Below are 72,089 nucleotides of genomic sequence, written 5' to 3'. Positions count from 1 at the left end.
CCAATACCTGGCAGGTTCTTTGGGGAGATCACCCGAGCTATGATCCAATGATGGTTCCTTCTCTTTGGGTGTCCACCGCCCGCACCTCAGGAACCGCGAGTGGCCTAGATTACTCTGTACTATTCGATCTTTATTAGCTTGCTAGCTAGCTAGCTAGTGATGTATTCAATATTATATCTATTATTCGAGATGATGTATTCGAGATTATATCTATTATTCGAGACGATGTATTCGAGATTATATCTATTATTCGAGATTATACTAAATTGTTTTATATTTCTTTTGGCATAGTTAAATAAAAGCTATGGCGGACAATACCGACAGAGAGAGAGAACAGACCATGCTCGATATCATACGCGGGCCAGATGATGATCAGAATGAAGAAGATTTTGACGGCTCCGAATTTCTAAACAACACCGGAGAGGGTGATATGATATTCGATCGCGACGACCGAGAAGATGAAGTCATGAACTACGACGAAGAACATGTTGATCCTGAAACAACAAACACCGGCGAGGTATATATATTTATATAAGCAGGAATCTGGTGATCATCGCATGTTTTAAATGAGTTGAAGATATATTAACGAATCGATATCTTTCTTCTTTCAGCCATCCGGATCGAGCAAATCTTCAGGCAAAAGGACGAAACGAGGCCCGAACAAAAAGTTGAAGGAGGGCGTAAAGTACAATATCGAGGCAATCAGACCTAATGGCGAACCATTAGCGCCTAAGAAGATTGCGGACAAGTTCGTTCGTCAGTGCGGAGTTCTTGTGAAGGACCAACTCCCGATCTCCCTTCAAGAATGGAGAAAGCCAGCAAATCCACGTCTAGATGTTACTTTTGTCGACGAGAATCAAAAAAATCTGCTTTGGGATACTCTCATGGAACATTTCACCCTACCAGATAATTTCATAGAAGCAGACGTGCGGAAAGTCAAGGACGCTGCTTTTAGGAAGACGGCGGTTGCATTCAAGAACCACAAGAGAATGACGTGGGAGAAGTACGTCAAGGGAGGAAGGAAGACTCCAGTATTCGAGGGGATACTAGAGAATCAAAGTGCTCATTGGGACGATTTCGTGAAATTCAAGGATTCAGAATTAGCTAAGGAACGGTCGAGAATAAACAAGAAGAATGCCGAAAAAAAGGATAAGTTCCATAAGCTGGGGCCAGGTGGCTACGCGGTGGCAATGCCTAAGTGGGATAAGTCTGAGAAAGAGATGGAGGATGCAGGTGTCACTCCGGTTAGTAAGAGCTGGCCCCCCAGGTGCAGGACTTGGTTCTATGCGCATGGGGGGGAGTTGGACCCGAAGACAGGCAATGTTTCGACTAAGGCATGTCTGAACGGAGCCAACGATGCGCTACTTGTTGCAATAGAAGAGGCTCGATCGGGGGTGTTCCATCCCAACAGAGAGAACGACGAGCTTACGCGTGCCCTGGGAAATCCTGAACACCCGGGAAGAACACGAGGTAAGGGCGCTATTCCGTGGTATGAGGGGTTTTCGGACTGGAACGCCGACTACAGAACCCGTGCGAGAAAGAAGATTGCGGAGGAGAAGAAGAGGAAGATGGAGGAGGAGCAAAGGAAGCTCGACTATGAACGCCTTCAAGGCCTAGAAGCAAGTCAAGCGGAATTGGCAGCTAAATTCCAGCGGCAGCAGGAGCAGATCGACTCACTTAGCCAGCAAAGGGGGTCTCAGCAGCTGCAGCAGCTAGCGGATGATCCAGCATTGGATACCACCGCCCCATCCATGCCGAGAAGCAGCGTGGGTTCCGCCCCGGGCGACGCAGTAGTGCTGGATAGATACCCCGTGGATGACATCACGGAGAACACTAATTGCGAGCTACACTTCAAAATGAAGAACATATCCATGAAGGTGGCGGACGCCGTTGCTTTTTCAAATTCCCCCGAGGCAACCTTCCATTGCAACCCGATTCCAGCGGGCTATGCTCGTGTCTTGGTTGATGAGGTGGTGGACCAATATTCGGGGCTAGAGCTTGACATTCCTGGAGGTGATGAGGAGCACACACTCGGAGATGCCAAACATCGTATCATCCTATGGAGAAAGGATTGCATCATTTTTTGAAGGCCACCGACACCGCATCACCCGACTCCTCGTCGAAGTCCGCCACCGAGTCAGCAGACTCCCGCTCCTCCAAGTCCACCAACGCGTGAGGCCACTCCTCCTCCTCCAAGTCCGGCAAAGTGTCAAGCCACTCCTCCTCCAAATCCGACACAGCGTCAGACGTCCACTCCTCCTCCAAGTCCGGCACAACCTCAGGCCACTCCTCCTCCAAGTCCGGCACAGCTTCAGGCCACTCCTCCTCGTCCAACTCAGCCCCGTCAGCCGTCTCCGCCGCCTCAGCAATCGCAGAAGAGACACCCCGTAGCTATGGTGCGTAGCGGTACCAGTCGAGGTCATAGTACAGGAAGTACAGGCGGAGGCAAGCGATATAAATATGGTCCAAACCTCACTACTCCTCTTCCTGTGAGGGCTTACGACAGGACCGAGGAGCAAACCAATGCCATAGTGCGGGCAGAAGTTGACGCCCATTTTGGACCGAAACCGCCACCGCCGCCAAGGGAGAAAGTGCCTGTGGAAGTAGTTGACCACTTCATTCGTATGGCTCAACCACCAGCTCCTAAGCCTGTTGACACAGACTATGAGCGCCACATCAGGAAGTTACATCGACAACGTCTACAGAAGGAGGCGAGCTCGAGCTTGAGCAAACAACAAGCAGCTGTCGAAAAATGCGGGAAAACCATTGCCCAGATGGGAGAACAGGCGGCGCAATCGACCCCCCCCCCCCCCGCTTGTTGTGCCGACAACACGTGACAGTACGCGCGCCCAATATTACTGTGGCCAAACAGTTTAGTTTCCGAGGTGGGCGATGTGGTAATAACCCAAGAGCATATAATGCAGGCTGAAGAACTCAAGATCACTGTTGGACAACTCCTCGAGATCGAGGACATGCCTGTGATTACAGATGAGGAAATAAAACGGAAATATGTCCGGGACCAACCTTTGGTCAAGCCAGAAGATGTCAAGAAGCTCCCAACGAGAATGTATGAATTGCATCAATGGTACATGGACATTACCAAGAGATCCGATTGAGAGTCCCTCATGGTGTATGTCAAGAAGGATCAATACTACCATGAGAAAGCTGTGGCCGTTGAGTATTCTGAACTGTTTCAGTTATACAATCAAGACGCACTCGACAAATCTATCGTCAGTTGCTATTGTCTGTAAGTGATTTCTTTCTGTAATTTAAGTCTCAAGCTAGCTGTAGTGATCCTTTTGATCAATCATTACCTGTAATTATCCTCACTATATTCTTTTCTGTGGTATTATGCAGGATGAAGATGTATGAAATGAGAAAAGGTGGACGCTATGGCATTGGGTTCATTGACCCAAACACCGTTAATCAATACACATGGAAAATGAGCAAGTATTATGAAAAGCAGGTAGAGGACAGCATGCTAGAGTTCTTGAAGCACCTCAAATATAATGAAGATATACTACTTCCTTACAACTTCGAGTGAGTCACACTTTCTTGTACTACAAATTCTCTGTTTTTGCCTACTAGCTAGCTACATGTTTTTTCTTACATATGCCCACTTAATTAAGACATGCAAACGTGTGTGCATGCAGATTTCACTGGATCTTGTGTATCATTAAAGTTGACGCCGGAACAGTTGAAATACTGGACTCGCTACTCAAAGCAAATAGTGACTACAACATCTTGTATGGGATAGTCAACAGGTAATTTCAATCATTATTAACTATATATCTCGGCCTATTTAGTTCGTCATTTCATGATATGAACTATTTAATAACCCCTTTATTCATTTTCTTTGTCGACGGGCAGGGCTTGGGCAAGGTTCATCAGCGTCACGGAAGGCGAATGGAAACCACAGCTGAAATGGTTTCGATCCAAGGTAAGTAATTAAGTAGTACTAGCTAGCTAGCTAGCTGCCATCTCTTTAATTATCATGCTTGATTAATTATTATCTGATCAAATTAAATTCCATTCTCGTAATAAAGGCCCTGAAGCAGGCGCAGGGGACTAATCTGTGTGCATACTGCGTTTGCGAGAACATTCGCATGATGGCGTCCGAAAGGAGCAGATCTCAAAGACAGGAATGGGTACGCTTGTCAGAACACTATTCACAATTTTTACACCATTATCGATATCTAGTCACACAACTAATACACATGCATATTGATCTCCTTCTTAACAGTTCAAAGAGGTGCGGGACAAGCTCCTAGAAACGGAGCGCGTAGAAGCACTTCAAGAGGAAATAGCGGGATTTTTGCTCGACCAGGTCATAAATCCGAAGGGAGAATACTATTACCCGCTACCGCCCCCATCGAACATGTCATGAACCAATTCCAATTGTCATCGTGCTCCGAAGGCACCAATTAAGCTAATGCCACTGGCTCCGAAGGCAACATGCATATGTAGGAGAAATTGTATATAGTTATACATGTGTGTATGTGTAAATTAATATGGTGGTTTGTGAGACATTGATGATATATATATATATATATATATGATTGGTTCTACTAGAAATTCTATTTATATATATATATATGCATAACGTGTACAATGTGTAGTACCGTAAAATACCAGCAAACGAAAAAGAATTAAAATGGAAAACAAAAAATTAAATGAAAAAGAAATCATAAAACCAAAAATCCCCCAAACATTTTAGTACCGGTTGGTGTTACCAACCGGTACTAAAGGGCTCCCGGCCCCCGGAGCTGGTTCGTGCCACGTGGTTGCCCTTTAGCACCGGTTCGTGCTGAACCGGTACTAAAGGGGGGGCCTTTAGTGCCGAAATGTTAGTGCCGGTTCCGAAACCGGCACTAAAGGGCCTTACGAATCGGTGCTATTGCCCTGTTCTGCACTAGTGGTCCCGGTTGGTGGCACCAACCGAGACCAAAGGCCCCCTTTAGTCCCGATTGGTGCCACCAACCGGGACCAAAGGCCGCCGCTTCCCGCCCTTTGGGCTGCCGAAAAGTGGCCTTTGGTCCCGGTTGGTGGCACCAACCGGGACTAAAGGGGGGCATTGGTCCCGGTTTGTGCCACGAACCGGGACCAATGGCTTTGCTATATAAGCAAAGACTTAGGAAATTTTCACATTTCCCTCGCAGTTGCCCCCGACGACGCCGAGCACATCGACGCCGCCAGGCTGCCCCGACGCCGTCCGCCGCCCCTGCCGTCGCCCCTGACCGCGTCATCGTCGTCGCCGTCGCCGCCCCGTGCCCCCCTGCCTCCTCGCCGCCGACGCCGTGCGCCTCACCGTCGCCGTCCGCCGCCCGTGCCGTCGCCCCCGACCGCGCCGTCGCCGTCGCCCGTGCCTCGCCGTCGCCGCCGCCGCCCCGTGCCCCCCTGCCTCCTCACCGCCGACGCCGTCCCCTCCTCGTCGATCGCCGCCCCGGCCCGTTGTGTAATTTCCTAAATTTAGATGTGTAGTTAATTTAGATGCGTAATTTAGGATGTATAGTTAATTTAGTTGTAGTTAATTTAGATGTATAGTTTGTTCATAGATTTTTTATGATTTTTTTCTGTTGTAATTTTGTTCATAGAATTTTTATGATTTTTTTCTGTTGTAATTTTGTTCATAGAATTTTTATTTTGTTCATAGATTTTTTATGATTTTTTCTGTTGTAATTTTGTTCATAGAATTTTTATGATTTTTTTCTGTTGTAATTTTGTTCGTATTGTGTAGGAATCTAAAAATTATGTATGATCAAAGTAATTTATGTATATGTTCATATTTAGAAGAAAAAGAAGGAGAGAAAAAAGGAGAATAAGAAGAAGAGGAGAGGAATAACAGGAGAAATAAATAAGAAGATGAAAAAGAAGAAAAAAAAGAGGAGATCTTCTTCTTCTTCTCTATTATTCCTTCTTGTTCTCCTTTTTTTTCTTTTTTTTTCTTCTCCTTTTCCTTTCTTCTTCTCCTCTTTTTTTCTTCTTCTTCCTCTTCTTATTTTTGTTATCGGGTATGTCGTTGTCGACATACCCCCCCTCCCCGATAACTTTTAGTAATTAGTACTACTTAGAAAGTGTTTAATGGAATTAGTTAGAACTAGGTAAACTTGTTTATTTTTAGTAAGTACTACATTATTCTATTTATAGTAAGTGCTTAGTAGTTGAACTAGTTGATTTAAGAAAACTAGTTTATTTACTATATATAGAAGTAGTTTATTTTTAGCAAGAAAATTAATAGAACTAGTTTAATTTTTTAGTTAAAGCAATTATTCCCGCATCGATGTGGACGATGCCTATCCCGCATCCTCGTCGTCGAGTCGGCGGAGGACGACACCTGCTTGACCAGATGGGCCATGTCCGGGACTGGGCTCCGCCGGGGTGGTACTGGGAGGCGCTACCTTCCGGGGGGCGTAGCTTGGTGAGGAGCCAGCCCGTCGTTGACCCGATCCTTGTTTGGTGGCGGTCGCGTGGGCCAGTGACGGTGCCGAGGCTTCCGGACACCACGGAGGTGGTACGTCACTGTGTCAGCGAGGAGGACGAGCACGTCCGTCGCTACATGGTTGCGTTGGAGGGCAGGTTCGAGAATACCTGGCAGGTTCTTCAGGGATCTCACTGGAGCTATGATCCTGTGATGGTTCCTTCCCTTTGGGTGTCCACCGCCCGTGCCGATACCCGTCGGGCGCTACGGTTCTAGCTGTACTGGCGATATGTATGATATATAGTATTCGACGTGTATTAGTGATAATATTCGATGTACGGACACATGGAGATGATGTAGTTTTTCTTATAATTGAAGGCATCCTAATTTGAATACTACTTTATTTTGCGATTTGATTTTTCTTATTGAATGCTCAAATCGGAGAGCACTATGCAAGGCATATGCATATGATTAGTTGAATAATAATGATCTAATTTAGTCTTTGAATTATGAACGTATAGGAAATGTCATCATAGGACGACGGAAGTCTCCCGGGGGAGTGCGACTGGTGCCACGACGATCGAGGTCAGTGCGACAGGCCTCACCTGGACGATGGTCGGCGCTTCAGCATTAAGCTCGAGGAGACCTTCGAAGTTGAAACGGTACGCAATGACGACAAGTGTTTTTTTTCATAATTAAGCATGACTTCAACTATTTCAACGTGTAATTTTCATCTTTTACAATTCGAGTATAGTTTATCCCATGCCATGCAAGACGTTATGTCTTGGATAGGATGGATTTTGAAGACCATGAAAATTTTGAAACGAAGAAAATTCACCTAAGGACCCATCATGATGTGGATTTTAAGTAAAGTTGTATAATGCTGAGAGCGTAACCCATTTTGGTTGCAAAAATTGGGAAGCATTTTGCAAATTGTATGGTTTTGATGAGGGTATGCTTGTCACCATGGATCTTGGTGATCCTGAAATCGAGCAAGACAATATGGACATTTGGGTCGTTGTTGATACTCCTCCAGTTCTACCGCTATGTGAGTTTCTCAAACATAGTTAATTATTAACTAATTTATATTGTTCATTTCAAAATAGTTGACAGCTTATTTCCATTGACAGCTTATTTCGAAGTATCAAAGAATCTGCAGAAGATGGTAGATAGAACTTACTACACTGATGGCTCTGAGTTAACTTACAAGGAGAAAACTCATCTGGTTGGATTTTGTAATGATCTTGAGAATTACAATATCTACAATCGAACTCCTCAACATTATGGTCAATACGTGCCACTAGTGCACGTGTTGAACTATGGAGATACCCTGGTAAGATTGTTTACTATTACGACATCCGTGCATCTTTTTGCATACTTCTAAAACTAGTACATCATTGCTAACTACGAAGTTATTACTATGTTTTTCAACAGAGAATCCCAGAGGATTGTGTGCCTCATCTGATGTATGAGCATGGTCGCCTTGATGTTTTGAACATATATCCAGGTCATCCTACGAATCTCAACTGTCCATACCGGATTTCTAAAAAAAGTGGAGACATGACAATCAAAGAATGGAAAAAATGTATGGACAATCGTAAGGAGCTTCTTGGAAGCAAAAGGAAGCGAGGCGCAAGAATTGGAGACAAGATGATCTCCATTCTTCGTAATGGAGAGTCAGGGTCTATATTGTTTTATGCTATTTTACCTTAAGTGTGTTTAGGTCCTACCTGATACTGATGATCATTTGCTAAGAACAATTATGTAGGGTTGGGTTCGATGACTATGAGGATGATGATCGTATGACTTATTATTAATAACGAGTAGAAGTTGTATGATGATGTATGATGCGAGCATGCATGAGTTATTATATATCTGCGGGTGAAATGAACATAGCAGTAGTGTTGGTAAACCAAAGATGAAGATATAAGAGAGGACACTTCTCTCTATTAGCTAGCTAATAACAACCTAAAAATAACCCCCTAAACCCCTAAAACAGCCACTTTTTAAAAAAGAAAAAAGAAAAACCTCAGCTCCAGCCAGCTGCTGACGCGTGGAAGCCTTTTGGTCCCGGTTTATGTCTTGAACCGGGACCAAAGGCCCCCCTGCCTGGGCTGCCGGCAGCGCCCACGTGGAGCCTCATCTGTCCCGGTTCTGGTTTGAACTGGGACTAAAGGGTGAGGGTATTAGTAACGACCCTTTAGTCCCGGTTCAGGAACCGGGACTAAAGGCCCTTATGAACCGGGACAAAAGGCCGGTTTTCTACTAGTGATACCCGCACCAGTTGCATTCATGTTGTACCACTTGTTGTTGATGGTAGGTTGCGACACCTGTAGTTGCAACTTTAGTGATGGACATGCAGCTGGCCCCCTCACCCTCCAGTTGCAGTCACGTTGTATCCCTTACAGTTGCAGGTGGGTTGCGATATGTGTAGTTACAACTCTAGTGGTGGACATGCAACTAGCCTCTCTCCTTCTAGTTGTAGTCGTGTTGTACCCATTGCAATTGCAAGTGGGTTGCGACATGTGCGTTGCAACTCTAGTGGTGGACATGCAACTGACCGACATCCTCCCCCTCTAGTTGCAGTCGTGTTTTACCCCTTGCAGTTGCAGGCGGGTTGTGATGCCTGCAGTTGCAATTCTAATGGTGGACGCGCAACTGGTCGATGTCTCCCCTCCAGTTGCAGGCGGGTTGCAACGCATGCAGTTGCAGCTCTTGTCGTGGACATGCACCTAGTCATCCACCAGGCCCTCCCCCCTCCAGTTCCAAATCGTATTGTATCCCTTGCGGTTGTAGACGAGTTGCGACACGTGCAATTGCAACTCTAGTGATGCACATGCAACTCGTCAACATCCATCCCCTGCAGTTGCAATTGTAGCTCTAGTGATGGACATGCAACTAGACAAACGTCCCTCCCCCTCAAGTTACAATCGCATTGTACTCCTTGTAGTTACACACGGATTGTGACACATGTAATTATAGGTTGCGTTATAATATCACCCTATATGTATATATATATATAAAGAAAAACAAGAAGATATTATAAAAAATGATAAAATAAAAAATAAAAGAGGAAACAACATATAACTAAATAAATAAATAAGGAAAAGCATAAAATACATGAAGATGAGAAAAAAGGGAAAATCAAACATGTACAAACGAGTAAATGAAAAATAAAAAAAACAGAAAAAAATGGCAGACCAACAATCAAACAAAAAAAGCGACCAACAATGAAAAAGGCTCCAGCCAGTAGCTAGGCAGCCCACCACGCAAGCAAGCCTCACCCCCGACAGATAAAACAAAGCCGAAAGAAAGCAGCCCAATACAAAATGTCAAGGCGTTGGTTTTTCACGAAACAGCATACGTCGTAAACTAGCAAAAGAAAATCTAATGGCTAGGCCGGTCGACTAAGACTTCACTAAAACTCAGTCGGCTGAGTTTTAGCGCTTCCCTTATTAATTATTTTCACAAGACCTTACAAAGTAATACAACAGTAAGACTAAAGCCGCCGTCTAAGCAACTCTATCCAGTTGATAAAGGGGCACAGATAGCCTGGGCCTAATACCAAACAAACATCGCAGCCAAACCTAACATCTAAGACCTGATGTCCCATCCAGGACGTCTGCCGGGCATGGGTCTCACCGGTCCAGCGTGCACTCAGAGGCCGCCTTCGCCAACTGCCACCGCTCCATCTTCAGACTGTACTGATGCATCAACCTTGCTCGGTCCAGCTATCATCGACGCCACCACGACGCCCAACGGCACCTCCTCCCTGCGCGCAAACAGCTGAGCACGTCACGGTCGCCACTAATACACCTCAGCACCATGCTGCCAAGTACCACCAGCTGACACAGCTTGAAGTCTTTGGAAGATCTGTCGTGCGTAGTACCTGCCGACCAGGCATGACAAAGCGTAGCACCTGTCGGTCAGGCATGACTTGACATCTCCATCGAAGCTCCGTGCAAGATGAAGCAGCTCCACCTCCAGCCTCACTGAACGGGATGGGAGCACCCCAGGAAGACACGGCGAAGAGTTGGGCACCACAAACACCACGAGAGCTGGACCAGCCGACCGCCATGGCGAAGCGACACCACTAAAGAGAGAACCGCCGCCATCAGGAACGCCAAGAACGCGCTGCAGCTGTCCCACCTCCTCGCGGACCCAAAGCGGCGCCTTCAAGAAGGTGACGGAGCCAGGTACCGCCGCCGCCCAACCAAAGTTGTGGGTTCTCACCCGGGTGCAGGGGGAGGACGAGGGGGAGGGAGCCGGATCTCGAAGCCGCCTTCAAGAAGGAAACAACGCCTAGAGCGCCGCCGGCGTCGTGGCCGCCGCAGCCGGCCAAAAAATTACTCCGATCCAGAGCTCCCAACCCCACATCCGCGCAGTCCGCCACCGGATCCGGCCGGACTGACGAGGAGGAAGCAGCAGCACGGAGGTGCCGTCTTCAGATCTGACGAAGGAGAGCAGCAGGGGATCCCTCCACGCGGCGCCCGCATCCACCGCCAACTCGCCGCCCGCGCGGCCGAATAAACGCGGCCCTCAACTCCGGCGAGCGCCGCCCGTTGCCAGAACGACGCCGCCCTCACCAGCAGAGGCCGCCGCCTCAAACCCTAGGCCCGAGCCCGAGCGGCGTCGCGGCCGAGGGCCTCGCCACCACCCTCATCGGCGGCCGCGCGGGGGATCCGGCGCCCGTCTCCGGCGGCGGCGAGGATAGATCGAGAAGGGGAGGAGGCGGACGGGGAGGTTGGTCACCCCCGAGTCACCCTGGAGAGGGCGACACGAGGGAACGGAGGGAGTAACAGGGAGAACACTGGTGATAGGAGCCACCACACCTCAACAGCCAATCCAGCAGCAGCCGGTACGTTTTCCTGCGCCATCCGATCACTTTTCTAATCCAGTGGACAACGTGTGGGCGGCAACGAAACAGCAGCCACTACATCTTACAATAGTCGCGCAAGCAGAAGCCAGCATGGAGACTCGCCTGTTCCCGCAGCTTCAAGCAATGCGCGGCGCCAGAGGGAGCGTCAAGCAAATAATCAGCAACCGAGGCAGATGGTCTCACCCGCGAAGCAAATAATCAACAATACTTGTTTTTATTTCTTTCCCCTTTTCCTCTTCTTTTTATTTTTTGCAATACATGAGCATTTAGTTCTCTGCAATGCATGGACAATTCCATTTTGAAATACCCGCTTCCGGGGTTCGCCTGTGTTTTTTTTCTCCTACGGTTTCCATTTTGTTTTTTTCTTTATGCTTTTTCCTTTTTCCCTTTTCTCTTTCAGGGTTGGGTTTCTCCTGATTTCTCTTACCTTTCTCATTTATATTTTTTTTTCTGTACTATAATCTTTTCTGTATAATATATGGTAACTTTTTTTTGAGGGTATATGGTAACTATTTTTGAAATGTAAACTAAACAATTTTTTATTATACGATGAAGATTTTTCTTATAAAGTGAATTTTTTTCAGAATATAAGTTTTTGGAAAGATTTCACTATGAACCACATACGGAGCAGAACAAGTGAATCTATACTCCAAAATGCAACTATATGCATTTATATGTGGTTCATAATGAAATCTCTACAAAGACTTATATTTAGAAACGGAGGGAGTACATACTAACCAGATTACTTGCAGCAAGGTAATCGTCGTGAGATTCCAAAAATCCTTCGTGTCTATCATAGAGACAAAGCCGCCTAGAAGAACCACCGTAGTCCAGGTAACCATCAGGACGCCTAAACCTCTGAATACGAACGTCAGGTAGGCAATTTGCAAGACATGGCCATTGATATCCTTTACTTCCTTCCACTGGGAATCGTATGATCTCTGGCGAGCCATTCTTCAGATCTAGTGCAGTCAGATCGATGCCTACCGGTACAGATATATGTAAAGCTTCTGGGGTTGCTCTCTTGTCCCTTAAGTGCGGTAAGCTTAACTTGAAACGACCCTCAAGCATAAACTAGTGCACACTTGTACTACTCCCTCCGTTTTTAAATATAAGTCTTTCTAAAGATTCCATTACAAACTACATACGGATCATGGACATGTTTTAGAGTGTAGATTCATTCATTTTACTCCATGTAGTCCATAGTGAAATCTCTAAAAATACTTATATTTATAAACTGAGGAAATAGTATTTATGTATTCCTAAAACGAGATCAGAACTTGGCTAAGGATAAAACTATCGAGACTCGCCAGCGGCCGTTGTTAACTCATTTCGACAGCCAACTGGGCTAGCTGTGTTCAGCTCAGAGCTCCAACTTGGACACTTTGTACAGTACTTCTATATAAACTTATGTGTCCTACATCACCTTCTTAATTTAATTACCCAACCTCCGCGAGGTAAACGATCATCATCATCAATCGTCAGCGAATGGGTGCATGCACCATATATGCGCCCATCATCGACCGTCCATCATATGTTTACCTATGACTAAAACGAGTTTGGGTCTTGACCAACAATTAACCAGGCTAGCCGGCCGCTGTTGATTAGTTTATTTGAACATCTAACGAGAGAAAGGAAGTCGATGATCTGATCATCAGGATGGGGAGAAGAGGAAGCCCGGTCGCCATTGTGAGAAAAAAACGAGCACCATCCCCAAGGCCCCAACAACTACTACGAGTGAGGACAAGAGATAAGATTGGCTCATTTTAAAGGAGACCTAGCTAGGTCTTGGTCTCCCCGGTCGCACGCGAGCGCTTAGGGAACGAAGCTTAACTTACATGGCCCTCCAGTATTTAAACTTACTGTACATAATGTACTAGTAATCTAGTATAGGTGCTACATCAGGGTGGACACGGTCCGGGCCAGTCCGGTCCCTAACCGAGCCGTCGTTTGGACCGGCCGTCGGCGGTCCGGTCCGGACCGGACCGAGCAGCGTCGCGGTCCTGTTTTCAGGGACCGGACCGCAGCGACGAAAGCCCGAGCCGGACCGAGCGGCTCGTTTGGACCGGCCAATGGTCACCCCAGAGCTCGCGCTGGAGCACGCGACGCGGGGAGGGCGCTGGAGGCAGCAGGGCTCGTCGTGGAGGTGTCCGGCGACTTCTATGACTCACGGTGGACGGCACGACGGCCAGGCAGAGCTCGGGCAGCAACAGCGACGAAGAATCTGGCACGACGGCTGGTGCATGACGGCCGGTGTACGACGGCGGTGTAGGGCCTCCCGCTTCAAGTTCTACCTTCCAGGTGATAGATCCGAGCATGGCGCATCCAGTTGACATGCTTTCCAGCGTTAGGGAGGCCGGTGGCCGCGCGGATGAACCACGGCGGCGCAGACCAGCACACGACCGACGCACCGACCACACGCCCGCCATACCTCAAAAAGTGAGGAGGTGATATATGTAGGCAGTACTCACTTCCTTTCTGTATATTGAAGAAGAATGAGTATCCTGGCCTTGGGTGGCAGGCTGAACCCCCAAAAGAAGAGAGTGCAGGCGATGCAGCTCCTGGGCTGCCGATTGAGAAAGGTTAGGGTTCAGCTGGACATCCCAAGCACCATTAGAGAATTGGGAAGCAACTATGCAAAACTGTCCTTAGCATAGGTGTAGAGAGTTGGTAGCTCGTGACTTAGACGCCCAACATCCAGCCATTTGTCTTGCCAAAAAGAAAGAAGGCTCCCATTCCCGACAGAGCAGCCAGAACCATAGGAATAAACCGTTTGAAGCCCTTCCAAATAGGTGAATCCCTGCTCTGAGCCCCTTGCGGTATACGACGAACGCAGTACTGTGAAGCGAACCACTGGAAACAAGGAATATCCGAGTGCTGCAGAACTTTCGCTGAATTTGCATAACAAAGCTTGGTTGTGGGCTTGCATAACAAAACTTGCATAACAGAGCACAAACTCCTAGTGATTTTGTAATAGTTTGGATTAATCATGTACATAGTAGGATGTAGAGACCAATAGAGTCTTCCTGCCGATTATCTAAACACCTCACACCTTTAGTGCGAAGAAATACAACCACATAACAAAAAGTGTATACAAAAGGTAAACATGCAACAGATGTACTCCCTCCGTTCCTAAATATTTGTCTTTTTAGAGGTTTCCAATAGTGACTACATACGGAGCAAAATGAGTGAATCTACACTCTAAAATATGTCTATATACATCCGTATGTGGTGACCATTTGAAATTTCTAAAAAGACAAATATTTAGGAACGGAGGGAGTATAAGCTTGAAATAATTGGATCAATAATTCGTACCTATGCCTTGAACAATCGCAGCATGCAGCGCATTTCGCCGTCCGTGATACAAGAGATTCCCATTGCTCTTGTCATGTAGTGTGTGTTATCTCTATTCAGTGAAATTGCTAGGTACAATGAAGTGCCTTCTTCAGAAGAATTAGACAACTTGTCGTCAGCCTTAAGTAGAGTGTCCACAATATCGTTTCTTCCCAGGCGGACAGCGTCATGCAAAGCCATGTCCTTATGACCGTTCTCCTTTCTCATGTTGTGATTTCCAGCTAGTGTAATGAGACAATAGAGCATTTGAGGTTTACCAGCTCTGGCTGCACAATGCAAGGGCGTGTCACCCTTTCTATTTACCTCAAACAGGAGGTCTTGGTCCCTCTTTGTTGATGATGGTAGCACTCTTGAGGAATTCTGCGCTGTCCCCATGGCTAGCAACCACATGTAGTGCAGCATCCCCCTCAGTGGTGACGCCCCAAAGAAGCCAAGCCGCTACTGGAAAAGAAGCTGCTGCTGGCAATGGCACCAAAGGCTGATGCTATTGCCGGGGTTGTATCCCACAAGCAAGCCAAGAAATGCTTGAGTAGGCATCACCATTGGTGGCTCTTGTGCGTCTTCCCTTCTAAAATGAAAATCCGACGCAGCCGAGGAGCCGAAGCACACGGATGCCAGCAGCAGGGGATTCATGGGCTCCGGGGTCGATGTCATACCCCTGGCAGAACCACCATTGTTGGGCGACATTAACAGTGCATTAGGCAGGACGTGAGGTGCAATCCCGACGCTGGAAGCCGACGCCATCTCCCCAATCGGATATGCCTTCCACCTATGGGGCTTGTGTGCGCTCAACTTCTATCACTAGGTGGTGAAACTAGAGCAGCAATGACACAACGTGTGGTCTCCGGAAGAAGTTTAGCCTGACCCTATCGCCAACAACTCCTCGTTAACCACCACATATGTGCCTGTCGCGAATTCCATCGTATGGCGGTCGTTTAGGATTGAAGACTCCCATCGTGTGGTGGCCTGGTGGGTGGGCCTTACGGGTCAAAGATGATTTCTTCCCTTTTGGAACGTTCGCAATCAAGGATGGGGCGGAAGTACTAGGTTTTACAAAGATAACTAGATCATCGGTGTCGAGTCAATTGCAAAAAACTACCACATTTGCGACTAGGTTTGCGGAAAACCACCAAGTCGGTAATCCGTTGTAAAAAACACCGTGATTTCACTAAACTCTTTGCAAAAAGCACGGATCGAGTGATTTGGCTCGTTTGATCACTTTCTGACAAGTGGGGCCGGATTGTAAGGAGCTTAACTGGCAAAAAATTAGCACACACACCCCTAGATATTTACAAAAAACGCAATCAGATACCCGGTGTGGACAACCGTTGTGCACTGGCCTTGCCGCCCGGTGCGCACGGTGACGCCGTCATCGGCGTCGAAGACGGCTACGGCCATAGCGAATGACGAGGAGGCGGCTGCAGTGCGTGCATTTCCGAGGCGTTGGCCTGCCGGTGCTGCAGCGATGGTGGCGGCCGGGTCGTCGCCGTTGAGCACGCGGCAGGAACCGAGGCGGAGGGGCAGCAGTTCATGTTGGAAATATGCCCTAGAGGCAATAATAAATTGGTTACTATTATATTTCCTTGTTCATGATAATCGTTTATTATCCATGCTATAATTGTATTGATAGGAAACTCAGATACATGTGTGGATACATAGACAACACCATGTCCCTAGTAAGCCTCTAGTTGACTAGCTCGTTGATCAATAGATGGTTACAGTTTCCTAACCATGGACATTGGATGTCGTTGATAACGGGATCACATCATTAGGAGAATGATGTGATGGACAAGACCTAATCCTAAGCCTAGCACAAAGATCGTATGGTTCGTATGCTAAAGCTTTTCTAATGTCAAGTATCATTTCCTTAGACCATGAGATTGTGCAACTCCCGGATACCGTAGGAGTGCTTTGGGTGTATCAAACGTCACAACGTAACTGGGTGACTATAAAGGTGCATTACAGGTATCTCCGAAAGTGTCTGTTGGGTTGGCACGAATCGAGATTGGGATTTGTCACTCCGTGTAAGCGGAGAGGTATCTCTGGGCCCACTCGGTAGGACATCATCATATGCGCAATGTGACCAAAGAGTTGATCACGGGATGATGTGTTACGAAACGAGTAAAGAGACTTGCCGGTAACGAGATTGAACTAGGTATTAGATACCGACGATCGAATCTCGGGCAAGTAACATACCGATAGACAAAGGGAATTGTATACGGGATTGATTAAGTCCTTGACATCGTGGTTCATCCGATGAGATCATCGTGGAACATGTGGGAGCCATCATGGGTACCCAGATCCCGCTGTTGGTTATTGACCGGAGAACGTCTCGGTCATGTCTGCATGTCTCCCGAACCCGTAGGGTCTACACACTTAAGGTTCGGTGACGCTAGGGTTATAGAGATATTAGTATGCGGTAACCCGAAAGTTGTTCGGGGTCCCGGATGAGATCCCGGATGTCACGAGGAGTTCCGGAATGGTCCGGAGGTAAAGAATTATATATAGGAAGTGCTATTTCGGCCATCGGGACAAGTTTCGGGGTCATCGGTATTGTACCGGGACCACCGGAAGGGTCCCGGGGGTCCACCGGATGGGGCCACCTGCCCCGGGGGGCCACATGGGCTGTAGGGGGTGTGCCTTGGCCTATATGGGCCAAGGGCACCAGCCCCAAGAGGCCCATGCGCCAAGAGATGGGAAAAAGAGGAGAGTCCTAAAAGGGGAAGGCACCTCCGAGGTGCCTTGGGGAGGATGGACTCCTCCCCATCCTTGGCCGCACCCTTCCTTGGAGGAAGGGGCAAGGGCTGCGCCTCCCCCTCTCCCTTGGCCCTATATATAGTGGGGAAAAAGGAGGAGCAAACCAATCTGAGCCCTGGCGCCTCCCTCTCCCTCCCGTGACACATCTACCTCCTCCCGCAGCGCTTAGCGAAGCCCTGTTGGAATCCCGCTACTTCCACCACGCCGTCGTGCTGCTGGATCTCCATCAACCTCTCCCTCCTCCTTGCTGGATCAAGGCGTGGGAGACGTCTCCGTGCTGTACGTGTGTTGAACGCGGAGGTGCCGTCCGTTCGGCACTAGGATCATCGGTGATTTGAATCACGACGAGTACGACTCCATCAACCCCGTTCACTTGAACGCTTCCGCTTAGCGATCTACAAAGGTATGTAGATGCACTCTCCTTCCCCTCGTTGCTAGTCTCTCCATAGATAGATCTTGGTGACACGTAGGAAAATTTTGAATTTCTGCTACGTTCCCCAACAGTGGCATCATGAGCTAGGTCTATTGCGTAGATTCTATGCACGAGTAGAACACAAAGTAGTTGTGGGCGTTGATTTTGTTCAATATGCTTGCCGTTACTAGTCTTATCTTGATTTGGCAGCATCGTGGGATGAAGCGCCCGGACCAACCTTACACGTACTCTTACGTGAGACCGGTTCCACCGACAAACATGCACTAGTTGCATAAGGTGGCTAGCGGGTGTCTGTCTCTCCTACTTTAGTCGGATCGGATTCGATGAAAAGGGTCCTTATGAAGGGTAAATAGCAATTGGCATATCACGTTGTGGTTTTGCGTAGGTAAGAAACGTTCTTGCTAGAAACCCATAGCAGCCACGTAAAACATGCAAACAACAATTAGAGGACGTCTAACTTGTTTTTGCAGGGTATGCTATGTGATGTGATATGGCCAAAAGGATGTGATGAATGATATATGTAATGTATGAGATTGATCATGTTCTTGTAATAGATGATCATGGAGCCCCAAGATGGAGATCAAAGGAGCTACATGATATTGGCCATATCATGTCACTATTTGATTGCATATGATGTTTATCATGTTATGCATCTTGTTTACTTAGTACGATGGTAGTAAATAAGATGATCCCTCATTAAAATTTCAAGAAGTGTTCTCCCCTAACTGTGCACCGTTGCTACAGTTCGTCGCTTCGAAGCATCACGTGTTAATCGGGTGTGATAGATCCTTTCGTTCACATACAACGGGTGTAAGCAAGATTTACACATGCAAAAACACTTAGGGTTAACTTGACGAGCCTAGCATGTGAAGACATGGCCTCGGAACACAGAGACCGAAAGGTCGAGCATGAGTCGTATAGAAGATATGATCAACATGAAGATGTTCACCGACGTTGACTAGTCCGTCTCACGTGTTAATCGGACACGGCCTAGTTCACTCGGATCATGTAATCGCTTAGATGACTAGAGGGATGTCTATCTAAGTGGGAGTTCATACGATGAACTTAATTATCCTGAACATAGTCAAAAAGGATTTTGCAAATTATGTCGTATCTCACGCTTTAGTTCTACTGTTTAGATATGTTCCTAGAGAAAAATTAGTTGAAAGTTGATAGTAGCAATTATGCGGACTAGGTCCGTAAACTGAGGATTGTCCTCATTGCTTCATAGAAGGCTGATGTCCTTAATGCACCGCTCAGTGTGCTGAACCTCGAACGTTGTCTGTGGATGTTGCGAACATCTGACATACACGTTTTGATAACTACATGATAGTTCAGTTAAACGGTTTAGAGTTGAGGCACCAAAGACGTTTTTTGAAACATCGCAAAACATATGAGATGTTTTGAGGGCTGAAATTGGGATTTCAAGCTCGTGCCCACGTCAAGAGGTATAAGACCTCCGACGATTTTCTTAGCCTGCAAACTAAGGAGAAGAGCTCAATTGTTGAGCTTGTGCTCAGATTGTCTGAATACAACAATCATTTGAATCGAGTGGGAGTTAATCTTCCAGATAAGATAGTGATGTTTCTCCGAAGTCATTACCACCAAGCTGCTAGAGCTTCGTGATGAACCATAATATATCAGGGACATATATGATGATCCTTGAGATATTCGCGATGTTAGACACCACAAAAGTAGAAATCAAGAAGGAGCATCAATTGTTGATGGTTTGTGAAACCGCTAGTTTCAAGAAGGGCAAGGGCAAGAAGGGATACTTCGTGAAACGGCAATTCAGCTGCTGCTCTAGTGAAGAAACCCAAGGTTGAACCCAAACCCGAGACTAAGTGCTTCTGTAATAAAGGGAACAACCACTGGAGCAGAATTACCCTAGATACTTGATAGATTAGAAGGCTGGCAAGGCCGATAGAAGTATATTGGATATACATTGTGTTGATGTGTACTTTACTAGTACTCCTAGTAGCACCAGGGTATTAGATACCGGTTCGGTTGCTAAGTGTTAGTAAGTCGAAATAAAAGCTACGGAATAAACGGAGACTAGCTAAAGGTGAGCTAACGATATGTGTTGGAAGTATTTCCAATGTTGATATGATCAAATATCGTACGCTCCCTCTACCATCGAGATTGGTGTTTGCGTTGAGCATAGACATGATTGGATTATGTCTATCGCAATATGGTTATTCATTTAAGGAGAATAATGGTTACTCTGTTTATTTGAATAATACCTTCAATGGTCTTACACCTGAAATGAATGGTTTATTGAATCTCGATTGTAGTGATACACATGTTCATGCCAAAAGATAGTAATGATAGTACCACCTACTTGTGGCACTGCCACGTAAGTCATATCGGTATAAAACGCATGAAGAAGCTCCATGTTGATGGATCTTTGGGCTCGCTCGTTTTTGAAAAGTTTGAGGCATGCGAACCATGTCTATTGGTGTATATGCATGAAGAAACTCCATGCAAATGGACCGTTTTGTACTCACTTGATTTCGAATCACTTGAGACATGCAAATCATACCACATGGGCAAGATGACTGAAAGCCTCGGTTTTAGTAAAATGGAACTAGAAAGCAACTTGTTGGAAGTAATACATTTTGATGTGTGCAGTCCAATGAGTGCTGAGGCATGTAGTGGATATCGTTATATTCTTACTTCACAGATGATTTGAGTAGATGTTGAGTATATTTACTTGATGAATCACGAGTCTGAATTATTGAAAGGTTCAAGTAAGTTCAGGGTGAAGTTGAAATATCGTCGTGACAAGAGGATAAAATATCTATGATATGATCATAGAGATGAATATCTGAATTACGAGTTTGGCACAGAATTAAGACATTGTGGAAATCGTTTCACAGCTAATACAGCCTGGAACACCATAGTGTGATGGTGTGTCCGAACATCATAACTGCACCCTATGGGATATGATGCATACCATGATGTCTCTTATCAAATTACCACGATAGTTTATGGGTTAGGCATTAGAGACAACCACATTCACTTTAAAAGGGGCACTACGTAATTCCGATGAGATGACACCGTATGAACTATGGTTTAGAGAAACCTAAGCTGTCATTTCTTAAAAGTTTGGGGCTGCGACGCTTATGTGGAAAAGTTTCAGGCTGATAAGCTCGAACCCAAAGCGGATAAATGCATCTTCATAGGACAACCCAAAAACAGTTGGGTATACCTCCTGTCTCAAATCCTAAAGCAATAAGGGATTGTTTCTAGAATCAGGTCCTTTCACGAGGAAAAGTTTCTCTCGAAAGAATTGAGTGGGAGGATGGTGGAGACTTGATGAGGTTATTGAACCGTTACTTCAACTAGTGTATAGCAGGGCACAAAGAGTTGTTCCTGCGGCACCTACACCAATTGAAGTGGAAGCTTATGATAGTGATCATAAAACTTCAGATCAAGTCACTACCAAACCTCGTAGGATGACAAGGGTGCGTACTACTTCAGAGTGGTACGTAATCCTGTCTTGGAAGTCATGTTGCTAGACAACAATGAACCTACGAGCTATGGAGAAGCGATGGTGGGCCTGGATTCCGATAAATGGCTCGAGGCCATATAATCCGAGAGAGGATCCATATATGAAAACAAAGTGTAGACTTTGGAAGAACTACTTGATGGTCGTAAGGCTGTTGAGTACAGATGGATTTTAAAAGGAAGACGGACAATGATGGTAAATGTCACCATTAAGAAAGCTCGACTTGTCATTAAGATGTTTTTCGACAAGTTCAAAGAGTTGACTACGATGAGACTTTCTCACTCGTAGCGATGCTAAGAGTCTGTTGGAATTATATTAGCGATTACTGCATTATTTATGAAATCTTGCAGATAGGATGTCAAAACATTGTTTCCTCGACGATTTTCTTGAGGAAAGGTTGTATGTGATACAACCGGAAGGTTTTGTCAATCCTAAAAGATGCTGATAGGTATGCAAAGCTCCAGCAATCCTTCTGAGGACTGGAGTAAGCATCTCGGAGTTGGAATGTATGCTTTGATGAGATGATCAAAGATTTTGGGTGTATACAAAGTTTATGAGAAACTGGTATTTCCAAAGAAGTGAGTGGGAGCACTATAGAATTTCTGATGAGTATATGTTTTAACATATTGTTGATCACAAATGACGTAGAATTTCTGGAAAGCATATAGGGTTATTTGGAAAGTGTTTTTCAATGGAAAGCCTGGATTAAGCTACTTGAGCATTGAGCATCAAGATCTATAAGGATAGATCAAAACGCTTAATAGTACTTTCAAATGAGCACATGCCTTGACGTGATCTTGAAGGTGTTCAAGATGGATCAGTCAAAGAAGGAGTTCTTGCCTGAGTTGTAAGGTATGAAGTTAAGACTTAAAGCTCGACCACGGCAGAATAGAGAGAAAGGACGAAGGTCGTCCCCTATGCTTAAGACATAGGCTCTACAGTATGCTATGCTGTGTACCGCACCTGAAGTGTGCCTTGCCATGAGTCAGTCAAGGGGTACCAGAGTGATCCAAGAATGGATCACAGGACAGCGGTCAAAGTTATCCTTAGTAACTAGTGTACTAAGGAAGTTTCTCGATTATGGAGGTGGTAAAAAGAGTTCGTCGTAAAGGGTTACGTCGATGCAAGCTTAACACCTATCCGGATAGCTCTGAGTAGAGATACCGGATGCATATAATGGGGCAACAATTTAGAATAGCTCCAAGTAGAACAGTTATTTGGATTAGCTCCAAATGGAACGTGGTAGCTACATCTAGGAGATGACATAGAGATTTGTAAAGCACACACGGATCTGAAAGGTTCAGACCCGTTGACTAAAACCTCTCTCACAAGCAACATGATCAAACCTAAAACTCATTGAGTGTTAATCACATAGTGATGTGAACTAGACTACTGACTCTAGTAAACTCTTGGGTGTTAGTCACATGGCGATGTGACCTGTGAGTGTTAATCACATGGCGATGTGAACTAGATTATTGACTCTAGTGCAAGTGGGAGACTGTTGGAAATATGCCCTAGAGGCAATAATAAATTGGTTATTATTATATTTCCTTGTTCATGATAATCGTTTATTATCCATGCTATAATTGTATTGATAGGAAACTCGGATACATGTGTGGATACATAGACAACACCATGTCCCTAGTAAGCCTCTAGTTGACTAGCTCGTTGATCAATAGATGGTTACAGTTTCCTAACCATGGACATTGGATGTCGTTGATAACGGGATCACATCATTAGGAGAATGATGTGATGGACAAGACCTAATCCTAAGCCTAGCACAAAGATCGTATGGTTCGTATGCTAAAGCTTTTCTAATGTCAAGTATCATTTCCTTAGACCATGAGATTGTGCAACTCCCGGATACCGTAGGAGTGCTTTGGGTGTATCAAACGTCACAACGTAACTGGGTGACTATAAAGGTGCATTACAGGTATCTCCGAAAGTGTCTGTTGGGTTGGCACGAATCGAGACTGGGATTTGTCACTCCGTGTAAGCGGAGAGGTATCTCTGGGCCCACTCGGTAGGACATCATCATATGCGCAATGTGACCAAAGAGTTGATCACGGGATGATGTGTTACGGAACGAGTAAAGAGACTTGCCGATAACGAGATTGAACTAGGTATTAGATACCGACGATCGAATCTCGGGCAAGTAACATACCGATAGACAAAGGGAATTGTATACGGGATTGATTAAGTCCTTGACATCGTGGTTCATCCGATGAGATCATCGTGGAACATGTGGGAGCCATCATGGGTATCCAGATCCCGCTGTTGGTTATTGACCGGAGAACGTCTCGGTCATGTCTGCATGTCTCCCGAACCCGTAGGGTCTACACACTTAAGGTTCGGTGACGCTAGGGTTATAGAGATATTAGTATGCGGTAACCCGAAAGTTGTTCGGAGTCCCGGATGAGATCCCGGACGTCACGAGGAGTTCCGGAATGGTCCGGAGGTAAAGAATTATATATAGGAAGTGCTATTTCGGCCATCGGGAAGTTGCTAGTCTCTCCATAAATAGATCTTGGTGACACGTAGAAAAATTTTGAATTTCTGCTACGTTCCCCAACAGTTCACCTACTCGACAAGATGTGGTCAAGGGCAGGGGTGGATGGGGAGGAGGGGGAGGAGGTGACGAGCTGAGTCCACCTGCTCGACAAGATATTTCCGTTGCGGCGTCGCCCTTCTCCACAAAGGAGGACGAGCTCGAGGGTGCCGACGCTAGCGCGGAAGTTGAGGGCGCCCTACCTCAACTTCTTCCAGGTGAAGGGCGCCGACGCCAGCGCTGCAGCACCTCATATCGGCGGATCCGGCTGCAACCGAGCTCAACGACGATGGATCCGAGCAAGCGGACAAGGCCCTCATTTGATCTACGCATGGCGGCTCAAGATGTCCTCGGGTAGGAGCAGGGCATGGCTGCTCAAGGCGTCCGCACCATGGAGGGATGGCGGCGGGTGGGCTTACGGCGCGGCGGCGGGAGCCGACAGCGGCGGCGTGGTCTGCTGCGAGGGCACGCGGTGGTTGCCTCCTCCCGGTCAGATCGGGGGCAGGGGATTGGGAGTTGGGGCTGATTGCTTGTTATTTTTAGACCTAGGGGGTGTATGTAATATTTTTGCTAACACACCTCCTTACAATCTGGTCCCACTTGTCAGAAAGTGATCAAACGAGCCAAATCACTCGATCAGTACTTTTTGCAAAGAGTTTAGTGAAATCACGGTGTTTTTTGCAACGGATTACCGACTTGGTGGTTTTCCGCAAACCTAGCCGCAAATGTGGTAGTTTTTTGCAATTGACTCATCGGTGTCGCGCGTTGTCGCGCCCATCCATTTTGACAACAAAATGGTAGGAATATACACAGATATTGGTCTATGTTTACTTTGTAAGTAATGGAAGAGATGAATTATCTGTTAGTAAAAGCAATTTGAAAAAGTTCAAAGGCTACCATTTGATGTCCTTAATTCGAAGATGCAAGGTCGTTGATGTGCTGAACACATTACATTGCTTTACCAAGGTGACTGCCTTTATAGATGATGCCACACTTTGTCACTATGACTACATGTCCCAAGCCCATAGTAGTACTATCAACTCCCCTTTTAAGAGTAGATATTACGGATTGACCGTGACTAATTTTTCACATAGAAAGGTTACTAAATAATTTGCGCCCGTATGAAAAGTTCAGATCGCTTCATATTTTCTTCGTTGTGTGAAGCAGAAAAAACAGGATGGGGAATGATATAAGAGATGAGGTGGAAACAAAGCAGACAAAAATAAACAGATGAGGAAAAGCTACCGACTTCACGTTTCAAGATCCTAACTGGTCTTTTTTTAAAGGAGGATGTACATCGGCCTCTGCATCTAGGCGATGCATGCAGTCATTTTATTAATTATTCGCAAAGTCATCACAAGATACTACATCAGTAAGCCTGAAAGCACCATCTTGGTAACACCAGTCCCTGCTCCTATTCCCGTGATGAAGGGGTGCCGAATGTCCGAGTCTAATATCAAACAGACATCGCACCGACACCTAACATCTAATGCCGGACTGGGTAACGCACCGGTCCGGCGCACTTACAGAAGGCACCACATGCGCACTCTGCAAGGGCCATCCCCTCCCCCCCCCCCCCCCCCCCCGTTTTGCACCGATCCATCTTCAGAATAAGTAGTGATGCATTGACCTTGCTAGGCCTACATAGTCAACGCCGCCACGGTGCCAAACAGTCCGACCGCCCTGCGCTCGTCCATCCAACCGCATCCGTCGTCGAGATCCAACTGCACCATGCCGCCAATATTCGGCATCATCGACGCGGTAGATATAACGCCGCTCCTCCTGCCAACCTTCACACCGTCACCGCTGCGGGAGCTACGCGGAGCCCACCACCCATAGCATCTCTCGCCCGAACATCTGAGCCTCCCAAGACGGCGCCTCCATGGAGCGTACAGCGCGTAGGACGTCGTCGCTGCCCAATCCAGACTGAATTTTGGACTTTCGTCCATGAGGAGTTCGGAGGTGGATAGGAGGGACCTCGGCTTTGCCTCCAGGGAGGGTAATGGTGTCGAGGGAGACCGCCGATGCCGGACCGGACCAGCCCACCAAACCTTCGTCTATTCCGGATCCGGCATCGAGCCACGAACCGAAACCCGCAGAGATGAAAGTGCCATGGGGCTCAACCCACTAAGAAGAAGGATTGAGAAGAACAGCTGCCGTAGATCTCCAGGCGCCGGATCCAACGATCTGACGTGGCTAGCGGCGAAGATCACCACCCTGCGCCAGCCGATAGCGTCCAAGCACCGGATCCAGCGGGATCCGGCCGGCCTGAACACGGCGGCGCCCGCGACCACCCGGTCTACACATCATGCAGCAATCACCTCACCGTCAACTCGCATCCGAGCCGCCGCCGCCGGACCGCGCTGCCGCCACCAAGATGCCCGCCTGCCGCGCCACCGGACCCTGTGCTAGCCCGACGCCTCCACGTGATCTGGTCGTCCCGCGCCGCCCGAGACGCTCGAAAGGGGAAGAAGCCCCGCCGCCGCCCTGCCATCCAGGCTTTGCCCGGCGTCGCTGCGGACGACGGCGAGGAGGAAAGGTGGGCGGGCCGGGTCGAGAAACAGGGGCTAGGGTTCCCCCCCGGGCGCCCACGAGGGCGACACGAGGGGGTGAGGGAGAGGGAGCCCCTTTGAGCCCCGAAGATCCTAACCTAAACCACGGCGCAAAGGCACCGGGATTCACCGGGTTGGCGACGTTCCGCGGGTTGGACGCAGAGTCGAATTTGCCAGGAAAGCGGGGGGCCGCAGCCCGCAGGCAACCACCCCGACGACCCACTTCAGGTCAAGCCACTGCTTACTCAGTCCAAGCAGGAAGCAACTACGAATCCCCAAATCTCTTGGCCTACAAAGCTCCGCTCCCGCCTGCCGTTCCTCTGCCTTCCCCACTCGCCAGTCCCCGCTCCCTGTTACCCAGGCTGTGACCAGATCGGGAGATTCTCAAGCCGCGAAGGCGGCTACAGTTGAAGCATCAGTGGTGGACGGCAGCACGACGGCCGGGAGGCAGACGGCGGACGGAGATTAGACCTGCAGAGTGTGTGTCGCGTGGTAAGCCTCCTCCAACTCCCATGGACGTTTTGCAGTGATACACGCTTATTTGTGATTTGGGTTAAGAACTGCTCAGTGATTATATACACACCAAATTATAGGCGGGTGGTAAAACCATTAGGGCATGTACATCAGTTTAGATACCCTTCGTCTATAGCAATCTCCCACGTCAGTTGTAGATAGCCTTAAAAACAGCCTGTACTAGCACCAAAAAAACAGGAAATATTGACGATAAAAAACACGGGGGTTAGGCAAAGGGAACTACTCGCTACAGATGCCTGAACGTACAACGGGAATTGGCTATCGATAGCTAGCGCCTTTTCTGGGCTATCGACCGCCTCCCGAACTGCAGACAGCCTCCTTCTCTCTCTTCCCTCTGTCTCTTCCACGTAGAAAAATATCCAACGTGGCAGGTCTTACAGACAGCTGAGTGGACGGCGTTGTACATGCCCTTAGAGGATAGGTTTAGAATTAACTTTTTTTTTATTTCTTATTAAGTACCATTGTGATATCTACTCCCTCCGTCCCAAAATTTTTGTCTTACATTTGTCTAGAGGAAGTATTTCTCTAGACTGGGAATTTTCGGGTCTTCCTTTAGTGGTTATCCTGTGATCTGATGGAGAGAGATCTGTGCTAATCTTATCATGGTTGTCCTTTTAATTTGCATATAAAATTTGATCAAAGTCAAATTTTGTAAAGTTTGACTAGCTTTATAGAAAAAAAATATATAGGCACTCACCATGTAAAATTAATATTATTAGAAGCGCCATGAAATTAATTTTCATCCCGTATAGCTTTAATATTGTAGATGTTGATATAAATTTGGTTAAACTTTGCGTAGTTGTGATGTAAAGTAATTGGAGCAATTGGAGAATGATTAAGGTTGTAAACTCATGATGAATAGTAAACCACTAGTAGAAAACAAGGAACTAGTCCGGGTTCAAGAGGGCCTTTAGTCCCGGTTCTGAAACCGGGACTAAAGGGTCGGGACTAAAGCCCAAAACCTTTAGTCCCGGTTCTCTTACGAACCGGGACTGAAGGGGCTCCACCTGGCCGCTGCGGGGTGCCCAGGCAGGAGGACCTTTACCAACCGGGACTAAAAGGCATCCACGCGTCAGCAGTTGGCAGGAGCCGGGGTTTCTGTTTTTTTTAGGGGGGGGGGGTTAGGGGGTTATGGAGGGTTAATTTAGGTGTTTCATATTGTGTTAGCTAGCTAATGGAGAGAAGTGTCCTCTCTTTCTTCGTGATTGGTCAACACTAGCTACTATACATATAGAGAGAACTCGACACGCTAGCTAGTAAGCAAATGAAGGAACCATTAATTATCGAACATCATCGTGAAACTATATATACAGAGAGAAGTGAGACATCTCTTTCTTCGAGAGATTGGTCGAACAACAAGTTTTCGTATATCTATCCGACGCTACTACATATATACAATATAACATGTCTTGCAATCCCTAACATCTAAAATCGGTTTTAATTTCCACATGATATTCTTCGGCTTTAGGTATGACGTGGTCAAGAAAGAATCCTGCCAATTCCTCTTGAATTGCTCGTATGCGATCATGTGTAGGAGTTCATCCTGCATCTGCCACATCTAATTTAAACAAGGGGTCAATACATATATATGGATGAAACTCAACACAAATGATGATAATAAAATAAAAGTGTGAATATTATTGTTTACGTACTTCATATTGTTTTTCAGAGTTGCCCCGCCGAGAGGCCGTCGCGTTGTAGATGAACTTGCAAACGTAGTATCCACAAAAATCATTCCCGGCCTCCTGCCACAAGCACTTTACGAGAAATAGAGTTCAATCAAACTGATAATCAAGCATGATAAATGGTATTGATGAAACTAGAATCAATGGGAGATGATCGGAACTAGCTAGTAGTACTTACTTTCAGGCGTGTAAATCGCAGCTCCCTCGGTAGTCCTGAAACAATTACGGTGAACTTTTTCCAAACTCTGCCACACTAAGAAAATAATTACTTGATATCAGGAAATGAACAAAGTTGCCGATATGGTGCGATAATGATCGATTGAACTTACTTCTGGAGCTTTTCAGTCATGTCCGCATAGTTCTGGTGATCTTTTTGTCTCGAGTCTAAGACAGTCACTAGTCCCCGGTCAAGCTTAATCTCTAGCAGAATAAACTGGAAGCTGCGCACGCAAGCATAACTCATCAATTACATTACCATAACCTCGAGTAAGGGAAACCGAATATGACAAGACAGTAACACTCACTTGAAGGTGTAAGGAAAGAGTATTTTCTCTTTGTTTTGATTTCGAAGCAACGATTGTAGCAAGTTATCCTCATTACCAGAGACTCTGTTTTTAACCGACCATTCATTTATGGTATTTGGGTTAATGAACCCAATGTCATAGATTTGTGCTTTTCTGCATTCGACGATCTTCAATCTGCATAATATAGTGAGATAATTATATATACATGCAATGAAAGAGCTGAGCTATATATATAGACCTAATTACATAAGTAATACTTACAGACAGTAGCAAGTCACGAGTTGTTTGTCGAGGGCCAATTGGTTGTATAACTGGAATAACTCCACAAATTCAACAGGCAACAACTCAGTTCCAACGAGATCGTGCTCCTCTTTAATTCTCAGTATCAAACAATTCTTCCCAGACTCACTGCAGGTTTTCATGTACCATTCATGTAATCTTCGCATCATCGTTGTTAGAGGAGGAGGATCAGGTTTGACGAGAGGCTTCCCGTGCTGGTATCTGAAGCTGTCCACCTCCATTATTTCAAACTCTACATCATCGCTCAGGTAATCAGCAAGATTGGTACCGGGCACTAGCCTGGGATGATTAGCGACGATATCGCTAGACACCTTGAGTAGGGGGCACGATTGGTTCGCTTGTTCGCCGAGCTGGGGAATTGTTTTCCCACTTCTTCGTTGTGCTAATCTTGCATCACTGGAAGTACTTTCCAACCGCTTCGCTTCCTTATATGTCCTTTCAATAATGCGCTCATAGTTGGATTGTGGCGGAGGCGGCGGTGGTCTCCTATGGGCATATAGAGTGCGCTTCACTTTCACCTAATCTAACGTTTCCTTCGGAGGTGGAGGTTTCCATGCAAAATGGTCCCTCACTTGGGCACGACAGATGTCCTTGTTTTCCTTGTCGGTCCTCTCATATGGTAACTTTTCCGGAGCCTTGAGACATGGACTGTATTTGAATTGCTTCCCGCCTCTGCTTGTACTGCTAGCCGCCGGAGCGGCGGCGTTTCTCTTCCGCCGTTGCTGACGCGGCGGAGTCCGCTGACATGCCGGAGGAGGCGGAGGAGGAGCCGGCGTGCCCTCACACATCGGAGGAGGCGGAGGAGGAGCCGGAGTGCCCTCACACATCGGAGGAGGCGGAGTGCTCGTCGGAGGAGGCGGAGGAGCCGTAGTGCCCTGACTCGCCGGAGGAGGAGGCGTCCAGTTTGGAATCTTGATGTACTCCTTCCTCCATAGATAGGTACTCCTCAAAGCATAAACCAGATGATTCTCCCCTTCGCCTGTAGGGTGATCAAGCTCCGGCTCCTCAAATCCCTCCATTATTTCATCCACCGTCAAAACAGCATAGCCATGTGGAATCGAACAACAGTGAAAAGTTCCGTCAGCTTTAGGAGGTGCAACAGAGCCGACAGCCGCCTTCAAAGTGAGGTTCTGGCATTTCGTCATTAGCTCGCAATGTTGAGCCTCCGTGATAGTATCCACGGGGTAGCGAGGAGCCGTGAAATCAGGCCGAACGAGCTCCATGGAAGCCACGCTGCTTCTCCGCTGAGATGGTGGGGTAGCTTCTCGGGTAGGATATTCGTGCCGCTGAGATGGTTGGCCGGCAGCTGCAAGTTCCTCTAGCTTTGCTATTCTTGCATTGAGCTTCTGCATTGAGCTCATCTCCGTGGCCGGGAAACCCAACCACCCATGGAACGGAGCCTGGTGTGCATCGTGTTCGTCCAGGGTGCTCAGGATTCCCGAGGGCCTCAGTCAGCTCGTCCTTCTCTTTGTCAGGAATGAACGTCCCTTCCTACGCGGCCTTGATATATTTCTGAAGCTTCTTGATGGATATTGCAAGTTGCTCGTCCGTCCAACGACACTCCCCTGTTTCTGGGTCCAAAATTCCCCCAACCCCGAAGAACCAAGTCCTTGACTGATCTGGCCAGTTCAATGTCGCTGGTTGGAACCCTTTAGCAAGCAGGTCTTGCTCGGCTTTGTCTTTTTAATTTTCAGGTTTTGCAGCGATACACGCTTATTGTGATTTGGGTTAAGAACTGCACAGTGATTATATATACACCAAATTATAGGCAGGCGGTAAAACCATTAGAGGATAGGTTTATAATTAACTTTTTTTGATTTCTTATTAAGTACCATTGTGATATCTATTTCTCTACAGTGGGAATTTTCGGGTCTTCCTTTAGTGGTTATCCTGTGATCTGATGGACAGAGATCTGGCCCAATCTGCATATAAAATTTGGTCGAAGTCAAACTTTGTAAAGTTTGACGAGCTTTGTAGAAAAAAATTAGACATTCACAATGTAAAATCAATATTATTAGATGCACCATGAAATTAATTTTCATCCCATATAGCTTTAATATTGTAGATGTTGATATAAATTTGATAACCTTTGCATAGTTTGACTTCAAACAAACCTTGTATGCCGAGTAAAAAGAAACAGAGGGAGTAATTGGAGAATGATTAAGGTTGTAAACTCATGATGAATAGTAAACATCATTGAAACGATGCAATTTTTTTATATTGTAGACTGTAGTTGTGATGTAATGTTCTAGCATGCCTCATATCAACCGCGATTTCAGTTTTTGCGCATCAAGTTACAACTGTGTATACTCTGTGTTGTGCCCACTGGTTCTGTGGAGAAGAATAATTCTGTTGGCTGTATCACCATTTTGGTTTTCAGTGAAATGAAAGCTGGGAGCCATGCTCCTTTCTATCCAGGTCGTACATGTTATGGGCAGAAGATAATTAAGCTCAGTTAATTAAACTTGGCTAAACCTTTTAACACTAAGCAACAATATAGTGGTGTTTACTGTTTAGCACCCTTTATAAATGCAATATGGCACGTTTTGTCCATTATGCCACATTTTGTCCAAGCTGAAACTGATATAACTTGTTTTGTGTTGGTGTTTTTTCAGAAGCAAATGGCAGAGGCTATACTGCTCGCTGTTTCGAAGATTGGGGCGGTCATTTTGAATGAAGCTGTCTTCGCTGTCATAGACAAGCCATCGAGGAAGGTTGATAATCTAAAGGAATTGCCGGCAAAGATCAAAAGAATCAATACAGAACTGAATACGATGAATGATGTGATTCAACACTTGGGTACAACACAACTCAGCAACAAGGTCATCAATGGTTGGATTGGAAACGTGAGGAAGCTGGCCTACCATGTTGAGGATGTTATTGACAAGTACTCGTATGAGGCTCTTAAGCTCAAGGATGAAGGCTTCCTAGATCGGTACATCTTCAGAGGTTCACGCCATATCAAGGTCTTCAGTAAAATTGCCGAGGAAGTTGTAGAGCTAGAGGAGGAGATTAGGCATGTCAAAGGACTGCGGGATTATTGGAGTGATGCAGTCCAACCTGCTAAAAATGGGCATGCAGAGATTGATAGGCACCGATCTGGAGGCTGCTTCCCGGAACGTGTTAGTGACAAGGATCTTGTGGGAATTGATGAAAACAGAAGCAAATTGACCGAATGGCTGACCACCAATGAGAACGAAAGCACAGTGATTACAGTTTCTGGTATGGGAGGCTTGGGTAAAACAACCCTTGTGAAAAATGTGTATGATCGGGAGAAAACCAACTTCCCTGATGCGCATGCTTGGATTGTGGTGTCACAGGCATATGATGTAGTGGATTTACTGAAGACATTGCTCACTAAGATACACGACACACAAGAGTCACCTCCGCCGTCACCTCTCAGGGCGGGCGCCAAACCTGATGTTTATGAGTTAACAGGGGCGATAAAGAAGATATTGCAAGATAGGAAGTGCTTGATCGTGCTTGATGATGTGTGGGATAAAGAGGCATATTCTCAGATGTTCACTGCATTTCGGGATCTCCAAGGATGCCGTGTTATGATCACAACACGGAAGGAAGATGTTGCGGCTCTTGCCCCACCGAGGCGTCGTCTAGTACTGCAACCACTGGGAAGCGTCGAGTCATTCAAGTTATTCTGCTCCAGGGCTTTCCACAACAGCCTGGACCACAATTGCCCTCCAGAGCTTCATGCGGTAGCTACTGCTATAGTTGGGCGGTGTCGTGGCCTACCATTGGCCATTGTGTCGTCTGGCAGCCTATTATCGAGGAAGCAACCGGCAGAGCATGCCTGGAATGATGTGTACAACCATCTCCGAAGCGAGCTGCGGGGGGATAACCATGTCCAAGCTATACTTAATCTGAGCTACCATGACTTGCCTGGTGATCTCAGGAACTGCTTCCTATACTGTAGCTTGTTCCGTGAAGACTATGCAATGTCATGGGAGAACCTTGTGCGGTTGTGGGTTGCTGAAGGATTTGCAAAGAAGAAAGATAACAGCACACCGGAGGAAGTGGCTGAGTGGAATCTCATGGAACTCATTGGCCGGAATATGTTGGAAGTTCTGGAGAGAGATGAGCTCTTCGGGGTTAGTACATGTAAGATGCATGACCTTGTTCGTGACCTGGCTCTTGCTGTTGCTAAAGAGGAGAGGTTTGGCTCCGCGAGTGATCAGAACGAAGTGAAGGACATGGATAAAGAAGTTCGCCGATTCTCAACATGTGGTGAGAGATAATATGGCAGCTGCTCCAGAAGTGGAATTTCCACGACTCAGGACCGTGATATCACTCTCAGCGGCTTTGTCCTCTACCAACATGATTTCCTCAGTTTTGTCTGGATCCAACTACCTTACAGTTCTCGAGCTTCAAGACTCTGCAATAGTCCAAGTGCCAGAATCCATCGGGAATCTGTTCAATCTTCGCTACATTGGCTTAAGGCGCACCAAAGTTCAGTCACTGCATCGGGATACTATTGAAAAACTCTCAAACCTTGAGACGTTGGATGTCAAGCAAACAAGAGTAGAAAAGCTACCACCAGGTATTGTAAAGGTTGAGAGGCTACGACACCTTTTAGCTGACAAGTTTGCTGACGAGAAGCAGGTGGAGTTCCGGTACTTTGTCGGAGTGGAAGCGCCGAAAAAGCTTTCCAACTTTAAAGAATTGCAAACTCTTGAGACCGTCCATGCCAGCAAGGACTTGCCACTACAACTGAAAGAAATGAAAGAGGTGCGGACTGTTTGGATTGATAACATCAATGGATCTAATTGTGATGACCTTTTCAAGACCCTCTCAGATAGGCCCCAACTTTCCAGCTTACTTCTCTCTGCATGTGATGTCAAGGAGACAATTTCTTTCCAAGCCCTCAAGCCAGTGTCCAAAAATTTCCACAGACTAATCATTAGAGGTGGCTGGGCCGATGGGACACTCAATTGTCCAATATTTCAGGGTCATGGGAAGAATCTCAAGTATCTTGCGCTAAGTTGGTGCGATCTTGGGAGTGAAGACCCCCTGGAGTTACTTGCAACTCATCTGCCAGCTCTCACTTACCTCACTCTAAACAAGGTGAGATGTGCAGGTGCGTTGGTTCTTTCTGCAGGGTGCTTCCCTCAGCTTAAGACACTCGTCTTGAAGAACATGCTTGATGTCAAGAAACTGGACATTTTAGAGGGCGCCATTCCATACATTGATGGGATCTACATCATGTCACTCTCGGAGCTGAGTACGGTCCCTTGTGGCATCGAATCCCTTGGATCTCTCAAGAAGCTCTGGATGCTGTACCTGCACAAGGGCTTCAAGGATGACTGGGATCACAAGGAGATGCACAACAGGATGAAGCATGTTCTAGAGCTCCGTGCCTAGTTATGCTCTTTTCGTGTCCCCCCGTTGTCTTCTGCTGCTGGAGGTCTGTACTTTGTTGTAATCCTTAATTTTTCTTTCATGCTGCTCTAGACTCTTTTGGGTAGTGCTAATAGGTTTTTGCCCCGTAGTGGGTGCTCGAGAGCAGCGCTCAGCAGCGGGTTTCCTATTAGTGCCCAAACTTGCTATCTTCATTTCCATTCCCTCTATTGTTGTATTGTAAATTTGTAATGAACTGGTTATTTTGATCAATTAATGAAACGGGCTTAGCCCGGTTGGCAAAAATATCAGCAACGCCCTTTGGTAATTAAAACTCATATTAATTTCTTATACATTGTAAGTGTGCACGCTTCTAATTATTTGTAATGAGTCATATGGTACTGTGATGGTATCAACAGCTCTTAATTTCTTTGTAGCTGCATCTTATCATTCATTGTTTGTTGTTTCTGTAATAACTCCTGAAACACAGCAATCCCTTGCTGCCAGGAACTAAAATGATTGAGTTTGTGATGTTTCATACTCCCTCCATTCCAAAATACTTGTCGTGGTTTTAGTTCAAATCCACGACAAGTATTTTGGAACGAAGGGAGTAGTCTGTATGTACTCTGCCATCTCTCTGTTTCCTAGATACTGCAATGCATTACTCACTACAAGAAATTAGCCATGAAGAATTTTGCCACCAAGTGTTGGCTGCGGCGTCTTCAGCCGGGTAGCATTGCAGCACCTGTAGCGGTGGTTGTGGCAGTGGTGCTGAGTCGGAGCAACTGACGGAGGCGGAGTTAGTACTGTCAAACACCTTATTATGTACGTGACAAGGCTACCGCACCCATATCTTGTGTGCCGTATCTTGCTATGCATATCTTGGTAGTTTGGTTAGGTAGTTAGCTAGAGCTTATCTTCTCTTTGTAATCTTATCTCTATCTAGCTTCTTCTCCAAGATATAATCTCAACTGTATGCGCTATCAGGGAGGTGCGCCCCTGCCTATAAACACGTACGGCGTCCCCTCGAGTTGAGGTACGACGCTTTCCGCCAGCGCACATGGTATCAGAGCCCTTTTCTTCCACAACGTCTAAACCCTAAAACTCCATCCAGTGCAAACCATGTCGTCCTCCTCCGGTGCCTCCCAGACTAGCCTCAATGGCCAAGTCATGGAGAGGCTCTCCCGCACCAACTACGTCCTCTGGCGCGCGCAGATCACGCCGCAGCTGAGGGGCGCGGGCGTCTTCGGCTTCGTCGACGGCGCTACACTGGAGCCGGCCAGGATCCTCCCCACCAAGGACAAAGATGGGAAGGAATCGACTGTGCCGAACCCTCTCCATGCCATATGGGTGCGAGAGGACCAGCAGGTGCTCGGATACCTGCTGAACAACCTCACCAAGGAGGTGCTCGTGCAGGTGACCGCGATCACCACAGCGCGCGAGCTCTGGACGGCACTGTCGGGGATGCTCTCCTCGCAGTCGCTCGGTCGCGTCAACAACATCAGAACCTCTCTGGTGAACGCGCAAAAGGGCAACAAGACCGTCGCCACCTACTTCGCCGAGATGCGCGGCTTCGCCGATGAGCTGGCCGCCGCCGGGAAGCCTCTCCAGGACGATGAACTCGTCTCCTACATCCTCCACGGCCTCGACATGGATTACCAGCCACTCGTCTCCGTCCTCGACGCCCGAACCTCCCCGGTATCCCTCGATGAGCTCTTTTCAACGCTTAGTAACTTTGATCAGAGGGTGGCACAGTACCAGGGATCAGGCGGCTTCAAGTCGTCCGCTAACGCAGCAGTGCGTGGGCGCAGTGGCTACTCTCGTCATCGCGGCCCGCCTCGCTCCAAGGGCAAGCAAGGGAGTGGCGGCAGCAGCGGCGGGTCCAACTCCCGTGGACGGACCAACTCCACCAACACCAGGGGCCGCCGCGGTGGGTCTTCCAGATCACGCCCGGACGCGGTACGCTGCCAGATCTGCGGCAAGCCGGGCCACACGGCAAGAGATTGCTGGTACCGGTTTGATGAGGACGAGGCTTCCTCTGAAGATGAAGAAAAGATCGCTGCTGCTGCTGACGGCTCATACGGTGTAGATACCAACTGGTATCTTGACAGCGGAGCGACAAATCATCTCACTGGCGAACTAGAGAAGGTCACGCTTGAGGAGAGGTATCATGGCAAGGACCAGATCCACACCGCAAGCGGTGCAGGTATGAGGATACGTCACATTGGTCATTCCGTTTTTCGTACCCCACGTAAACAGTTTCATCTTAGGAAAATCTTGCATGTTCCTAGCACCGACAAGAATCTTCTATCTGTCCATCGTATCACCCTTGACAATCATGTTTATATTGAGTTTCACCCCTTCTTCTTTTTGATCAAGGATCAGGTCACGAGGAAAACTCTCTATCGAGGTAGATGCGTTCGGGGCCTCTATCCGTTGATTCCGGAGCTTCGAAGATACAATAAACAAGCTTGTGGTGCTATCAAGCTTTCAGCCACACGATGGCACGACCGTTTAGGGCATGCGTCATTTTCCTTAGTTGATCATTTACTTAAAAAGAATAAGCTCCCGTTTGTTGGTGAGCGCAATGTTGAAACCATTTGTGACTCTTGTCAGAGAGCAAAAAGTCATCAACTTCCTTATCCTGTGTCCACCAGTGTTTCTACTCAACCTTTGCAGTTGATTTTTTCTGATGTGTGGGGTCCTGCCCCAAGCTCCGTTGGTAGACATACATACTATGTTAGCTTTGTTGATGACTATAGCAAGTTTTCCTGGCTTTACCTTCTTAAAAAAAGGTCAGATGTGTTCCAAGTCTTTCAAAATTTTCAGGCGCTTCTTGAACGCCAATTTGACAGAAAAATTCTTGCTATCCAGTCAGACTAGGGAGGAGAATACGAAAAGTTGAACTCCTTCTTCCAAACACTAGGAATTTCTCATCATGTGTCATGTCCTCACGCTCACCAACAAAATGGGTCGGCAGAACATAAGCATAGGCACATTGTTGAGGTTGGTCTTGCTCTCTTGGCCGGAGCTTCGATGCCCTTAAAATTCTGGGATGAAGCGTTCCTTACTGCCGTTCACATCATCAACATGCTACCTAGTCGAGTTATCAACAATGAAACTCCCATAGAACGTCTTCTCCACACAAAACCAGATTATAAATCTCTTCGTGTGTTTGGATGTGCCTGCTGGCCGAATCTTTGCCCTTACAACAATCGCAAGCTTATGTTTCGCTCCAAACAGTGTGCGTTTCTTGGGTATAGTGCTCAGCACAAAGGTGTCAAGTGCTTGGACATCTCTACTGGTCGTGTCTACATCTCTAGAGATGTCGTTTTTGATGAAACAAAGTTTCCTTTTGCTGATCTCCATCCTAACGCCGGTGCCTTACTTCGCAAAGAAATCCTTCTTCTTCCACCTCACCTCTCTCGTTATGATCATGGGGGGCACGATAATAATGGTAATGATCATTTGTTGACTAACCCTCATAACCATCTGCATGAGTTCTGTGATGCTCCAGGAGATTGTAGTGGTGAAGAAAATGAAGAAAACAGCGAAGAAAATGAAGAAAACAGTGCAATGCACTGTCCATATCGCATGTGTCACGGTGGAGGGAGCAGATCCGCCTCAGGATCTGGCGCGCCAGTTGCGGCAGGCGAATCCGTCTCGGGATCCAACGTGGCAGCAGCGGCAGGTGGATCCGCCTCGGGTCCTGGCGCGACAGCGACCGGCTCCGCGCGGGCCACGCGGCCAGATGTGGCTGGTGGTAGCGGCTCCACCAGCCCACGCCAATCAGAAACTGCCACGCGCTCTTCTCCCATTGGCCCGGTCGGCTCGCGTTTCGGCAACCAGCCGACTGTTTACAAGCGGCGCGACGCAGGGCGATCGACTAGCGTGGGCCCGGCTGCTGCAGGCGCAGATCTCTGCCAGCCCGTGACCGCTGGTCGGGTGGGATCTTCTGCGCCAGATTCGTCTTCAACGCCTCAGCCTCGAGCCACAGAAGATCACCCAGCTGCAGAACCTGCCAAAGTTGCTAGCGCAGGCGGATCTGCCTCGGATCTGGTGCAGGAGGATTCCGCCGGATCTTTTGTGGCACAGAACGATCCTGTTCCATCACAGCGCCGCACACGATTGCAGTCAGGGGTAACTAAGCCAGTCAATTACAAGCACATAACAAAATATGGTATGATCTGTTCTACAGGTGAACTAGGTGAGCCCAACACACTTGAGGAGGCTCTTGGTGATGAGAAGTGGAGAAAGGCAATGCATGAGGAATATGTGGCACTACAGAAAAATAAAACGTGGCATTTAGTTCCTCCAAGGAAAGGTAAAAATCTCATTGATTGCAAATGGGTTTTTAGGATTAAAAGAAAGTCTGATGGAACAGTTGATCGCTACAAAGCAAGGCTAGTTGCTAAAGGTTTCAAACAAAGATATGGCATAGATTATGAGGACACCTTTAGTCCAGTTGTAAAAGCTGCAACCATTCGCCTTGTCCTATCTATTGCTGTTTCCAGGGGATGGAGTCTTCGACAGTTAGACGTTCAGAACGCGTTTCTTCATGGTGTTCTGGAAGAGGAGGTTTACATGAAACAACCTCCTGGGTTTGAAAACAAACATGCACCCTCTCATGTATGCAGGCTTGATAAAGCATTGTATGGACTGAAGCAGGCCCCTAGAGCATGGTATTCTCGTCTTAGCAAGAAGATGCAAATGCTTGGATTTGTTCCTTCAAAGTCTGACACTTCATTGTTTATTTACAATAAGTCCAATACATCAATATTTGTTCTTATATATGTTGATGATATTATTGTTACAAGTTCATCTGATGAGGCAATAACAGGACTATTGAAGGACTTAAGTACTGAGTTTGCTCTAAAGGATCTTGGGGACTTGCACTACTTCCTAGGGATTGAAGTAAAGAAGCACAAGGATGGACTTCATCTCTCCCAGGAAAAGTATGCAAATGATTTGGTAAGAAAAGCTGGGTTGCAAGGCTGTAAACCTGCCACTACTCCTTTGTCTAGTACAGAAAAGCTATCTCTTACAGAAGAGAAACCCCTGAGCTCAGAAGACAGCACAAGATACAGAAGCCTAGTGGGTGCGCTTCAATATTTAACTCTCACACGGCCTGATATTTCCTTTGCTGTCAACAAGGTGTGTCAATTCCTTCATGCACCAACAACAGTTCATTTGACTGCTGCAAAACGTATAGTCAGATATGTGAAAGATACTATGAGCATTGGCCTTAATTTTAGCAAGTCATCTTCCACTCTTGTTAGTGCATTCTCTGACTCAGATTGGGCAGGATGTTTGAATGATAGACGCTCCACTGGTGGTTTTGCAGTGTTTCTTGGATCTAATCTAATATCCTGGTGTGCTAGAAAACAAGCTACTGTTTCCAGGTCTAGCACAGAGGTAGAGTATAAGGCACTAGCTAATGCTACTGCAGAAATCATATGGGTGCAATCCATTCTTAAGGAACTTGGTGTGAGAACTACTCAAGTTCCATGTCTGTGGTGTGACAATTTGGATGCAACTTATCTCTCAGCAAATCCAGTTTTTCATGCAAGAACAAAGCATATTGAAATAGATTTTCATTTTGTCAGAGAAAGAGTTGCTAATAAACTCTTAGACATCCGGTTCATACATTCCAAGGACCAAATTGCAGATGGGTTTACCAAAGCCTTGCCCATACGAAGCTTTGAGAACTTCAAGTATAATCTCAACTTGATGAAGTTGTGATTAAGGGAGGGTGTCAAACACCTTATTATGTACGTGAAAAGGCTACCGCACCCATATCTTGTGTGCCGTATCTTGCTATGCATATCTTGGTAGTTTGGTTAGGTAGTTAGCTAGAGCTTATCTTCTCTTTGTAATCTTATCTCTATCTAGCTTCTTCTCCAAGATGTAATCTCAACTGTATGCGCTATCAGGGAGGTGCGCCCCTGCCTATAAACACGTACGGCGTCCCCTCGAGTTGAGGTACGACGCTTTCCGCCAGCGCACAAGTACTTCGGAGGCTTCAGGATCGAAGGAAGAGGAGAAGCTGAAACCACGGTGCTGAATAAGAGAACCACGGCGATTAGTTTCAACGTGAGTGACTCTGTTACTTTCATGATTGAGATGGAATATCTCCTGCCTGATTTGGTTGGTTTTCTACCAAATTTGGTTTACTCCTATTAACAAGAGATGTTAGAAACTAGCACTATGATTCATTCCTTTAATCTGGTCTGCTGCAACCACTTTCTGTCGGAGATGGTATGATCAGTTTACCTCAGATGGAAACAGTAAATATTCTGTTTGATTTGGTACATATATTCATGAGATTCAACTTGATGGTTCAAATTTACAGATCATAGACCCTCCTGGTCTCAGATGGAGAAGCAATTTTGAGAGGTACACTCTGCTTCTGCTCTGTTATTATGTGTTCTTGTCTGTCTGAAATTGTTCCCAGTTCCATTTGATGCATTTAAAATTCAGTTTACGGCAAGAAGTAAGCAGAGACTCGGCCGGGGGAACAGGGGGCTGTTGCTCGAGACGAATTCCTGGAAATCTGTATGAGGAAAATACACTAAAAAGGTGGTACAGTTTAAGAGAAATTATCGATCCTGAAAAGGAAAGTTAATGCACCTTCTGTGAGACAGTATACGGTGCTATATGGAGTCAGAGTAATTTTCCAGCCGATCAGAAATTAACGGAGCAGAAACTTTCGGTTTCAGTGAGAAACGTAATCTGCAATAGTAGTGGACAGCATAAAAAGTAGTGTGGGAACTAGATTGATTCGGCACACGGAGCGGTGGTTGTGGTATAATACGTTTTAGAGACTTGTATATGGTCAGTCTAAAATGTCCTATATTGATGAACAGAGGGAGTATCATTTACAGTCACCTGTAATATACTGATATCATACCCACATATTTGATGCTTTCATATTATTGGTGGCTCCGGAGCTTTCTTGCAGTTGCGGTGGGGCAGCGTTGCGGTGCACGGAGCGGTGGTTGTGGTGGTGGTGCTGAGTCGGAGCAACTGGCTGGGGCGGAGTCAATACTTCTGAGGCTTCAGGATCGAAGGGAGAGGAGAAGCTGCAACCATGCCACCGAATCAGAGAACCTTTGCATCCAATTAGTTCATGGTGAGTGGCTGTATTACCTTTCGTGTTTGAGATGGACCTCTTGAATATCTCCTGCCTGATTTGGTTGGCTTTGTACCAAATTTGGTTTGCAGGCAGGGTTGTTACGTCTAGGGCTTCAGAAATTCGGTCATGTTTTGTGTTAATTCAACCAGTGTACTAGGTTCTGAGTACTTGGTTCTATGAATGTAGCTTGTTCTGTGTGATAGTGGATTAGCATGTTCTTGATAGGATTAGTCATCTAACATTTAGTTGTGATAAATAGCTTATGTGTATATTGTACAGGTACCCCTTTGTTGTTTTGTTTTGTATTTTTGTTACCAATTTGGTTCACTTTCTGAATATGCCTATGCCTCTTTTAATGTTTTTGAAAGAAGTCCACATAACCCCCTGAGATTTCACGGAACGACTCTACATAACCCCCTGAACTTTAAAACCGGGTATTCCACCCCCTAAATTTTACAATACCATTCAAAACACCCCCTGGAAGCTTTGGAGGTGGTTTTGTGTTTTGTCCACGTGTTGGCCTACAGCGAGCATGCTTCTCCTAGAGCGCATCGCTGGCCAAAGGGCCGAGCAAAACCGTGCTTCCTCGCGGTTGGAATGCCCACCTCCATTATCTCATGCTGTAACTCCCTCTCGCTCCCTTTCCATCCCCGTCGCTTGTGTCCAACCACTTAGCCCGTGGCCACGCACCACCGAGAGCATGGCGCCATAGCCGCCCTGGCTTTGTCGTTTGTTGGGTCCAACTCCGGAGACGCCTTCGTCTTGCTGTCGTCCATGAATATGAAGAACTCGCGGAGCTCTTGCCACGCCAAATTCCGGCGAGGCCATTGCACTAACGTCTACCTTGGCGCAACCATGCATGCCAGGAACCTGCACACATATTTGCGGCGGCGGGTCCAAACCCTCATTCCGCCTGCTATGCGCCAGTGACATGAACCACTCCAACTAGTGCTCGTCCTGCCGCCATCAAAAGAATCCAAAATAGGAGCACCAACAGCCGTCAGGCACTAGTGGGTGGTGTGCCGCGAGCAGGCACTGCCGCCGGATGTGGAGACAAAGCTCTACTCAATGGGTCCATGATCGACATGTACGCGCCTCAGGACAGCAGCTGCACCCGCCGGGCTGCTTCGGCAATGCGGTCATCCGCACATCGACGGTGGCCACCGTCGGAGAAGTGATTTCCAGCCCAATCGGCTACACGCAACCATCAGCCAGGGAACGAATACGCTACTTCCATTGACTCGTTGACCTGATGAACAGGCCGACGAGCAGCATCTCCGCGCACCCTTTTAGCTGGATGGGCATGTCACTCAGCTACGCCGACTTCAGGTGCGGCGCGCCCTCGTTCATGGGGCCGGCACATTGTACATATGAATCCACGGGGCAAGGACAAAGTCGTCGAGCTCGCGCCATCGGTAGGGCCAGAGACATGCCGGATGTCCTGAAGGTGTCGGTCTGCCTCGAGGCTTAGAGTGCGTATGAATAGCAGCTGGACGCATGCCAACGTGTGCATGCATGCATTGTTTGAGCTTCCATGCTTAAACTGCCTCCAGGCTTCAACTGTTTCCGTGCTGCCATATTTCGTTGTTTGATTTTTCTCCTTTGGCAGTTTCTGTGTAGTCTATTTTCAACCGTGTGGCAAAACCACCTGCTGAAACCACTTATAACAGAGTGAGGGGGTGATGTGACTGGTTTTGTAAACATCAGGGGGCCAAATACCCGGTTTTGTTGTTTAGGGGGTTAAGTGTCCGATTTGTGAAACTTTGGGGGGTTATGTGGACTTCTTTCAATGTTTTTCAGTGCCAGCCTTCCTGCACCTTTGATTCATCAAACGAAAGGTGGAAGATCCGAAGCCAAAGGTAGAATAGGGGAAGGTAAAAGCAGGCCCATAAAAATTGGTTGGCTCAGGCATCTTGCGCCATTCTGAAGATGGAAACAGATAGAGCTGCTGAAGTGAACTGAACTAGTTACACATGCGCATATGACTATAGATTGATAGTGCAGTTTGGGAAAAAAGGCAGATACTGCTGTTATGGATCCTGTCTGCAAAAAACTGATAGATCTCTACAAAGTTGTTTCAAAATCATTTGAAAGTATATAGACAAGGTAAACAGCAAGCATGATCTGAATTTCCCAGATGTTACTATTTTGTAAAGCTACCTCTAATACAAATGTGTGTTTTACCATTGTGCAAATTACTTATCACTATTTATGCACATGTAGTTCACCATTTCAGCACTTCAGTTTTGATTCCTGCTTTAACCATGTGATTTTTTGGGTGTTATCAAGTGCATTATATCTAAACCCACAAGAGTACCGAGCTGCACAATAGCTACTGAGAACTGCTCCAATGTGTGATTTGGTACATTCATTCATGAGATTGAACTTGATGGTCCAAATCTACAAAACAGGCTCTCTGGTCTCAGATGGTGGGTCCAGGAGGTGAAGCAATTTTGAGAGGTACACTCTGCTCTGTTACAATGTGTTTTGTTGAAAACATGTCATTATGTGTTGTTGTCCACATCATCCTTGTCTAACTGAAACCGTTCCCAGTTCATTGAATCAAGTTGCCTGACCTACCTATCATGCACATAACTGTAGTTTGTGTGTCCTGTGACAAGAAATATTGTCAATAACCAGCAGTAGCAGTAGATGATGATGATACAAATCTTGCAACAAGAAACATGGCCGACAAAAACAAGAACACGGGTAAAGAAAAATGTGGACAGCGGATATAATTTTGTTTGAGGAAGCAGAGGATATGAAAGCTGCTAATTAGTCACATCCATGTTTCATTTGCGTATAATCCCTTGCCGGGGAGGTTTCACAAGAGGAAGCAGAGGATATGAAAACTCCTTTTCAATTTTTTTTTGCCTCTGATCCCAAGTAATAACTCGAATTAAGTGTCAGCCGAATTAACCGGTTTGATACCACACAGTGCAAACTCAATCATACATTTGATGCTTGTTGCCATCAGTGGTTTCTGAGCTTCCTAGCAATTGTGGCCCAACCGAAGATAAGTATGAAGGGCCACATATCCAAGAGCGTTAGGACAACCATCATCGCTGCCAACCATTTTAATGCACGAAATAGTCCCATCCGTAGGCATAATGGCCGTGCAAGAATAACCAACTTTAGTAAATATTCAGAACTTCTAAATAGCATCACGAGAGGACTGAGCATACAGATCGCAATCCCAGTAGGATTAGCAACCGGAGCTAGCACCATATACACGCCCAGTGCAAAAGCAGTAGCCAAGCATGTGAGCGAACTTGACATGAAGAAAACAGATGCCCCATAGTTCATTTGGCGAGTCACCAAGTTAACCAAAGGAGATCCAGTGAACATGAGACCAATAGTAGCTATTGAGGAGCAAATAAAAGCTAATGCGTTCGCCATCATGAATGCATCAAACGTATACCTTCCAGCAAGTGTTGGTGTGCCTCTATTAGTTTGATTATCCGCTATGAAACCTCCAGGAACAGCAAAAGTTGCACCAAATGACATAGTTGCTATTAAAACTGAACCAATGCCTAGCATTTGACTTGCCTCTTTCATCTTCTCTGCTTCTTTGACCTCATCATCTGCTTTTAACCTGCGACTATACTCTTCTATAAACTGATCGAAGCGAACACAACTATACTCAGCGCCAACCAAGTAGAGTGCGTCGTATACCATGCGGTCACTATTCTGAAAAAACAAACAAAAATATGAGTACCATAAGGAGACACTAGCAATTACTTATTTTGTTGCATTTGAAGGGGGCCAAGGCTTCAACATTAATAAGGGCAAGAATATATTACCCAAATGTGATTTGCTCCAAGGCGAAACAAGCTTCTGGATAAGTCAAGAGGAGTCTGCTTATTGTTGTTTGCTAAACTTAGGTCCACTTCCATATTACCACATAGAGAACAAAAAATACGAAGCATCCCAGACTGGACTGCAAAATGCAGTGCAGTGTTCCCATCATCCTCTCGCATGTTCAAAATCCAATTCAAAGATGGGGCTTGACAAACAAAGGACACTATGTCGAGTCTTCTTTTCTCAACGGCAACATGAAAGAATGTCCGTCCTTGAGCATTGCGCAAGCCAGCACTGTTAGGAAACTTCTCAAGTATAACCTTTAGGACATTTTTGGCACCTACAGAGGCAGCGACATGTATGGGAAATGATCCATTGTTGTCTGCTTGATACACTGGTGCTGGGTTAGCTTCTAATAATTTTCTGAATCTATCAGAACGCTGGAAAACTGATGCAAAGTGAAGAGGCGTGCTTCCATCTTTGTCCCCATGAGTGGTAAGGCTATTATTCCAGTTCAACAGATCCTCTGTGATCCCTGCAAATGTGATATTTTGTGTGACAATCCAAGGTAAGTGAAGCAACATGACGAGCATTAGATTATCGACAAGAAAAGAATTTGAAAAATTCACTTCTTTTCAGATGAGGTTACGGCCAGGTTCCATTAACAACTGGTGTCATATATCCCCTTAATTAGGCTATGTTGAACAAACTTCATACATAATATAGTGTCACTTCTATTTTACCTCGATACCAAAAGTATCAGGATATATTATACGATTCCTCACATAAGGTATAATAAACATGCGCTCATAAAACAAAAATGTATACTACTCTCTCTGTTCCATAATATTGTGAAAAGTCAAACCTCACAAACTTTGACCAAATTTATGGAGAAAAACATTTACATCCAGAGTGCCAAACTTATGTCATTAGATTCATTATAAGATGTACTTCTATAATTTATATGTTTGGTATTGTGGACTTAAATAATTATCTCTAACACTTGGCAAAGTTTGTCTTTAAAAAAAATGCACTATGTAATGAAACAGGGAGTGTATTGGTAGGCAGCTAATGGATTTTAAGCTTGAAATACTTTATGTATCTATATTCCATTGGTAATTTGGAGTACAGAACTCTGTAAATATAAAATAAATACCTCTGGCTCGAATACTCGCAGCATGTAGCGCATTTTGCCCATCTGGCCCGAAATAAGAGAGATTTCCATTGCTCTTGTCATGTAAGGTCTGTGCGATAGTAGATCTTCGCAGTGAAATTGCAAGGTACAATGGGGAAATGCCTTCTTTAGGATAATTGGCCAAGTCGGGATCAGACTTCAATAGACGCTCCACAATATCCTCATTTCCAATGCGGACAGCATCATGCAAGGCCGTCTCCTGAAGCACATTCTCTTTCCTCAGGAGCTCATGCAACCTCTTGCAACTTTCAGCAAGTTGTACTAGACAAGAGACCATCTTGCAACTTTCAGGAGCTCTGGCGGCATAATGCAAGGGTGTGTCACCCTTTTTAGTCACTGCAAATAGGAGGTCTTGGTCCCTCTTGAAGATGATGATTGCGCACTTCAAGAATTTCTTGCTGTCCCCGTTGCTCGCAACCGCATGTAGTGCGTTGTCTCCCTTGGCAGTGATGCCCTTGAGAAGTAGAGCAGCCATGGGTGAAGCAGGCTCATCAACGACATTTTCTATGTCTACAGAAGGTTGCTGCACCGTCAATCTTCCTGTGGTGCTTCTGCTGCTTGCAGGGTATCCCACTAGCAAGTCAAGAAATACCTGAGTAGGCTGGATCATTGGTGCTGCTTTTTGATCTTCCTTGCTGAAAAGATAATTCAGTGCCGTCCAGGAGCCAAAGGACGCCGATGCCAGCAACAGGGGATTTATAGGCACCGGCTTCCTTTCCCGGCCAGCGGCAGGAGGGAAATCATTGCTGCCGGACGGCATAATCTCCAACTGCTGCGCATCCCAAAGGCCAACCGCCAGAGTATTTGACGAGCTCTCTTCAACATTGCCGGTGCTCGACGCCATTGCCAACATCGGGTCAGCCCTCTCTGCTTATGCATGGGTCTAGCTAGTTATTTTGTGCTCTACTTCTGTCCGGGTACACCCTTATTAAGTATACAATCCTCCAAGAAATGCAGCCATGCCTACTCCTTTAGTTAAAGACGTAGTGAGTGGTATGCTGAAGACTAATGTCTCCTCCGTTTGTCTTGTTTCTTGGTGGTGAGCTGCTCGCTCTTAATTCTTAAATCGGAGCACATGGCTGTCAATTGTCTGCTCTTGTGTTTTTAGTACTCGTCGACCGATGAAGTGGACATAATCTATCTTCCCAATGACTTGAGATGCGTAAGAGCACATGACTGACGCTACGCTCAAAGTAGTATGACTTGAGGGCCTCCAGTGCGCTTTCTTCTCTACGGTCAAACAATATCTTGAGGGCTGCGATTATTTCCTTGTTTATCTGCACTGTCCTGGAACTACGAGTGCAAAACTTTGAAGAGTAGACTTGGGGTGCTTGATGTAGACCAAAAGACATGTATAGGACAAGGGGTGTGCGTGTGTGTTTGTGAATATATATACTGCACCTTGTGTCATGAAAAGTATTACCGACTATTCGTCACACTGGTGAGTAATAGTTATTCTTCACACCCTCTATTTTAACATCAATGCATGGTAATTTTATGTTCCATATTTTTTTCTTATTCAGACGTAAAAAGAGAACATAAAAATATATAATCGCCAAAAAAATATTTATGTTATATAAAATTACAAACATAAAACCGTTGTGTAAAATACACATAAAATGCAAATTTTCTAGTCTAAGGACCTATATATTTGTTTTCTTATGCCAAATTTTACATACTGAATCAATATAAACGTAACTATTTGTATTTCATATGTAATTTATTTATGAAAAGATCGTAAGATTACGTCGGGTGAAGAATAACTTATTCCGCACCCTTTGTGATGAATAGTATTATATAAAATATATTTACATACTAAAGTTAACACACGTAGAAAATAGTGTGTATTTTTTTTACATGTTTAAATTAGTGCGCGACTGTGTTGTGCTCGTCAACATTTGTACACAAAGACGAAGAACATCTCCTCGAAAAAATAGAGCCGCAAATGGGCGGTGGTGTCATGGCGGAGCTAGCAGCAGTTGTTTCTGTGTCGGAGCAACTAACAAAGGCAGACCTGGTAATTTATAGGCTTCAGGACTGAAGGAAGAGGAGAAGCTGCAACCACGCCGCTGAATCAGAGAACCTTTGCATCCGATTAGTTCATGGTCAGTGACTGTACTACATTCGTGTGTGAGATAGAAATCCTGAATATCTCCTGCCCGATTTTGTTGGTTTTCTACCAAATTTGGTTTGCAGACTGGGTTGTTATGTTTTGAGTCTGAAATCAGGTTATGTTTTGTGTTAACTCAACCAGTATGCTAGGTTCTGAGTACTTGGGTTCTAGTATGAATGTAGCTTGTTTTGTGTGATATTGGATTAACATGTTGGACCGTGAGGGCCAGAGTTCCACATAGACAAATTCGTCTATTTTCATTTGCAGCTACTAGAACAAAATGCTCTTCTAAGTGTTTAGAACTTAGAAGCATAGACTAATTACAGTGAGGATGATTAAAATTAGGTCATTTTCGGTACCAGCTAATTGCACTGTTTTACATTTAGATATGTGTGATGATGATTCTTTAAGTTCTGTATGGTAGTTTATTTGATTCCCTATTGATAGCAGTAGTAGTGCAACTCTGGAATAAATAATATACTTGATAGGCTACACTGAGTTGTGATAAATAGCTTATGTGTATGTCATAGAGTACCACTGTGGTGTTTTGTTCTGTACTTTCTGTTACCAATTTGGTTCAGTTTCTGAATATGCATGTGCCTTTTTTTTATGCTCTTGTTGGAAGATCTGAAGCCAAAGATAGAACAGGGAAATGTAAAAGCAGGATCACAAAAATTGGTTGGCTCAAGCATCTTGGGTCATTCTGAAGACGGAAACAGACGGAGCTGCTGATGGAGACGGGAACCGATTCTTGAGGCCAGGTCATATATCTGCTCCAACTTCTTCTGATGATTAGTTTCCCCCTAATAAAAATAAGATTTTGTGTGATTTAGTAAGTTTATTCATGAGATTGAACATGATGGTCCAAATTTGCAACACAGTCATCTTTATTATATTACTCAACAGAGTCTGACAAACAAATACATAGATCAATGCAAAGCCATCTTTCTGGCATTTAATGTCGCTACACCTACTAATTTATTAAGTGCGCCCTGACATCGCATCAACACACACCATATAATTTGGCAGTCCCATCAAGCTGCTCCACGATGAGCCAAGAGCACCCTCAATGCGCACTCCATGCGCATGCTTCAGAATCCACCGCCGCCATCTTCTGCTATCTCAACTTTAGTAGATATCAACGTATTGACCTTGTCAGGCTCAGCTACAGTAGAAGCCATCACGACGTCAGACAACGCCACCACCCTACGCTTGTCCATCAACATACGCCCATCACCGAGATTCCACTGCACCACACCACCGAGACCCGCCGTCGCCGGTGCGGTAGATGCGACACCGCACCACCTCCTGATCTAGATCACCACCAACGGTGTCCACCAGTCAACTATCTCCCAAGCATTGGTAGCTAGTCAGATCTCTAAAGACATATTGTATCTTTCGCTGCAGTAATCGTATTATGTACCATGATGTCGATCAAATTCCTGCAGTGAACTGTTTAGTGTCAAGAGCAGAGTCCTCGTCAATGGCAGAAGCATCTATCCACTCAGGCTGACCAGTGGCCATGGCACAGCTAGATGAAGCGGGCTGTCGGAGAGCCACGACCTGGTAGGTGATGGATACTTGGCAGAAGCGTCAATCAGTCACACAACCATTCAGCATGTAGTTGTTAGAAGATATAGTACAAAGTTGTACCAAAAGAGTGTCAATTAATTTGGATCGGAGGGAGTAACATTGTTTACTTCTTATATATAAACACAAGTACTCTGAAGAAAGAAAAGGTACAAGCCATGTCAAGAACACAAACAAAACTAAACTATACATAGTATAGCTTTTGAACAAACATATGCTTATGAACAGACCCACTTCATTTATTCAACTCGTCACATATTTGGTGCTTCTTATCATCAGTGGTTCTGCAACTTCCATGCAATTGTGGCCCAACCGAAGATAACTATGAAGGGCCAGACTGCCATGACCATTTGAGCAACAACCAAGCATGCTAACTTTCAGTGCCAAGTAACTCATCCTAACGTAGAGCGGTTCTATAAGAATAGCCCATTTTACCAAGTATTCAAAATTTCCATATAGCACTACAAGAGGAACGAGCACACAGACTGCAATGGCTATAGGAAAAGCAACGGGTGCTAGTACTATATACATGCCCAATGCAAACGCAACAGAAAAGCTTGTTACTGAACTTGCCATTAACAACACGGATGCACCCAAGTTAAATTTGCGGATCCTCAAGTTAACAATAGAAGATCCAGAGAACATGAGACCAATCATAGCCATTGAGGAGCAAACGAAAGCTAATGCATTGGCCATCATGAACGCGTCAAAGGTAAATGTCCCAGCAAGTGTTGGTGTGCCTTTATTTTTATGATCATCCGCTACGAAACCTCCAGGAACAGCAAAAGTTGCACCAAAGGTCACAGTTGCTACTAAAACTGAACCAATGCCTAGCATTTGGCTTAAATCTTTCACCTTCTCTGCTTCTTTGACCACGTCCTCTGGTTTAAGTGGACGATTATACATTTCATAAAACTCATTCCAGCGAAGACTAATATGTTTAGCATCAATCATTGTGAGTGCCATGTGTATCTTCCGTTCATTGTTCTGAAAAAAGGGTATTATGAACACCATACGAAGATATTAGCCATGGATTATTTTTGTTAAGCTTGAAGTGCCCAAGCCTTGATAAATAGTAGTAACAAGGGTATATTACCTCAATATAATGCATCCCCGGTAGAACCAAGCTTCTGGATAAATCAACGGGAGTTTGTCCATTATTATTTGGTAAATTTAAGTGCACTTCCTTATTCCGGTATAGAGAACAAAACATTCGAAGCTTCCCAGCTTGGACAGCTAAATGCAATGCAGTGTTCCCATGATTGTCCTGCATATTCAGGATCCAAGCTAAAGATGGAGTTTGACAAACAAAGAATACTATGTTCAATCTTCTTTCCTCAACGGCAACATGTCGCGACTAGCAAAGTTGAACTTAATCCCTAGTTTCATCACTGTCAAGGGATCTAAGTGTCAAGTGTGTGTGCAAGCTAAGCAACCTCGTAAGTCTCACACGACTGCGGAAACGAGAAATCTTGCATCACTAGAGCTCATACATTAAGATCTATGTGAAATGAATGGTGTTTTGACAAAAGGTGGAAAGAAATATTTCATGACGTTAATTGACGACTCCACTAGATACTGTTGGGTTTCGTAGTAATTTCAAAAAATTTCCTACGCACACGCAAGATCATGTGATGCATAGCAACGAGAGGGGAGAGTGTTGTCTACGTACCCAACGCAGACCGACTGCGGAAGCACTGACACGACGTAGAGGAAGTAGTCGTACGTCTTCACGGTCCAACCGATCAAGCACCGAAACTACGGCACCTCCGAGTTCGAGCACACGTTCAGCTCGATGACGATCCCCGGACTGATCCAGCAAAGTGTCGGGGAAGAGTTCCGTCAGCACGACGGCGTGGTGACAATCTTGATGAACTATAGCAGCAGGGCTTCGCCTAAACTCCGCTACAGTATTATCGAGGAATATGGTGGCAGGGGGCACCGCACACGGTTAAGGAATAGATCACGTGGATCAACTTGTGTGTTTCTGGGGTGCCTCTGCCTCAGTATATAAAGGAGCCAAGGGGGAGGGGGGCGCCGGCCAGGAGGAGGGCGCAGGAGGAGTCCTACTCCTACCGGGAGTAGGACTCCCCCCCCCCCAATCCTATTCCAAATAGGACTCCCAAGGGGGAAAGAGAGAGAGGTGGCCGGCCACCTCTCCTAGTCCTAATAGGACTAGGGGAGGGGGGAGGCGCGCAGCCCACCATGGCAGCCCCTTTCACCTTTCCACTAAAGCCCAATAAGGCCTATATGGCTCCCGGGGGGTTCCGGTAACCTCCCGGTAACCCGGTAAAATCCCGATTTCACCCGGAACACTTCCGATATCCAAACATAGGCTTCCAATATATCAATCTTTACGTCTCGACCATTTCGAGACTCCTCGTCATGTCCGTGATCACATCCGGGACTCCGAACAACCTTCGGTACATCAAAATGCATAAACTCATAATATAACTGTCATCGTAACCTTAAGCGTGCGGACCCTACGGGTTCAAGAACAATGTAGACATGACCGAGACACGTCTCCGGTCAACAACCAATAGCGGGACCTGGATGCCCATATTGGCTCCTACATATTCTACGAAGATCTTTATCGGTCAGACCGCATAACAACATACGTTGTTCCCTTTGTCATCGGTATGTTACTTGCCCGAGATTCGATCGTCGGTATCCAATACCTAGTTCAATCTCGTTACCGGCAAGTCTCTTTACTCGTTCCGTAATACATCATCTCGCAACTAACTCATTAGTTGCAATGCTTGCAAGGCTTATGTGATGTGCATTACCGAGAGGGCCCAGAGATACCTCTCCGACAATCGGAGTGACAAATCCTAATCTCGAAATACCCCAACCCAACATCTACCTTTGGAGACACCTGTAATGCTCCTTTATAATCACCCAGTTACGTTGTGACGTTTGGTAGCACCCAAAGTGTTCCTCCGGCAAACGGGAGTTGCATAATCTCATAGTCATAGGAACATGTATAAGTTATGAAGAAAGCAATAGCAACATACTAAACGATCGGGTGCTAAGCTAATGGAATGGGTCATGTCAATCAGATCATTCAACTAATGATGTGACCTCGTTAATCAAATAACAAATCTTTGTCTATGGTTAGAAAACATAACCATCTTTGATTAACGAGCTAGTCAAGTAGAGGCATACTAGTGACACTCTGTTTGTCTATGTATTCACACATGTATTATGTTTCCGGTTAATACAATTCTAGCATGAATAATAAACATTTATCATGAAATAAGGAAATAAATAATAAATTTATTATTGCCTCTAGGGCATATTTCCTTCAGTCTCCCACTTGCACTAGAGTCAATAATCTAGTTCACATCGCTATATAATTAACACCAATAGTTCACATCTTTATGTGATTAACACCCAAAGGGTTTACTAGATTCAATAATCTAGTTCACATCGCTATGTGATTAACACCCAAGGAGTACTAAGGTGTGATCATGTTTTGCTTGTGAGAGAATCTTAGTCAACGGGTCTGCCACATTCAGATCCGTATGTATTTTGCAAATTTCTATGTCAACAATGCTCTGCATGGAGCTACTCTAGCTATTTGCTCCCACTTTCAATATGTATCTAGACCGAGACTTAGAGTCATCTAGATTAGTGTCAAAACTTGCATCGGCGTAACCCTTTACGACGAACCCTTTTTTTTCACTTCCATAATCGAGAAACATATCCTTATTCCACTAAGGATAATTTTGACCGCTGTCCAGTGATCTACTCCTAGATCACTATCGTACTCCCTTGCCAAACTCAGTGGTAGGGCATACAATAGATCTGGTATACAGCATGGCATACTTTATAGAACCTATGACTGAGGCATAGGGAATGACTTTCATTCTCTATCTATCTTCTGCCGTGGTCGGGCTTTGAGTCTTACTCAACTTCACACCTTGTAACACAGGCAAGAAACCTTTTCTTTGACTGTTTCATTTTGAACTACTTCAAAATCTTGTCAAGGTATGTACTCATTGAAAAAACTTATCAAGTGAATTGATCTATCTCTATAGATCTTGATACTCAATATGTAAGCAGCTTCACCGAGGTCTTTCTTTGAAAAACTCCTTTCAAACACTCCTTTATGCTTTGTAGAATAATTCTACATTATTTCCGATCAACAATATGTCATTCACATATACTTATCAGAAATGTTGTAGTGCTCCCACTCACTTTCTTGTAAATACAGGCTTCACCGCAAGTCTGTATAAAACTATATGGTTTGATCAACTTATCAAAGCGTATATTCCAACTCCGAGATTCTTGCACCAGTCCATAGATGGATCGCTAGAGCTTGCATATTTAGTTAACACCTTTAGGATCGACAAAACCTTCTAGTTGCATCGTATACAACTCTTCTTTAGTAAATCCATTAAGGAATGCAGTTTTGTTTATCCATTTGCCAGATTTCATAAAATGCGGCAATTGCTAACATGATTCGGACAGACTTAAGCATAGATACGAGTGAGAAAATCTCATCGTAGTCAACACCTTGAACTTGTCGAAAACCTTTTGCGACAATTCTAGCTTTGTAGATAGTAACACTACTATCAGCGTCCGTCTTCCTCTTGAAGATCCATTTATTTTCTATGGCTTGCCGATCATCGGGCAAGTCAACCAAAGTCCATACTTTGTTCTCATACATGGATCATATCTCAGATTTCATGGCTTCAAGCCACTTTGCGGAATCTGGGCTCACCATCGCTTCTTCATAGTTCGTAGGTTCATCATGATCTAGTAGCATGACTTCCAGAACAGGATTACCGTACCACTCTGGCGCGGATCTTACTCTGGTTGATCTACGAGGTTCAGTAGTATCTTGTTCTGAAGTTTCATGATCATCATCATTAGCTTCCTCACTAACTGGTGTAGGTGTCATAGAAACAGTTTTCTGTGATGTACTACTTTCCAATAAGGGAGCAGGTACAGTTACCTCGTCAAGTTCTACTTTCCTCCCACTCACTTCTTTCGAGAGAAACTCCTTCTCCAGAAAGTTTCTGAATTTAGCAACAAAAGTCTTGCCTTCGGATCTGTGATAGAAGGTGTATCCAATAGTTTCCTTTGGATATCTTATGAAGACGCACTTCTCCGATTTGAGTTTGAGCTTATCAGGATGAAACCTTTTCATATAAGCATCGCAACCCCAAACTTTAAAAAACGACAGCTTAGGTTTCTTGTCAAACCATAGTTCACACGGTGTCGTCTCAACGGATTTAGATGGTGCCCTATTTAACGTGAATGCAGCTGTCTCTAATGCATAACCCCAAAACGATAGTGGTAGATCGGTAAGAGACATCATAGATTGCACTATATCCAATAAAGTACGGTTATGACGTTCGGATACACCATTACACTGTGGTGTTCCAGGTGGCGTGAGTAGTGAAACTATTTCACATTGTTTTAACTGAAGGCCAAACTCGTAACTCAAATATTTTACCTCTGCGATCATATCGTAGAAACTTTTATTTTCTTGTTACGATGATTCTCCACTTCAGTCTGAAATTCTTTGAACTTTTCAAATGTTTCAGACTTGTGTTTCATCAAGTAGACATACTCATATCTGCTCAAATCATCTGTGAAGATCAGAAAATAATGATACCTGTCGCGAGCCTCAATATTCATCGGACCACATACATCAGTATGTATGATTTCCAACAAATCTGTTGCTCGCTCCATTGTTCCGAAGAATAGAGTTTTAGTCATCTTGCCCATGAGGCATGGTTCGCAAGCATTAACTGATTCATAATCAAGTGATTCCAAAAGCCCATCAGCATGGAGTTTCTTCATGCGCTTTACACCAATATGACCTAAACAGCAGTGCCATAAATAAGTTGCACTATCGTTATTAACTTTGCATCTTTTGGTTAATATTATGATTTATGTGTATTACTACGATCGAGATCCAACGAACTATTTTCATTGGGTGTGTAACCATATAAGGTTTTATTCATGTAAACAGAACAACAATTTATTCTCTTACTTAAATGAATAATCGTATTACAATAAACATGATCAAATCATATTCATGCTCAACGCAAACACCAAATAACACTTATTCAGGTTCAACACTAATCCCGAAAGTATAGGGAATGTGCGATGATGATCATATCAATCTTGGAACCACTTTCAACACACATCGTCACTTCACCTTTAACTAGTCTCTGTTTATTCTGCAACTCCCGTTTCGAGTTACTAATCTTAGCAACTGAACTAGTATCAAATATTGAGGGGTTGCTATAAACACTAGTAAAGTACACATCAATAACATGTATATCAAATATACTTATGTTCACTTTGCCATCCTTCTTATCCACCAAATACTTGGGGCAGTTCCGCTTCCAGTGACCAGTCCCTTTGCAGTAGAAGCACTTAGTCTCAGACTTAGGACCAGACTTGGGCTTCTTCACTTGAGCAGCAACTTGCTTGCCGTTCTTCTTGAAGTTCCCCTTCTTCCCTTTGCCCTTTTCTTGAAACTAGTGATCTTGTCAACCATCAACACTTGATGCTCTTTCTTGATTTCTACCTTCATCGATTTCATCATCATGAAAAGCTCGGGATTCGTTTCCGTTATCCCTTGCATATCATAGTTCATCACGAAGTTCTACTAACTTGGTGATGGTGACTAGAGAATTCTGTCAATCACTATTTTATCTGGAAGATTAACTCCCACTTGATTCAAGCGATTGTAGTACCCAGACAATCTGAGCACATGCTCACTAGTTGAGCGATTCTCCTCCATCTTTTAGCTATAGAACTTGTTGGAGACTTCATATCTCTCAACTCGGGTATTTGCTTGAAATATTATCTTCAATTCCTGGAACATCTCATATGGTCCATGACGTTCAAAACGTCTTTGAAGTCCCAATTCTAAGCCGTTAAGCATGGTGCACTAAACTATCAAATAGTCATCATATTGAGCTAGCTAAACGTTCATAACGTCTGCATCTGCTCCTGCAATAGGTCTGTCACCTAGCGGTGCATCAAGGACATAATTCTTCTGTGCAGCAATGAGGATAAACCTCAGATCACGGATCCAATCCGCATCATTGCTACTAACATCTTTCAACACAATTTTCTCTAGGAACATATCAAAATAAACATATGAAAGCAACAACGCGAGCTATTGATCTACAATATAGATATGCTAATACTACCAGGACTAAGTTCATGATAAATTAAAGTTTAATTAATCATATTACTTAAGAACTCCCACTTAGATAGACATCCCTCCAGTCCTCTAAGTGATCACGTGATCCAAATCAACTAAACCATAACCGATCATCACGTGAAATGGAGTAGTTTTCAATGGTGAACATCGTTATGTTGATCATATCTACTATATGATTCACGCTCGACCTTTCGGTCTCCATGTTCCAAGGCCATATCTGCATATGCTAGGCTCGTCAAGTATAACCCGAGTATTCTGCGTGTGCAAAAACTGGCTTGCACCCGTTGTAGATGGACGTAGAGCTTATCACACCCGATCATCACGTGGTGTCTGGGCACGACGAACTTTGGCAACGGTGCATACTCAGGGAGAACACTTCTTGATAATTTAGTGAGAGATCATCTTATAATGCTACCGTCAATCAAAGCAAGATAAGATGCATAAAAAGATAAACATCACATGCAATCAATTTAAGTGATATGATATGGCCATCATCATCTTGTGCTTGTGATCTCCATCTCCGAAGCACCGTCATGATCACCATCGTCACCGGCGCGACACCTTGATCTCCATCGTAGCATCGTTGTCGCCTCGCCAATCTTATGCTTCCACGAATATCACTACCGTTTAGTAATAAAGTAAAGCATTACATCGCGATTGCATTGCATACAATAAAGCGACAACCATATGGCTCCTGCCAGTTGCCGATAACTCGGTTACAAAACATGATCATCTCATACAATAAAATTCAGCATCATGCCTTGACCATATCACATCACAACATGCCCTGCAAAGACAAGTTAGACGTCCTCTACTTTGTTGTTGCAAGTTTTACGTGGCTGCTGCAGGCTTAAGTAAGAAGCAATCTCACCTACGCATCAAAACCACAACGATAGTTTGTCAAATAGACTCTGTTTTAATCTTCGCAAGGACCGGGCGTAGCCATACTTGGTTCAACTAAAGTTGGAGAGACAGTCGCCCGCAAGCCATCTATGTGCAAAGCACGTCGAGGGAACCGGTCTCGCGTAAGCGTACGCGTAAGGTTGGTCCGGGTCGTCTCGTCCAACAATGCCGCCGAACCAAAGTATGACATGCTGGTAGGCAGTATGACTTATATCGCCCACAACTCACTTGTGTTCTACTCGTGCATATAACATCAACATAAATAACCTAGGCTCGGATGCCACTGTTGGGTTTCGTAGTAATTTCAAAAAATTTCCTACGCACACGCAAGATCATGTGATGCATAGCAACGAGATGGGAGAGTGTTGTCTACGTACCCAATGCAGACCGACTGCGGAAACACTGACACGACGTAGAGGAAGTAGTCGTACGTCTTCACGATCCAACCGATCAAGCACCGAAACTACGGCACCTCCGAGTTCGAGCACACGTTCAGCTCGATGACGATCCCCGGACTCCGATCCAGCAAAGTGTCGGGGAAGAGTTCCGTCAGCACGACGGCATGGTGACGATCTTGATGAACTACAGCAGCAGGGCTTCGCCTAAACTCCGCTACAGTATTATCGAGGAATATGGTGGCAGGGGGCACCGCACACGGCTAAGGAATAGATCACGTGGATCAACTTGTGTGTTTCTGGGGTGCCTCTGCCTCAGTATATAAAGGAGCCAAGGGGGAGGGGGGCGCCGGCCAGGAGGAGGGCGCAGGAGGAGTCCTACTCCTACCGGGAGTAGGACTGCCCCCCAATCCTATTCCAAATAGGACTCCCAAGGGGGAAAGAGAGAGAGAGGTGGCCGGCCACCTCTCCTAGTCCTAATAGGACTAGGGGAGGGGGGAGGCGTGCAGCCCACCATGGCAGCCCCTTTCACCTTTCCACTAAAGCCCAATAAGGCCCATATGGCTCCCGGGGGGTTCCGGTAACCTCCCGGTAACCCGGTAAAATCCCGATTTCACCCGGAACACTTCCGATATCCAAACATAGGCTTCCAATATATCAATCTTTACGTCTCGACCATTTCGAGACTCCTCGTCATGTCCGTGATCACATCCGGGACTCCGAACAACCTTCGGTACATCAAAATGCATAAACTCATAATATAACTGTCATCGTAACCTTAAGCGTGCGGACCCTACGGGTTCGAGAACAATGTAGACATGACCGAGACACGTCTCCGGTCAATAACCAATAGCGGGACCTGGATGCCCATATTGGCTCCTACATATTCTACGAAGATCTTTATCGGTCAGACCGCATAACAACATACGTTGTTCCCTTTGTCATCGGTATGTTACTTGCCCGAGATTCGATCGTCGGTATCCAATACCTAGTTCAATCTCGTTACCGGCAAGTCTCTTTACTCGTTCCGTAATACATCATCTCGCAACTAACTCATTAGTTGCAATGCTTGCAAGGCTTATGTGATGTGCATTACCGAGAGGGCCCAGAGATACCTCTCCGACAATCGGAGTGACAAATCCTAATCTCGAAATACGCCAACCCAACATCTACCTTTGGAGACACCTGTAATGCTCCTTTATAATCACCCAGTTATGTTGTGACGTTTGGTAGCACCCAAAGTGTTCCTCCGGCAAACGGGAGTTGCATAATCTCATAGTCATAGGAACATGTATAAGTTATGAAGAAAGCAATAGCAACATACTAAACGATCGGGTGCTAAGCTAATGGAATGGGTCATGTCAATCAGATCATTCAACTAATGATGTGACCTCGTTAATCAAATAACAACTCTTTGTCTATGGTTAGAAAACATAACCATCTTTGATTAACGAGCTAGTCAAGTAGAGGCATACTAGTGACACTCTGTTTGTCTATGTATTCAGGATGAGGCTTTGAACTTTTTCAAGATCTATAAAGCTGAAGTGGAAACCCAACTTGATCAAAAAATCAAGAGGCTTAGGTCCGACCGTGGTGAAGAGTATTTTTCCAATGAATTTGATGCTTTTTGTGCGGAATATGGTATAATCCATGAGAGGACGCCTCCCTACTCACCTCAGTCAAATGGGGTGGCCGAAATAAAGAACCGTACTCTAACTGATTTGGTTAACGTCATGTTAGACACATCGGGTCTCTTCAAGGCATGGTGGGGGGAGGCGATATTGACAGCATGTCATGTCCTAAACCGAGTCCCCATAAAGAACAAAGAGATAACTCCATTCGAGGAATGGGAGAAGAAAGGGTTAAAACTCTCTTATCTGTGAACATGGGGTTGTTCGGCGAAAGTCAATGTTCCAATTCCAAAGAAGCGGAAGCTTGGACCAAAGACTGTGGATTGTGTTTTCCTGTGATATGCTTTTCATAGCATTGGTTATAGATTCTTGGTTGTAAAATCTGAGGTACCTGACATGCATGTCGGTACGATCATGGAGTCGAATGATGCGACTTTCTTTGAAGATATCTTTCCCATGAAGGATATGACTACCTCATCTAATCAAGAGATGCCTAGTTCATCGAATCAGGAACTAGTTACAATTACCGAACCTGCCATTTCGATTGAGCACTTTGAAAGTTCTGTGGAGGAGAACAATGAAGTTCCTACTAGGAGCAAGAGACAGAGGACTGCAAAGTCCTTTGGTGATGATTTTCTAGTGTATCTCATAGATGACACTCCCAGTTCTATTTCAGAGGCTTATGCATCTGAAGATGCTGACTACTGGAAGGAAGCAGTTTGTAGCGAGATGGATTCCATCTTGGCGAATGAAACTTGGGAGATAACTGATCGTCCTTATGGGTGCAAACCTATAGGATGCAAATGGTTATTCAAGAAGAAGCTTAGGCCTGATGGTACTATTGAAAAGTACAAGGCTCGGCTCGTGGCTAAGGTTATACCCAAAAGGAAGGAGAAGACTTCTTTGATACTTACTCACCTGTGGCTCGACTGACCACTATTCGAGTTCTACTTTTACTAGCTGCCTCACATGATCTTCTCGTTCATCAAATGGATGTTAAGACTGCTTTCCTAAATGGAGAGTTGGACAAGGAAATTTATATGGAACAACCAGATGGATTTGTACTAGATGGTCAGGAAGGAAAAGTGTGCAAGTTGTTGAAGTCTTTGTATGGACTCAAGCAAGCACCTAAATAGTGGCATGAGAAGTTTGAAATAACTTTAACAACTGCAGGCTTTGTTGTAAACGAAGCTGACAAATGTGTGTACTATCGCCATGGTGGGGGCGAGGGAGTTATCCTTTGCTTGTATGTTGATGACATACTGATTTTCGGAACAAATCTGAATGTTATTAAGGAGGTCAAGGATTTCCTATCTCGTTGTTTTGAGATGAAGGATTTAGGAGTGGCTGATGTCATTCTGAACATCAAGTTGTTGAGAGACGATGATGGTGGGATTACATTGCTTCAATCTCACTATGTGGAAAAGATCTTGAGTCGCTTTGGCTACAGTGACTGCAAGCCCTCTCCAACACCATATAATGCTAGTGTGTTGCTTCGAAAGAATCAAAGAATTGCTAGAGACCAATTGAAGTATTCTTAGATTATTGGCTCGCTTATGTACTTAGCCAGTGCTACAAGACCTGACATCTCTTTTGCTGTTAGCAAACTGAGTCGGTTTGTTTCAAAATCAGGAGATGTGCATTGGAAAGCTCTAGAGAGAGTTCTGCGTTATTTGAAAGGCACTGCGAATTATGGAATTCACTACACTGGGCACCCAAAGGTGCTTGAAGGGTATAGTGACTCAAACTGGATCTCAGATGTTGATGAGATAAAGGCCACGAGCGGTTATGTATTCACTCATGGAGGTGGCGCTGTTTCTTGGAAGTCTTGCAAGCAGACCCTCTTAACGAGGTCAACAATGGAAGCAGAACTCACAGCACTAGATACAGTTACGGTCGAAGCAGATTGGCTTCGTCGGATCTTGAATGACTTGCCGGTTGTTGAAAAACCTGTACCGGGTATCCTTATGAACTGCGAAAATCAAACTGTGATCACGAAAGTGAGCAGCTCAAAGGATAACATGAAGTTATCATGACACGTTTAGAGAAGGTTAAAGTCTGTCAGGAAAATGAAAAATTCTGGAGTTATTGCTTTGGATTATATCCAAACGTCTAAAAATCTGGCAGATCCTTTTACTAAGGGTCTATCACGTAATGTGATAGATAATGCATCGAGGGAGATGGGTATGAGACCCACAATATGAGTTGTTCACAGTGGTAACCTATTCTTTGTGATCGGAGATCCTGTGAATTAGATGTGGAAGACAAGGTGTTGGTCAACTGAGAGGAGAGTATCCTTACTATTAACAATACCACTCCATGAAGATGCAATACTCTTCTAATCTGCATTGCAGGTTGATGTATATCTTAATGTGTTCTAAGTGGCTCTTTTAAGCAGAGATGTTGTCATGCAGAACATCTTTTGAAGGACACACCTATATGAGTCTGATTGTTAAACGTCGCAATCTATGAGAGTAGGGTTCTCTCTAGTAAACTCATGAAAGGTCTCGGATTATGACGCATAAGCTCCACCCGCGGGGAAGACCCACAGTAGCCACGTATCGGTCAAGACTTTATGTGAAGCTAGATTCGCAGAAAACTTGCAGTTCAAGGCCTAGTCCACTGTTCAAGTTGCTTACTAGTGTAGCATAGAGTTCTAGGTAGAAGTTCAACTTAACAGTCTCCACTGTAGTACCGGTATATAAAACAGTGTTTTGGAACCAAAGGCAAATTTTGTGTGCCTCTGGGATCTAGTGGGGGATTGCTGGAATTTTGTCTATTTTGGGCCTAGCCCAATAGCAGTTTCAGAAATTCCTAATAAATCCTAGAGGCCCACACAGCCCATTCGTGCAAGGCAAGAGATGGAGAAAAAGTTTAGTCCCACATTGCTAGTTTAGAGGGAGTTGGACCTCTTTATAAGGGAGGTTCTTTCCCCACATGTATGAGCATGAGAACAAGAGGGACATCCATGCGCGCTCCTCCGCCGCCGCCCGCCTCGCCACGCCACGCCTCGCCACAACACGCCGCGGGTTGCGAGAATGAGCCGAGCCGATGTGTAAATTTTTGCCACGCATGACGGGTATACGAACGGTCACACGGGAGCTGAAACATTTTTCTGTAGTGGAGACTGAATATGAACGGCGCACCTCTTCGCGTTCTGCCTGTTCGCTTCGTCTCCCTCCATTGCTTCACCTCCCGCCGCAGCCTGTTCGCGTCCTTCTCCTGTGCCTATATAAGAGAGGTCGCTCCTCTCCAGAGAGACACACCAGAAGATCCTCTTCCTCTCGCCACAAAGTTCCTGAGCACTGCGCAACCGCTACGTTCTTCCCCATCCCGGCTTGCGGCGTGCACCGCAGGTCGGGACAGTAGGCCTCCGGAACCGCACCTTTTGAGTCATGTACGCGAGAAGGGTGATAAGGTTTTTGGGGAGCGCTCCGCGCGACTACTGACCTCTTCATCACGGACTCCGACGACTACTTCCCCGACGACGACTTCTTCCCCGACGTCGACAACCTCTTCGACGACATGGCTGGCGAGGATGTCGACCCCAAGTCCAGTGCTTCTGTTGCTGCTGTCCCGTATGTGTTCTTCCTGTTTCTGATAGAAATCCTGCCACAGTTCTTTGCCTTAGTGTTTGCCCTACATATGTTAGGTTCTACTTCATATATGCAACATGATCTAGTGTCTGTCCTAGATGTGTTTAGTTTAAGTTCATATATGCAGATGCTATTTACTTTCTCTCCGTCAGATTGCATGACTTGTTTTATCGCCGCTATTTTATCTAGTATTCCTGTTAATAAAATCATTTGGTAAATTGCTCATATTTCCAACAGTTTATATGTTTGATATTAGTAGGTACACTTCCTGAATGCTTGAACCACTGATTCTGTCATTTTGTTATTTATAGAATAGTGTTAGCTCATACATGACATCTTATCTTTCTTGAGAATACTAGCTGACTCTTACAGATCTATGTGTGAAGGAAAGATGCTCTGAGTAGAGAGAAGCTCTTCTTGGGGAGCCTCGCTTCGTTATATGTGCTCAATACGGTGAATATATATGTGATCAAACTGATGATGACATCTGAAGTGTGAAATCCAAGATTGCTCTTCTTGCTAGAATTGCCGCTGATACGAAGATACAAGTAAAAGCACCAGCACACGTATAAGTCCCTTTTTGTGATGAGAGCTTCTGTGTCAGACAATAATTTTCCTGATATACTAAGTTTGCATGCGAGCCAGATCGCTTCACCAAGAAATAAACTTGACATGTATGTCAAGGGTGAAGCAATTCTTAACCCAATCATGTGGTCTTCCTGAGAAGCTTGGGGACAATCTTGAGGCTGCAGGATATACTAGGCCTACTCCGGTGCAGATGCAAGTCATTCCTTCATCAATAAGTAATAGAAGCCTACTTGTCTCTAGAGATACTGGTTCAGGGAAAATAGCTTATTTTCTAGTTGCTATAATTGCACGTTGTTCACAGAGAGAGCAATGTACAAGCAAGCGTGGGCCCTTGGCTATAGTCCTTGCTCCAACTAGAGAGCTGCGCCTACAGGTGGAGGATCAATCAAATGTGCTTGGAAAGGGTTTACCATTTAAAACTGCTCTAGTTGTTGGTGGAGACCCCTTGGCTCACCAAATATATAGAATTGAAAATGGTGTCGAGCTAATTGTTGGCACCCCTGGGAGACTAATTGATCTTCTGATGAAACACAATGTTGACCTTAAAGATGTTTCTATGTTTGTTTTGGATCAAGTGGACTGCTTGCTACAGAGAGGATTCAGAGATCAGGCCATGCAGATCTTTCGCACGCTCTCATGTCCACAGGTTATGATGTTTTCAGCAACAGTACATCCAGAAATTGAGGAATTGTCAAACTCACTGTCTAGCAACATGATACACATTTCTTGCGGGAACCCAGGTAAACCAAACAAATCAGTTAGACAAGTGGTAATTTGGGTGGAGCCTAACCAGAAGAAGAAGATTTTTGAGATAATGACAAGTAAGAAGCACTTTAAACCTCCTGTTGTTGTATTTGTGAGTTCCAGAGTTGGTGCCGATCTCTTGTCTAAAGCAATTACTGCTGCTACTAGCTTGGAGGTTGTTTCTATTCATGGTGAGCAAACAATGAAAGAGAGGAGAGAAGGATTGAGACGGTTTCTCACAGGGGAAGTATATGTTGTTGTTTGTACAGGGATCTTGGGACGTGCAATGGATATTCTGAAAGATATTCACCAAGTTGGAAGAGCGTCTCAGATGGGTGAGGAGGGTGTGGCTATTGTCTTTGTGAATGAGGAGGATCGGAAACTTTTTAGAGAGCTTGTACAGGTTCTGAAGACTGCAGGAGCTCCAATTCCCCGGGAACTCTCTAATTCAAAATTCACCGGCAGTATTTCTCTTGGGAAGAGAAAACTGGGTTCTCTGGCACCTTCTTGACCAGCATGCATACCAGAGAGGTGGTCAACTTTCTTAAGATGTCAACTGTATGCGCTACCAGTTATATGGCTTTGTTGTTTGATAATTAAGGTTAAAGTTTTGTAGGAAGACAGTCATGAAAGTATATCGGAATTTGTAACTCCTGAAATATATGGCAACTTCCTTACACAGCTTTACCAATGAGTCTAAAGGCGGTTCCTCAGCATGTTTCTGGAAATAATCATTTCATGCAGGAAACGTAAACAAGCTACCTCATGTGTAGATTCCATCAAAATGTTAGTCAAGAACACACGGTGCAATTGGTTTCATAATGGTATGGTTTGCATTTTCCTTGATTCATTTTTTCAACGCTACACTGATGGTTTCCTGGTTCTTTGTTTGTTTTCTTTGTGATTCTGCATTATCTCAAAATATGCTATTTTAACCTGAAATTTATCCATTTGACTAGAAGTAACTGTTTTAATAAATGTTCATACCAGGGCCGAGCCGGCAAAATCCGAGGCCCTGTGCCAAACTCTAAAATGGGCCCTACCTCACTAAAAAACTACTATATAAATATAACTACAGCAATATAAAAATCATAATGTCTCACATAGCAAAGTAACATATCAAGAATCATACCAATTCTTGGTTGTATAGTCTTCACTTAAACAACATCATTCTTAGTGTTCTTTGAAATGATTTTTTGATCAAGCCATTGATTACTGGTGGACACTTGTGATTTTTTTATGACAAACTTATCCATATCTCCTTTCTTAGACAGAGTTAAATCCTCTATTTTTTTTGTTTCTTCAAACACTCTTGGTAACCAGATTCATGTTTTCTAAATGAAGACATGATTTGAATCTTGGAATGCTAAAAGCCTAATAGGTGAAAAGAATAAAATTAGCTACTGCACAAGATTTACGAGAACTAAATATCAGGCGGAAATTGGAACTCAAAATCAAGGGGAAAAGGGCTCACGGGATCGATGGATGCAAGGACGCCTAAGAAATCGCAGATGGCTCGAACTTTTTGAACTTCCCCTGCCTTACCGCGCTGTCCAGCCGACTGCCGTTTCTCATCCTGCCCTTGGCCCCTCCTTAAGCCCGATGAATCAATTGATTGATTTGTTCTGTATCATTGGGATCCTGGGATGCTGCACGCTGGCGGCCAGACGAAGAAACCTATCCAAGCCACGAAGGAAGGGCCGCCGTGATTCGCTCGCTCCTCTCGATCGGCGCTTGGATGGTGGGGGTGAGAAGCCGAGGAGACGCTGGTCGCGATTGAGGCCTGCTTCAGGCGCCAGCGTTGTGGCGGCCTAAAGGGCAGAGGCCCATATACAAAGGACAAAGCCTACTCATGGCAAATCTGAGGCCCCTAAAACCTGGGGGCCCTGTGCGCCCGCACAGGTTGCACCCCCTAGGCTCGGGCTTGGTTCATAGTGCATTTTCCTCACATCCTTACTGAGAATTCCATTATTTTGTTTACTTTCTTTTTCTTCCTGCATATTTGATAAGTACATGTTTAGGGGACATGTATTTGTTTCCTTTATTGGGAAAACATTCACTAGCTCAATAGTGGAACTACAGTGGTGAACCAAACCAGCCTTATAAACATCCTTAGTGTAATTGCAAGTAGTATGGCATTCTCTATAGACATCCTTCCACAACCACAAGTACTTCAATAACTGACATCTTGTTAAAAACTGCAGTGTGGTTCCATTTTAACTACTACAATAACTGACTGCACATTTTCTTTAAAAAAAACTAGCCGTACGATTTTAACAATTCCCATTTGATTGGACCACTGGCAATTCTTCCATATCGCCTTTCTTTTTATTTGTTCTTTCAGTTGAACAATAGCTTGTTAATTATAATTTAACAACCACTCTTCTAAGAATGATGTTGGACTAATAACCATCCAAATACAAATTATGCTGTATTATTATTATTATTTTGCCGAGAAATTATGCTCTATTGAGTCTACTGGACTAGCTAAAACATGCTTTATTTTTCAGTTTTGCTAATTTTCAGTCGACTGATTTTGATTATTTGTGATGTGCACTGGATTAGTATGATAATCATTGGTCACAACGGACATTGCTTTGCCTGGATAATACTTTTACTGAACAACTGAATGCAGTACGTGCAATTCAAGTTTTTGCATAATAATGCTCTGTCTATGCCATTGATTTTGTGATAGCAAATTTTTAATCCGTCGTCCTCTGCCACCAATCACCCATGGTCGTTTGACAGAGCATTCTGGGTTGTACTTCCTGTTGATTTCGTTGAGCATTTTGGTACGATTCCAATTAATAAATTAGATTTTATGTGTCTGAATGCTTTAGTTTCGTAAGTGTTATTCACTAAGTTTCTATGTGTTCGGCCTTTCGTCTCAGATATAACGCTGGAAATGGAAGGACTAATCCCTCAGTTGTTTATGAGATACTCCATATGTGCAATAATAGCAAGGGCTCTTATCTTTTTTAGCATGACTCTGCTGAAGCTTCATTTTTGTAGGGTCGTGTTTTGGTCTTCTGGCTTCTTCTCTGTTCAGCGATGCATGAGCAGCTTGCTCTTTGTCAGGAAGCTAGTGAGGTAAGGCCTCTCAGGTTCCATCTGGTCGGATTGGGGATGGTTGTCTAGCCCCTTTCATTGCCTCTGCCTGCTTCTTCTGGGTACGATCGGCGACTTCCGGGGCGATGCATCAACGACGTTAGTCTGACTCCAAGGGTGTTCGTACAATATAGAGGTGGCATCGAGATTTGCTCACGACGCGCTGCTGACGAGTGTGGGACTAAGACGTCATCGATATAAAAAAAGGACTTGTGTGATATTTTTGTTTATGTAAGGAGGCTCTTGTAAAGGTTGGACAATTTTAAATATGGCCCTGGGCTTCTCCGGGAAAAATGGTATAAAGAAACCACATGATAGGAGGAAAACCGGAACTATGAACCACATTGGTCTTTCTATTCTGATGGTTAGAACGGACCTCCTCAAAGAGCAAACTGGAAATGACCTTTCCATTCTTATTTTTTGAAAGCTATCATGGCGCATGTTATTACTATAATAATGAAATGTAGATACATCCACAAGTACACCACAAATTACGCTAGGGTGTTCATCGAACCATTGACATTTAGTTTCCTTTCTAAAAATATTCTTAGCTATTTCGTGTCTTGTGAATGCAATGAACCTTCTTAAAAAGTATACCTTCTTAAAAGGTAAACCAGAGACTGATAATGCCATTGGATAAATGCGTGACATAAAAATTACTCCCTCTGACAGGTTTTTTGGATCGGAGGGAGTACTACATAGAGTAAGCCTCCTTTTGTTTTTGTGTTTGAGGGGAATAAACTGGATGACCTAAGACAAACTTTTATTTTTATTTTATTTTTGGATGAGAAGAAGATGATATAAGACAAGGTAAGAGGGGTCCCGCAAAAAAATGGTAAGAAGGGGAAATGAGTGAGCGAGCAAAATATGGGCCTTAGAAAATGAATGAAGAAACCTGGTTTTTTTTTAGTTAATGAAGAAGGCAACAAGCACAATCAGAATTTATTATGAGATGGAGGTATACAAAAAGGACCCCAACAAAATGACAAAGCCCAACTAGATACAACCGGGTCCAGCAGAAGAAAGAAAACACAATCAGAGATGGACGAATAAGAAAAGGGCCCAACAAAATGACAGAGCCCAACCAAATAATTATCAGAACCAGGTTTCAATCCTGGGACCTGTGGGTTATGGGCCCACCACGCTTCCGCTGCACCACTCTGATTTTTGTGTTGAATTTGCGACGTGACACTACATATTTGCAAGCAGGTAGGGACCCTGGACGCATACATGGACGATCGCTCTTATGATATTGCTGTCCATCAGGCAAACATCGTTGTAGTATACAGTGCGTATGTCCTCGTGCTACGGTCCCACCTTATCAGCGCACCAGAACAACAACCGCTGACGATATAGAGAAGCGTAGATCGCTGCTCGCCATTCTCGATCCCGAACAGCTGCAGTTCCAGGAGGCCCCCATGGTTGCAACAAAAAATCACAGCATTGGTAGGCAACAAAAAATCGTATGTCGTCCCCGTCATGCTCGCCGTCGCCTGGTTGCAACAACAACAAAAATGAAGCGCCGTCGCCGCCGGCCACACTTCGTTATCGCTGGTTATAGCAAATCTGGGCGTGGTTGTAGCTTTCCTGTTGCCGGTTGCAGCAAAAATCACATCACCGCTGCCGCTGCAAAAAAGATCTAAAAAATAGCAGCACCCTCGCCGTCATGGTTTAAGCAACGAATCCTCAGTGTTCGGTTGAAGCAAAAACATTATAACGTTCCCGCAAAAAAGGACATCGGTGCGAGCAAAAATCAATCTCAGCCGGAGAACTTCAGTGGTTGATTATAGCAAAAAAATTGCTAGTTCCAGCAAAAAAATGCTGGTTCCAGCAAAATTAGTAGCATGAAAACCCCCATTGATTTGATTGTAGCAAATAAAGAAAAAGATTGTAGCAAAAAGGATTACTAGTTCCAGCACACACACAGAAAACACTTGTTCCAGCAAAGCCAGATCCAGCAATCCAGATCACCTGTTGCAGCTTGTCGTCGTCGCCCCTGCATCAGCTTGTACTGCACAGTTGCAGCTCGCCGTCGGGTGCGTCGCGATATGAAGCTCGAACAACGAGCGGTTGCAGCTCTGGGAACTACCCTTTGTAGCTAGCCATCTGGCGGTCGTCATAGGATGCAGCTCGACCACGCCTCGATTGGAGCTCCGCTAGCCAGGGGTTGCCGATCCCCATCCTGCCGGTTGCATCATGTAGTGGCACCGTCGCGGCTTGCGGCCTGCTATGCAGCTAGTCGCCGTGCCGCCCCTCCGCCTCCCACTATCTTGGTGTAGGCCAGCTACCCACCACCTCCCACTCTCGCAGCTCTGCACGACCCCTTCGGAAACCAGCTCGTGGACGCCTGGTATGGATCTACAGCACGCCAGCTCAGTCAAAGTCAGGCGGTGGATGGACTTTTCCGGTGAGATGTCTTCGTGGTGATGAAGAAGATGCTAGAAGGGAGTGGATAAGGAGGGGGAGGAATAAAAAATATGATGGGAGGGAGTGCTCGATGGGTCACGGGGACGTGTGGCTAGTGTGGCCCCACGCACTTGCGTCGTCAGCGAGCCGTGACCGGCCGAGCATTCGGCCGGCGCGCTGGCCCCAAACGTTTTGCATTCAAAAAAATGTTTATGACCCTAGAAATGTGTTCACAATTCCTAAAAATGGACATGAATTTGTAAGATGTTCACAAAATCAAAAGTACAATAAAAATGGAAAAAGGTAAAAAAATGAAAAAACCAAAAGAAAAAAAGGAAAAAAAAGGAAAAAGAAAAAGGAAAAGCCATGTTTTTTAATGTACCAGTACATACATCATAATTTCCCCAACTAATAGCACGTGCCACCATCCTATTTATCGATTCGGGCTGAAAACCCCAACAAAAATCAAACAGATCTAGAAATAGGCAATCTTAGATGCACAAAATGAAAAGTAATATACGACATAAGCCTCTTTTTGTTTTTTGTTTTCTTAGGGGAATACACCGGATGATTATGATAACCTTTTTATAATATACTCCAGTGATCTAAAAGGTCTTATATCTATTTACAGAGGGAGTATATTTTCAGTACAAGATGCTCTAAAACAAACTAAGCTGGAAAAACGAGCGACCGACAAAATATGGGCCAGCGAAATGGAGAAGCCCAACCGCTCTGTTTTCAGTAATAGAACCGGGCCCAACAGGTAAAAAGTCACCCAGAAAAAAAAGAACTTATCAGAGCCAGGTTTCAATCCTGGGACCTGTGGGTTATGGTCCACCACG

At 45.2% G+C, this 72,089-nt stretch overlaps 4 protein-coding genes and 2 pseudogenes across 4 annotated transcripts; 4 read left to right on the top strand and 2 right to left on the bottom strand.

Annotated features, from left to right (window-relative positions):
- Positions 1 to 14,598: 14,598 nt before the first annotated feature.
- LOC147988511 (uncharacterized) lies at positions 14,599 to 15,395 on the bottom strand (annotated as a pseudogene).
- A 16,721-nt stretch (positions 15,396 to 32,116) lies between these two features.
- LOC147988510 (disease resistance protein RPM1-like) lies at positions 32,117 to 33,748 on the top strand. The gene has a single exon (XM_087542216.1). It carries the CDS (start codon positions 32,117 to 32,119, stop codon positions 33,746 to 33,748), a length of 1,632 nt encoding a protein of 543 aa, XP_087398342.1.
- Position 33,749: 1 nt separating this feature from the next.
- LOC147988509 (putative disease resistance protein RXW24L) lies at positions 33,750 to 35,123 on the top strand. Its single transcript, XM_087542170.1, has one exon. The coding sequence runs from the start codon at positions 33,750 to 33,752 to the stop codon at positions 34,869 to 34,871; it is 1,122 nt and encodes a 373-aa protein (XP_087398296.1). The 3' UTR covers positions 34,872 to 35,123.
- Positions 35,124 to 35,969: 846 nt separating this feature from the next.
- Positions 35,970 to 43,453, top strand: LOC147988508 (uncharacterized). The gene is made up of 3 exons (XM_087535013.1): positions 35,970 to 37,053; positions 38,365 to 40,219; positions 43,243 to 43,453. The coding sequence occupies exons 1-3, from the start codon at positions 35,970 to 35,972 to the stop codon at positions 43,451 to 43,453; spliced, it is 3,150 nt and encodes a 1,049-aa protein (XP_087391139.1).
- Positions 43,454 to 44,955: 1,502 nt separating this feature from the next.
- On the bottom strand, positions 44,956 to 47,840 carry LOC125532566 (uncharacterized). The gene is made up of 3 exons (XM_087535009.1): positions 46,940 to 47,840; positions 45,786 to 46,318; positions 44,956 to 45,672 (listed from the first exon to the last, which is right to left on the bottom strand). The coding sequence occupies exons 1-3, from the start codon at positions 47,829 to 47,831 to the stop codon at positions 44,956 to 44,958; spliced, it is 2,142 nt and encodes a 713-aa protein (XP_087391135.1). The 5' UTR covers positions 47,832 to 47,840.
- A 16,938-nt stretch (positions 47,841 to 64,778) lies between these two features.
- On the top strand, positions 64,779 to 66,244 carry LOC147988507 (DEAD-box ATP-dependent RNA helicase 41 pseudogene; annotated as a pseudogene).
- The last annotated feature ends 5,845 nt before the right edge of the window (positions 66,245 to 72,089 follow it).

Source organism: Triticum urartu, chromosome 1A (assembly GCF_056163025.1).
Source record: "Triticum urartu cultivar PI428250 chromosome 1A, HENAU_Tu73, whole genome shotgun sequence".
Classification (NCBI taxonomy): domain Eukaryota; kingdom Viridiplantae; phylum Streptophyta; class Magnoliopsida; order Poales; family Poaceae; genus Triticum; species Triticum urartu.
Note: the sequence above shows the minus strand (reverse complement) of the source record. Positions and strands in the feature narration are given on the sequence as shown.

Bases quoted from the DNA above. Each gene is read 5' to 3' on its own strand.
- LOC147988509 (XM_087542170.1), top strand. From the start codon at position 33,750: ATGGCAGCTGCTCCAGAAGTGGAATTTCCACGACTCAGGACCGTGATA.
- LOC147988510 (XM_087542216.1), top strand. From the start codon at position 32,117: ATGGCAGAGGCTATACTGCTCGCTGTTTCGAAGATTGGGGCGGTCATT.
- LOC147988508 (XM_087535013.1), top strand. From the start codon at position 35,970: ATGTCGTCCTCCTCCGGTGCCTCCCAGACTAGCCTCAATGGCCAAGTC. The intron at 37,054-38,364 runs GTATGAGGATAC...GTGATGCTCCAG, and splicing joins CCACACCGCAAGCGGTGCAG to GAGATTGTAGTGGTGAAGAA. The intron at 40,220-43,242 runs GTGTGCTAGAAA...CCTGATGAACAG, and splicing joins GGATCTAATCTAATATCCTG to GCCGACGAGCAGCATCTCCG.
- LOC125532566 (XM_087535009.1), bottom strand. From the start codon at position 47,831: ATGTTGGCAATGGCGTCGAGCACCGGCAATGTTGAAGAGAGCTCGTCA. The intron at 46,319-46,939 runs GTATTTATTTTA...TCACATTTGCAG, and splicing joins TGCGAGTATTCGAGCCAGAG to GGATCACAGAGGATCTGTTG. The intron at 45,673-45,785 runs GTAATATATTCT...TTGTTTTTTCAG, and splicing joins TTGGAGCAAATCACATTTGG to AATAGTGACCGCATGGTATA.